Source organism: Diplotaxodon limnothrissa, linkage group LG17 (assembly GCF_057381915.1).
Source record: "Diplotaxodon limnothrissa isolate DT_005_m linkage group LG17, D_limnothrissa_male_GT1.1, whole genome shotgun sequence".
Classification (NCBI taxonomy): domain Eukaryota; kingdom Metazoa; phylum Chordata; class Actinopteri; order Cichliformes; family Cichlidae; genus Diplotaxodon; species Diplotaxodon limnothrissa.
The window spans coordinates 18,270,549-18,342,637 of record NC_140612.1 but is presented as its reverse complement, the minus strand read 5'-3'; the positions used below and the strand labels follow the sequence as shown (position 1 = coordinate 18,342,637).

Here is a 72,089-nt window from a genome sequence, read left to right as displayed (position 1 = left end):
TTATGGGTGCCAGGTCCGAGCATTCCTAGATGAACAGTTTCCTGGAAAGTGGATTGGTCGTCGTGGGCCAGTTGAATGGCCCCCAAAGTCTCCCGATCTGACCCACTTAGACTTTTATCTTTGGGGTCATCTGAAGGCAATTGTCTATGGTGTGAAGATACGAGATGTGCAGCACCTGAAACTACGGATACTGGATGCCTGTGCTGGCATTTCTCCTGCGGTGTTGCTATCAGTGTGTGAAGAGTGGGAGAAGAGGGTTGCATTGACAATCCAACACAATGGGCAGCACATTGAACACATTTTGTAAGTGGTCAGAAACTTGTAAATAACTCATGAAAGAATAAAGTTACGTTGAAACCAAGCACACCATTGTTTTTCTTGTGACATTACCAATAAGTTTGATGTGTCACTGTGACAGGTTGAAGGACTACTGCATATAAAACTGTTCAGTTAATACTAATTCATATCAGTTGATATAAGGACGAAAATAATGTAAATATGGTAAGAAAATGGTTAAGAGTTTATTATTTTTCATGTTATATTAATGGCTTTCATGTTACTTAAGAGAACTACAATCTATACATCAGTAATCGGCCTGTAAGCCTTTTCTGGGATCGATTAGTAGTGTCTCTATTCTCCACTAGGGGGCTTTCGCGCGTTCTCCTCACTGCAATAAACGACTGCATGAGAGATGCAAGTCATAATCACTCTCGTGATTCTTTTCCCCCTGTTTTCAGGTAAAAGTGTTTAAAAGTTGATATATTTCCAATGTGTACACTGTTAAGATATTTAAGAGGTAATCCTTCATTGTGTTGTAAGCTTTAGAAGCATTATATTACAGTTTTGTGCACATGTATGTGGCGGTTTTGAGCCTCAGTTTTGTACTGTGTAATGGCCATTAAGATAACGGCAGGAGCTAAAAACGCCGCGATTGTCAGCCATTTTGTCAGGAAACCTGCTCAAGTATATGTATAGTAAGCACTTTAGTATTTCGGTTTATTATTTAGTGTTTTTCTTCCACCATGTGACATTTAGCAGTACAGAATGTGAAACGTTTCTGCTCATTTTTACTGCAATAAACTACTGCATGAGACAGGCAAGTCATAATCACTCTTGTGATTCTTTCCCCCCTGTTTTCAGGGGTGTAACATCACATGGCCCTCACATGGCGTGACGTCAACTCCAAAGCCCTATCGAAAAAAACAAAAGTTGTATCCAAGATGGCCAACTTCTAAATGGCCACCATGGTCACCACCCATCTTGAGGAGTTTGCCCCCTCACATATACTAATGTGCCACAGACAGGACTTTAATATCACCAACCATTCCCATGTTATTACAGTGTATCCATATAAATGGCCCACCCTGTACACAAAACAAGTGTATTAACATGTGCTCCTGCTGTAAGCAGTGTGAAGCGTTTTCCTCACTTTACTGTTTGAATGAAGTGAAAGGAGCTCCTCTGTGAATTCTGCTAATCTGACTTTTCTAAGCGCTTCATTTCACCCATCATTATCCTCCTCTCCGGACTCAGATTGCCTCTGAGCAGCAGATCCTGCAGCCTGCGATGCAGCTCAACAGCCAGCAGATGTCAGTGTTGCAGCAGAGCGTCCTCATGGTGTCCTGAGAGCTGCAGACAGCAGCTCGCACTGAGACTCATAAATCCACCCCGAGCGGTGTGATAATCAGCGTGCACTGATGTATGGGCACAGCGTTATCTGTTTCCATGCACAGTAGCTCCACAGTTTAATGCAGCACACGGCGGCCGAGCTGCAGGCAACCCCCAAAGACACCCCGGGGCATCCAAATGTTGACAATATTAAATCTTTCAAAGGAGCATCCAGAGTCTGCATGTCAGGAGGTGTGATTCATGTGATGCCATGAAGAAAAGCTTAACCATCCACACTCTGTCATGATGCTTCAGTCCTGAAGCTTCATCAAAAATGTGAAACAGACTCCACACACACGTGAGCTAATTATGCTGGCAGCACCCTTTAGAACAGATGAAAGGTCCATCATCACTGACCTTTTATCTGTGGGGGCATCTAACAACTCTAAGAACTGCAGCTTTAGTTCTTCATGCTGGCTTTAGATTTCAGCCCTGGAGTTCATCAGCTGATCGCCTTCAACAACAGCCAGAAGCTGTTTCCAGAGAAGAAGCTTCTAAAAGTCAACAGCAAACAGAAGACACATGCAGTCAGTCCAAAATGTCTACCACAGCTAGCAGAGCTCCACACTGTTGTCCTCATATACAACAAAGCATCATCCATCCACCCATCCATCCTAGTGGCTGCAGGCTAAGCAGTTAATTATTTTCCCCAGCAAAGTTCTTCCAGTTCCTCCTGATGGACCGTGAGGTGTTTTTAGACCTCTCCATCCTGAAGATGCTTCTACTACGAGCTCCACCAGGATGTCCCAGTTCATCCTCCCTGAGACTGCAGACCGCTGCAGGCACCATGAGTGATCGCCATCTCTGTCATATGTCTGATGTTTCCAAGGACGAGTCTCCTCAGTCACACACATTCATTCGAGTGGACTGTCCTGGGCAGACAGGGGCATTCCTCTTAGTGCTGCTTTCATTATTTATAAGTTATTGATAACTTTTTTTCATAATTTCTGCACATATTTTATGTACCTGGTAGTTTGTGAGCAATAATGTTGGTGTGATCTCGTCCTGCAGATGATGTCCAGCTCCTCCAGCAGTGATTGCAGCTGTGAGTCCTGGTTTTGAGTCTGAGTGATCGTTTTTGGAGAAGCAGCTGAAGGAGAGTCTAAATAATGGCGGAAACAGCTTAAGGCAGAAAAACAGAAGCCTGGACTGGAGGGGTTGGTGCATGAATGAAGTGATGAGTAGTTGTCTCTGTGATGTATGCACTACATCCAGGAGGAAATGTGGAATTATTGATTACAGTGCATTAATAAACATGTTAACAGGTAATCAGCTGTCCTATTTGGTGTTAAATGTTCTCTGACATCAAAGAAGACGATCAGCTGAATAGTCAAACACTCGGCCCCTGGGCCTGTGGGCTCCAGCAGCTAATGTAAAGCAGTGAGCGGCGACGGCGGCGGCTCCTCATCCTGCCGCGCTGCATCACAGGCTCTAATTGATTTTCCGTTGCTACGATCTCAAGGTGACATTCTGGGCAGCAAGGATATCCTCACACTCCCAGCGCCAATTAATACCAGTTTCTCTGCGGCGCTTCTATCTGCACCAACACACCCGGGTGGCGGTTTACAGTCACGCTCCCTCCCCAACGCCATTTCCACTTGCACCAGAAAAATGTTCAGCACATGAACTTCATGGGGATAACAGGAGGCCAATAGTGATTCAAATAGAACAGAAGGATTAAATCCGGCCCCCTTTGACCCTCACTACTCTGAGCTAGATAACCTTTAAAGAGGGCCTATTATTTTGTTCCTTATTTTCTGTCATGTGTACAGTTTAACTTTAATGCACATATCAAACATGCATAAAACATCAAACCAAACGTCTGTGGAACAAAATACAAATATTCACTTAAATAAAAATAAAAACAAGACTTTACTCATTGAATTCTGATAAAATAAAGTTTTAGTTTTTGGTCAAAGGTGTAAGCACACACAGGCTGAGGAGGATCTGAGTCAGTGCTGCTGTCTCTGAACAAAAAATAAAAGAAAGAAATAATAATAATAATAAAATAAAGAAAAATCTGGTGTCTAATTTTCATTTCTCGTTACTTATCTCCAAGATGTTATTCTTTTTAAACTCATTAGTTTCATCTCTGACACACAGAATCATCTCAGGACTTAAAGCGATGGTTTGTTCTGCACAGAGCAAATCTGGCTTCCATGTGTGTGTCATTTCTAATCTACAGCCAGTTAACTGACATTACTCTTCATCTTACACATTCAATTACAGGCCTGCCTCTGCAGAATTAATAGTGTCAACTATTAATTCTCCAGAGAGAGGTAATGAAATCATTATCACAGATGATTTCAGTGATGGGCTAGATGGTTCCTCTTCTACTGATAGAAATGTAGTTAGTGGCGTAGCTCTTGAATTAATGATGTGATTGGACTGGATTACAGGACTGATTAGATAAGGAGAATTAAATCAGGTGCTTAACTGTTCTAATTTAGACAAAAGTAATAACGAGCTAGATTGGTTTCATTTTTATTAATGTGCTAGATGATTGGAGTCAATTCCTTTAGTTAATTTTAATGGAGTAAAAAAAATGAAGATTTCCACTTCTAGACAAAAACATTTGATTTTAGTTTTCATAAATCATAACATGCACAAACTGGAAGAAAAACACTTTTATCTTTCAGGTTTTCTCACAGTGAAGCCGATTTTGTCCAAAAAACACCCTCATTCTCCTATTGTGTGCTGATTGGTTGGTTGAGGATTGAGGACAGGGCATCCTCCGCTGATGGCTGGAGATTATGTTGTGCAGATGTTAGCAGTGTAGTTAAAGTCCAGCAGAAGCTTCATGTGTGTGGAAGAAGCAGTTGGCAATTGTTGGCGAAGGCGATGCCATCAGGAGGCTGCTATTCTCACCTCTCAAAGTTCCCTGCAGCTCCACAGAGCCCCATTCACTCTGAATGAATCCAAGTGCGTCCCATATGAAACAGGAAGCATAGATGTGGCTGTTCATGTAGATTTATCCAGGTTTGGACATTTTTAGACAGGTCATTATTTAATGTTCAGTAAATGTGTTCTCATATTTATGAAGCCTTCGCTGCTATATATTTTTATACAGACAGCACCTTGTGGAGGCAGCTAACTATTTTATTTCATTTTGTAGGCACACGATATTGTTTGGGTAATGCTTATCTTTTCTAAGGGCCAGTTTTTTTTAAATAATTTTTTTGTGACACCTTTTGTTGGTTTGTAGTGTAGTGTTATTTAATACCTTTGACAGTAGCATGGATGGTGTTTGGTATGCCACACTCACACTCTCGCCTCTTTCATTAGTATATCACTTTTGATGATGGGTATCCCTTTGTGAAAGCTGACTTGATCAAATATCATGACACGAGTCTCACTTGTGAGCCGTCTGTGTGCTTACGTCTGTACAAATGACAGAGGAGCTGCCAGAGTTCAAAAGTGATTCATCACTTTCTGATTTGCATTTATTTTCAGCAGCTGTGACCTGCACATCTGGTCTGACTCACACATTCAGACATCGTGAGCAGATCTGGCGCGATCCGCCACCTCATTAGCATTCAGACAGTCACGCCTAGAGAGAAACCCTCACCTGTGAGCAGAGCGACACAGCCACACAGCTTCTAACTAATATCAGCACAACACTGCAGCTCATAGGCTGGATAATCCTCAGGGGGAGGTGAGACACCGTGGCGGTGGGATTCCTCTTTGGTCAGATGTCACCTTTTAAAAAAATGGTGAACTGTCAACGAGGAGGCTGCACAGGAAAGATAAGCAGTGATGGACTGGCAGCTTCCTTTCACTGAAGATGGTCAAAGCAAGCTAACAAACATGCACACACCGGACGCAGAAAGCTGCATGTAAGCCTCATTCAGACGGGATTAACACCACTGGATCTGGACTGTAATGGACTTACACATCAGCAAGACAAACCGAGCAGAAAGAAAAGAAACGTCCAATAAATTCTTCTAAAATCAGAAGATTCAGTCAGAATATCTAGCAGAATCATCCCGTTAACAGATATTGCTTTGGTATCAAACGTTGTTCAAATGTTTATGGTGCGTCCCCAGACCAGACTTAAACAGATGCTGACGCTGATCTATTAAGATGTTTGTCCAGTCAAATTTTTTAAAGCAATATTTTATTTGGTTTTAAACTCAGACAGTCTTGTGGTGCAGGGTCCATGGAGTAGTGTCATTAGAGACTGTTTTCAAAAATATAAGCCCTCCAGTGTTATGAACCTGTGGGCAAGTTAGCATGGTGTGCTGGGCGGTTAGCTAGGATAGGTGTGGTCTTAGCCAAGATGGGATAAAAGATGGACGCAGACACCGTGACATCACATGTTCACTGCATTTTGAAGCATTAGCTGTTGCCACATTGCTTAATTGGAGCCAGAAGCTCTCTTATATGGATGAGAAGGTAAAGTGATCATTCATCAGTAAACACTATCAAGCTAGGTTTTCAAGCTACAGACACGGGTACCTGCTAATTACTGTTAAACAACCGGCAATAAAATAGTAGAATTTTACAGAGTCCAAGCATGAGCTCCAGTTTGGAGTTCAGACTGCTTGGACAGTCTGTTAGCATAACAACCTCACAGCAGCTATAATATTGGTCAGATATTTCATTAAAAACAGCAGGAAAACTAATCCTTTCTGTAGAGTTTCTCCAGATCTCCCCAGATGCACTCTAACCCAGTGGTTCCCAAACTTTTTTTGCTGGGCCCCCCTTTGGTTGACAAGAAAAATATTCGCCCCCCCCCCCACAAACACATCCTCCAACCACACACACCCATATTTTGCTCCATTGCAGTTTATTTCACACCTCAAACATTTAGTAAACAATTAAGCAAATACAAGTAATCTGCAGGTAGTAAGAAAATACACTACCTCTTTTACGCTGCGTCCGCACGTACACGGGTGATTTTGAAAACGCAGCCGTTTCGTCCACACGTAAACGGCGTTTGGAATCACCGAAAACGGTGATTTTTTAAAACTCCTTTTTTGGGTTTATGCACGGACGAGGAACACAGAGTTCGTCACGCAACGTTAAAGGTATGTGCCTTTTTCCACATCACGCTGTGCGCCACGTTATTGTTTACATGAGATGAATTGCAGAATGGCAGATAGTCAGATTAATAGTATTTTGTCTCTATCTTCAGGTTTTACAGGCTTACATATATGCACGCAGTTTCTGTCCCTCCATTTAGAAAGGCAGAGGCATCACAGTGTGATTATTTTACATGTAGTTGTTGTTTTTCCTGTGTAATAATATTCAACATTGCAATCAATCAATTTTTCAAAAAATGCCTCTCTGTGCAAAATGGGTTTAAAAACATAAACAACTGTGGGATACTGTTTGTCTGTGATTTAGACAGGGGGAACAAATCGTGGCAGGATCAGCCTGATATTATTTGTATCCCACTGTAACTTTACTGTATAACGAGCTAACATCACCAAAATGTCAGGAGTAGTTAGTCATTAAAACAAGTGTTTGTGAACTAAAAATCAAGAATGTGGGATACTGTTTGTCTGTGATTTAAACAGCCCAGCGCTGCTCCCGACGAAGGAAAGACCAATTCTGCAGGGGAGACCTACCTCGGCACTTGTGCAGGTGAAGCCAAAGGGCAGACATGCTTCACCATATTTTCTAGTCTTTGGCTTAGAATGAAGTTGGTTTGGAAACATATTCAGCGATGCTTCATCTCCTGCTTTGCGTTTGTGTGGGCGCCCGGTGCTAGCAGTGTCCAAGCATTGTTTTTTTTCCCCTTTTCATGCCGCGCCCCCCCTGCAATGGCTCTGCGCCCCCCCCCCCTAGGGGGCGGGACCCACACTTTGGGAAGGTCTGGTTTAATGGAACAGAAACAGGGCCAATACCAGCTGAGCTCCAATGTCACATGGTTCAAATCACAGGCAGAAGGCAGATTTGGTTGAACAATGACATGCTGCTGAACCTAACATGGCCAGCCTTATTGACCTCAACAGATCCAGAAATAACTGTCCTGCTGTTTCTTTAATAGAAAACGTGATGCGCTGCTGGTTTGTTTTCAGACTATTCGTAATGACAAAATCAATTTCAGCTGTGATGAGAAGAACGGAGGGGATTCCTGTAGAAAACGAGGAAAATAAAACATGACAAGAGAGGCAAAGTCAATCAGGCCGAGTAGCCAGCTAATTCAGCCATACCTCCGTCTGCATCCAGAGGGGAATGGCTGGAAATGAAACGGCCCGTCAGGTCTCAGAGATTCATCACACCCGTCACCTCAGGACTTAAACCAGGCACTACAGTTGTTTTTATCTTGATAACAGCTCTTGCACATTTAAAGGTGTCGCTGTGATTTATTCTTCCTGCAGGCCCCTGGATTACCATCTGCCTCTCTCTCAGATGTGAACGTATGCAGGCGACAGGTACATAATATTCAGACCCACACTGTCCAAACATTCACACAGACGGACTCGTTTTACATCAAGATAACCTCTGAGATTTATTACAGGCGGTTGTGCGTTGGTCTGTTTATTATTTTGCATAAGTCATGTTGAAGACACGTCACCACCTGCGTTTTGGACTACAGTTTTAAAGCAGGGTTTCAGGAGGTCACCCTGGATGGTCGTCATCAACAGCGACTATGTTTGGAGGAGAGGGCAGAGCTAGTACAAAATCAACAACCAAGAAACAAAACTTTCCTCTTATATTATCCATGTTCTTCTAACAGAGGTCTTCAGTCTGAAGTACTCAGAGTTCTAAAAGCTGAACTAGAGGCCGAACCTGTAGACTGGATCAGGCGACTCTAAACCCTCCCTTAGTTCTGCTGCATAATGAAACTCTTGGTTCATTAAAAAAGGTACAGAATTGTAATTATGTGACCAATGCCACGGCGTCTCCAGACTGCTTTGCATCTGGGCTGTGAGTATAGGTTGTGTTAAAGGACATAGGTGGAACCTCATGTGGTTATTTGTGGTCAGAAACATGAGTAAGTCCTTGTCTGGAGGTGATTCTCTATGGCTTTAATGGAGGTGCTTAAAGCGGTGGGTGAGGTCACTGTGGATATAAAAGATGGTCACATCACATCTGTAAACATGTGTAAGCAGTCAGAAGAACACGAACACACAGCGAGCCCCCAGCCTCAGGGTGCGTAACGTTCCTGATGGTTATGCAGGTTCAGTTCAGCCTCCTCCCTGCTCCAAGTCAAAAACACCCATTCAGGATGTAAACAGGCTCTTTAGCTCTTATCTAAACTGAAACTAATTTTCAGGTATTTTAGGGAAATAACGACTCATTTTTCAAAGGTGTGGCAAGTTAATTTCATTTCAGAGTAAATATATTTACCAGCTGACTGTAACACTGTTCAGGCTGACGTCCAACCGTCACAGCTGAAGTTCTTTCAGGTGTTCCTTCTAATTATTAAAGCCTAAAGCGAGCAGGTCTGTGCGTGCTGCTGAGAACTCGCTCCATCGCATTTTAATGTAAATGTTTCTGGCTTTTGTGAACGCGCAGATAACAAGCTCTGAACAGCATTCAGACCCAGGCTGCTTTATGAATCAGTATGTAGGCCACCTCGTATACGCAAAGTGTCCTGGTTATTGTGTTTGAACGTCACGCTGGGAGAAAAAAGATGAAAGAACAAAGCCTGGGAGGATTTCAGCTGCTGGGTTTCTCCCAGACCGAGCAGTCTCACCCAAAGAGAAAATTCATGTGTCACTTCTCCCACCACCGCTGCTCCATTTTCCCCGCCACGCTGGCGGACGCGGCTCTCAGCTCGCTGTCGTGCTTTGTTTAGGGAACGTCAGTCAGGTTTAACTGTCGAGCTCAGACCTGCAGACTCCACAAGCTGCTAGATCATCAAGTAAAATATGTAGTTAAGCTGCCAGAAATGCCTGCTGATTTATTTAACGCTGGCAGTCACAGAAGGACAAATATGAAGCAATATGAGCCAATATGAGGTAATGTGCTCCAAAGTAATGCACTACTGTAATCCAATTACATTTGTCTGTACTGCAGTACAGCAGTCCAAGCACAGACACAGACAGGATCTCCAGCTCTCCTCCAAGTAAGACATGACCCAACACCTGTGTAACAGATCACTGTACTAAATTCAGTAAACAGATTACAGCCAGAGTGAGTCTTTTAGCTGGAAACAGAAACATTATGTCCAGACTCACCGGACTGTACACATCTACCTGTTTGTTTCACACAGACAAAAACATCTGCAGCATGTGCTCCAACCAGGACCTGGCTGACTTTATGCAGATTTGTCAAAGTAAAGGAATAAATACAGGTGATTCACAGAAAAACTGATGCCTAATGCATTATTTCTTTTACACAACGAGCCCAGAGCTGTTGGAAAGAAGCAAATCTAGAAAGGTGTATATTTATATGTGTGTTTGTCATTTGAATTTAAAGATTGGAGATTAGCATTAGCATGAGCCTCACAGAGCTTCCTTTGTTCTACAACTGGGCTAATGAAGAAGCGCTGTTACATTGCTTCTGCAGTTAATGGTCTTGATGATATCAGCTCATTAAGTGGACCTAAATAAGAACCTCAGGAAATGGAAACCTGGCTTGTAACCATGGAGGGACCAGGTGTGGCAGGAGAAAAATATTTACTAGAAAACTGAGCAGAAAGTGTCTGAGCTGTGATTCAGTGCAACCCAATGTATACGACATTTTTAAGTAAAACTCGTTGTGTTTGAAGGCTAGCTTTTCTGTTTGGTTCCACAGAGTCTGTGTGTAGGTTGAAGAACGATTCAGGCAAATGGCGGCTAAATCAGGAAACTCAGACTGCGTCACGCTGAGGTGTCTGATTGGGACACAAAACTTTTATTCTTGTATTTTTAGACTGTTTTCCCTCTGAGTGGAGTCAGATGGTTTCTCTCCTCATCAGCATTGACTTGTCTGAAGGTCACTCAGTGAGGTGAGTGAAGTATCCAAACCCAGACAGACGCATTCCTGCCAAACCTCCTCTGGTTTCGCTTGCATCCTCGCCGAGTGGAAAGTTTTGTAGAGAAACTCTTGATGAAAGGTGGAGGGGACAGATTGGCCCTCGGGGATCAGATCTGTTTCTCTGACCTCCTTCATCCTAAACCTGCAACAAACAGTGACAGAGAGCTGACACTGCAGCCTCCCGCCTCTCGTGTCACACCCAGTTGTTCTTTTCCTAACAGCCGTCACTTAAAAATGCTTTCAGGGCCTGCTGGCGACCAAAGAGATCAGAGCTGAAATGAGATTTTTCAGGGTGAACGCAGGGCTGGGAATCTTTAGACTTTCACATTTCAGCTGAAGCTGCTACACTTTTCCTTTTTTTAAAGCTCTGTTACTTTTAGATTTAAATCACTTCGCGTCCTCGCAGATTTCTCTGGCTCGCTCAAAGTGACCTTGGTCAGCATCCACTTAACACATCTGCAGACTCTCAGTCTTGTTTACAGCCAGAGAGGTGGACTTCTTCAGGTCAGACATTCTAGTTCTGAATGCTCTTGAATGCTGGCAAGTTGATAAATGCCACAGAGGTATGAATTTTAATGGAAAGCACTGACACACTTTATCTATGATGTGGATAGAAAAGGCCTCAGAAACACCTTAAAGCTAAAGTTTAAAATAAAGAGCAGTCCCAGGAGACGTTGTAGCCGCTGTTTTGTAAAGAAGAAAAATCAGTTGTACTTAAACTATAAAGTGGCTCCTTTTGCAGTGGTTGTGTCTCAGCTTCACTTTCAAACACGTGAAAAATGTTTTTATGGAGATGATGTCTCAGAATCTCTGTAACTTGCATAAAGTGGCAGAATCGGAGGTTCTGTGCAGACACTAAATATAATCCTGTATGTGGGCTGCACGGCTCGTGGAACCGGCTTTTCTTCTGGGTTTCATGTTTGGGCAGCTGCCCAGGTCAGTAAAACACGTCCAACTGTTCCTCATCCAAACACAGGCAGACGTGCCAAAGACAGGGCTCTGCAGGACGGGAAAAACAAACTGAGTGCTCAGTTAGCCGAGTATCCAGAGAACTTCTCCCTGCCAGAGTGAAAGCGATTTTTCCAGCTCTCTTTTTCTTTTCTGGCACTTTTATTTACTGCAAAGCCGTTTTAGTGAGAGAATACATCAAAGCTGCGCTGCAGCCAGCGTCCTTCAGAGCCACACTGACTCTAATCTGCCTCTTTACACTTCTAACACAAGACTGCCGGGAAAACCTCCAGCTGTCAGAGACACTTCTGCAGGACTCCCTCTCTCTGCCCTCCTCGTACACTCACTCATTTGTGCAGGAGGCATGGACTCAGAAGGACAAGCGTGTGGGAATTTAGAAGGGGAGGAAACAAAGTGGAGCATCTGAAGCAATGCTTACAACAAACATTAGAGCAGGTTGAAAGTTTGAGGTGGAGCCTTTCTTAACCTCTGCAGCTGTTCAGCCTGTTAGGATGAGGTGGTGGAGAAGCCTGGGAAGATGTATGTGTGGTGGAGGAGACTCGGAGGCGCACGGGTAGGTGACCTGTTCACCTGGTGTGGGTGATGCATCAGTCTGCCCACAGCAGGGAGCCACGTGTTAGGTAATAAAGAAGAGGAAAAGCAGCGATACACGCAAGGAACTCACTAACTGGCCACAGCCAATCAGATTACAGATATATTTGATTGTGTAAATAGATATACTTGATTTATTGATGCAATCCACAGAGCATTAAAATGATGACATTTTGTTTGTTCCTCCATCAGAGTGGCACAGCTACAGACTTTTAAAGCAGCAGTCGCCAACCTTTTTTGCACCACGGACTGGTTTATGTCCAACAATATTTTCATAGACCGGCCTTTAAGGTGTTGCGGATAACTACAACAAAATAAAACCAGTACTGGTACAAAAAAAATAAATAAGAAAATGTATTCATAACACACGGGGAAAGAGCCAGGGAAACCAAGTTAACTATAAAAACGATAAAAAATACCGATAAAAACAATAAAAACCCTGAAAACCATCAATTTCACACCCAAGCCTCAACTCTCGCGGCCCGGTACCAAATGACCCACGGACTGGTACCGGTCTGTGGCCCGGGGGTTGGGGACCGCTGCTTGAAAGTACAGGGCTGTAATTACCAGTACGGCCACAGAGGTCGCTGTTTCCCAACTCGATAATGGACTAAACAAACACGTACAGAACATGGCTCTGCATTATTCCAGGATAATATTTACCATACAAATTAAAAATGTAGTTTTTATATTTTTTGTTTTTCCTGCCCTTATTAAATCACGTTAAAATATTTTCATACATTACACAGATTGTTTTTAAGAGTTTAGTTTGTATAATAAATGTCTCCACAGATAAAAGCATCAGATGCTAAATCAGTATATTTTAAGCCTTTCACTGTAAATTTTACATGTTCCCATCCAGAGTTTTTTAGTCAGAAGCGTTTCCTCCAGTTTAACTGTAACAGACAGCTGTATGGAATAAAATCATTTGCATGAAATTAAAATGTTAAAGACATTTGAAGAGATTTAAAAACGTTCTTCTCTGGCACCATCTGACAAAGTGTCACATTTCACTGATCCATCAGTCGATGGAGGGAAATAAATCATGTGTAGGTCGACTGTTGTTCAGAGAAATGCTGCTGCGTTTCCATGTCCGGACTCAGACATACAATCCGTCAAAGTCGCCAGTCATTCAGTGTCATCATGTGTTGTCACAGCTTTATTGAGTATGTGCAGGACCGAGGGCGCAGCAGGCATGACGAAAGTGTACTGATCAATAAGGTGAAACCATGGACTGCACATCCAATTCTCCGGAGGTGCATTAACCTGCTCTGGGTGGAGTAATGCATCTTTAAATCAGGTGGGCCATTAACTCCCTCGACTCCCTCTTTTTTCAACCTGCAACGTTAAATGGCCAAATTCAAATGACAGCTGGTCCTGCATGGAAACTTCTTCTGGATCCCAAAATGTTGAAGACATCTCTGTCATGCTTTAGGATGGCTTCCAACGGCCTTCTCATAAAAATCCATCCATTCATTCAGGAAACTATTCAAATGTCAAACTACCCATACATCATCCAGTCATCATCCACCCATCAAGAAACTGACACTTTAAATAGCCATCCATCCATCTAAATACCGCCTACTCATACATCACCCAATCAAACAACCATCCAAATGTAAATGCGTCCAATATTCAAATATCCCCTATGCAGCCAGGAGCCATAAAATCATTCATATAATCCACCATTAAAAAATTCATTCATGCATTCATTTGTTCATCCAGCCACACAAACACTAGCAGTGAATTGTACACTGCACACGATGTCAATCAGGAGAACATGATGAACCACGATGACCTGTTCTGCACAGGTCACCGTATCTGTGGATGTTCTTGGTTTTTATGGACCTTCACAGACCTGCAATAACATTAAATGTTGTAGGTCTACCTGGTGAATGTGTTCAGAAAATTATGTTTGGCAGTAAAATTTAAAAAATGAAACTCTTGAATTGGTATTTGGTAAATTTGAGTTATTTTGGCCTGTAAATAATATTTATGGTGTTCAGTTGGTTTAAACCGATTAATCAGTTCAGATGTGTTTCATCTGCTGTTTGTTGTATTTTTTAAATGCAGAATCATATTTATCCTCAACAGTCACTTTAGAAATAATACATGAAGCTTTGTTTCCCATGCCATCACACAGCAAACAAGGTTCCTGACATCACAGTGAACCCTTACCTGTCTGTTGCTCCGCCCTACCTGGTTTGTTGAAACAGGAAGATGAGGATGGAGCTGATGTTGAGGCCAAGAAAGTGGACTGAACCATACTGTGACTGCAGTAGTGGGTATTTCTTTTCTCTGGAGTTTAGATGCCGTGTCTGAGGTTTGTGTTTATAATGCTTTGTTGCCTGCTGACTGCGTTTTTGCTCTCAGTGACCAACTCTTGACAAACCACAACCTCTGGTTGGACACTTTCGATTGCAAGATAATTGCACAGGTTGCTCAGTGGGAGGCAACCAGTCTCCAAACAACTGTGGTCCGACTCGGCAAGACTGGAATCGGCATCAGATGGGCTGGAGCAGGTCTGCAAGTAACTACTGTGTAATTAATAGATGAGAACAGATTCTCATCATCATATGAGTCGGTCTGATCAGCTCAGCTCGACTGCAGTGTGACTCTTTGCAACACAGGACTTAAGTCAGCTGCTAGTCTTCTGGTTATACTCTTAAATAAAAACAAGGTTGTTCTGTTTCAAATCTCTGACGTTTGAAACCAGCAACATATTTCTGACTTTTATTGATTTATCCCAGATAATTGCTGTGTTATCACAGACAGATTGCAGATTACTTGACCACATTCCAGCATAAACTGTGTTATTTCTGTTTCATTGCTATCCTAGGTCATAGTGAGACAACAGCTCACTGCTGACCAGGTCACATTAACATTTTGCCTTACTTTAGTCTGCAGTCAGTTTTCTTTAGTGTGACTGTAACAGTAGTTACACTTTTAAGCAGGAATTTTCATTGTTCTGCACTCCTTGAGGAGTTCACCTGTACCTGTGTGTCCTTTGGCTGCTTGGGCCTGGACAGAGTTATGTTTCTAATGTCTGCTGAGGGTTTTATTTATTATAAATGTTTTATATATCCTTACATGGCATAAATAAAACATTGCTAAAATGCCAACCCAAGTTAACATAGTGACACAGTGCTAAACACAGAATGTAAAATGCCAAACAGCTGTACAGTATCTTCTTTTATTCCTTAGGAATTTGTATGCTGGATTATGTTAAATGCCTGTTATGCTGCTACCTTCTGTGGAGACTGCAGAGCCACTTTGTGCGTGTGCGTTATCTGGAATCTGGATGTGCTGTTAAGAAATCTGTAACAAACATCCGATGCTGTGACAGACAGTGAGGGAAAGCCGGTCCCGTTAACACTGCGTTCACAGATCCCTCAGTGAGTGTGACAAAGGAGAAGCTGTGCTGGGGTTACTCTGCTGCTCAGTGTGAGTTGGGTTAAAAATATCCCCACGGCTCTGCCGTCAGAGCTCTGAAAACAATAAGAAGCCCTTTAAGAAAAAACAGGCATGAATGGAACCGATGGATTGTTAATGAAATCATTCTGTTTGACATGGTGTTCAAGGCACCAAAACGTGAGTAATCACCATGATTAGGAAAGAAAGGGGGACTGACGGAGGCCTGATCCCAGCTTCATCCACCGGTTACTCCATCAATCTGCTGCTCGGCTCCGACCTGCTCTGGCTGCAGCCAGTCACAGCGCGGTGCTCAGGTGGTCACGGCCGGATGGAAATGCCACGCAGGGATCAGAGAGACCAGGCCAGGCCTTAAGGCCCCCAGGCCCCCCAGGCTATCCTCAACCCCTGCCATGCAGGATGACAGATGGCTTCCACAACAACATGCAAGGCTGCAGCAAAATGCCAAACCTCCTTCACAGCCTTTATCAGAGCCGTGTAGGCGATCAGCCAGAGCCCCGAGGTGCTCCGCTTTTTAGGTTAACGCTCAGTGAGGACAGAAGAGTTCAGACAGTAGAAAGCATGTAAACTTACACTCAGCTGCCACTTCATTAGGTCCAGAGAGCTAAAGCCAGAGCAGCCTAAAACAAGAGTCCTGCAGCACTTTGAATTAGGTGGTAATTGTAGAGTTTGTAGGACATTATACTCTCATTTCATTTCCAACAAATTTACTCTGTATCTTTGTGTTTGGAATCAAAGAGGAAGTTTAAACTTTCCCAAATTGCTTTCAGGGCTGAATATGCAATAAAATGAATCAAAACTTTCTGAAGGAAGACTTACTGCAGGATTCTCAAACAGACAGAATTAGTTTTGTGGGTCTCTGCAGCGGATCATCTGCCTATCCCAACATATCCTCCTTTTCTCACACTGTTTTAAAAGATTTTCAAGATGTCAGTGTGAAACTGAAAAATGATCTCTTTGATTTTGAGCGAATGCTAAAGTTCCAAAACCTGCAGTTCCTCTGAGTCCAGTAGAGGCAACAGTGAGTGAGTGTCCACAGACTCCCATGTTAAAACTTTACAACACAAATAAACATGTTTACAGCCTGATACAAAAACTGTTTGGTCTCTATAGATAATTTCTTTCTTCATAACAACTGTTTAAATTGTATTTAGGCTTAAGCTTTGCATCATTAGGGGCGTGGCCTCTTTGGCTGACAGGTGGATGGTGACACAGGTGGCTGCAGCTGTCTGCTAGGCTTCACCTCAGCCTGAAAGGACCTCTGGACCGTGTTTGAGCATAGAGCCCAGGAACCAGTGGGTATCATGGCTACACGCTTTTTCATATGAAACAGCAGTAAAGAAGCTCAGCGCCTATGCATGTGGGCCCCACTGGTGGTCTAGGCCTCAGGTTAGGAGGTAGCATTATAGTCAACCAGGTTCTTAGACAGAGAGAATTTAACCAGAGACAAAAGACTTAAAGAGCTAACCACTTATTGATATCTAAAGAAGTCCAGTCATTAAATCATGCACGCCCGAAAGATTTGCTAGAAATGTTGTTTTGCAAAAGTCTAGAGCTCTGAAACCCAAACCGCTCGTCACACAAACAGCACAGTGCAGGATTATGCACACGGAGCAGACTGTTGCTGAGCAGAAAGGCTTATTTCTGAGAATGAAACAGAAAACAGAGACTAAAGACCACTTTACTGCTCTCTCACGCACACACACACACACACACACACTGTAACTAACAGGCTGGTGACATGTGTCACCAATTGGAATTCATTTTTCATGAAATCAGACCCAGTTTTGATGAAATATGTTTTCTGATAAAGATGAGGTGGTTATGAAAAAAGCTTCATTGATCACCGTCATACATGATAATGTATTGGATATGACCTTAAATAATAACTGACATGAGTGCCGTCAGCTGCACTGTGAGCTGCTGTATTTATTGACATATTTAAAATTGTAAAAGCCATTAAGATTCAGAGACAAACATCAGCTATAATCAACACTAATAAACTGTAAAATCTTGAAGCTCTGCAGCTGTTCCTGACCTCTTATGGTAACTGTGAAACTGTCATAGTCAATCACAGGACATCTCGTTATCACTCACATACAGTCAGTGATTCTTTTGTTGTTTCCTCTTTAGAGCATCTCTGTAAACGTAACTTTAACTAACAGACTTGTTCTTGGTGGAGCCTGCCCACTACCGTTTCTGTTTCTACCATTTCTAGGTTCAGTGATGGGGTAGAGGGTGGAGGGTTTGTTGGTCTCAGGATCTCGTGCCTGCCTTTTGTAGATGTGGTGCTTTTGGCTTTGTTGGCTGTTGGATTGTGAAGCGGCTGTAACGAGAAATAACACCTCCATGTCCGAGATCAGTTCTCCAGGTTGGGAATGAGCTTCTGCCCTCTGGGTGAGCAGCACAGAAAAGGGATGGATAATTTGTTTCAGCAGCATTTGCAGTGATGTGTACACTGTACCGATATGAGCTGAGTGTGAAAGCAAAGCAGTTGACTTACTGGTTGAGCTACGACTCTATCTGTGGTCACGAGCTCTGGGTAGTGACCAAAAGAATGAGACTGTTAATACAAACAATGAAGATAAACCTCCTTTAATAGGTGCTCAGAATAGAGCTGGTAGTTCACATTGAACGGAGCAAGCTGACCGGGATGCCTCTTTGGTGAGAAGTTCCAAATAATACCTGGAAGAGGTCCTTTGGCAGACCCAGGACAGTAAGAGACCAGGAGAGTCCATCTTAAAGCTGGATTGGGGATGACTGTGTGTCCTTGAGAAGCCAGAGGAGGTGGTCTTGGAGGAAGTCTCAGCTTTGACTGGATGGTCGTCATTTTTTTGTATTGTCCACATTAATTCATGTGATTTAAGTACAATTAAAGCAGAGAAAGGGATGGTCTTCTTTAATTACCCTGAAAGTTCCCAGATTTTAGATTCTGGAGCCAAAAGTTCCAGAACATATAATCACAAGAAAAACAGATTATTATTTTTGTTCCCAACACAAGAAAATCTTTGCTCTCCCATGTGACCCTGCCCACTGTCCCAAAATAAAATCAAGCTCATTCATCACTGTTTTGACTCTTTGAAAGAGAACTAGTGGAGAGGCTCGAACACAAAGGAGATAATTTTCATTGACGAAACAATGGACAGGCACACGAGAAGATGAGCTTCAGTAACGTAAGGATTTCCTCCGGTTTTCACTCATGCCCAGAATTCCCCAAAATCCCAATGCACTACAATTGCTCAGTCCAGAAATGTATAAAAGATTTAACATTAATGTTTCAGACGATAAAACTAACAAAAAGAAAAAGAAACAGTGTCAGATATGTGTAGGAAAACATCAAAGAAGTGCATCTGGTTCTTCAAAGACATGTCATATTTACATACGTGCTCACAGGAGTCCCTGATTAACAGCTGCAAGCTGACTGTGTGCCATCTGATACGCTGATGAGGAGGATGTCAGTGTGTCAGAGGAACTTATTGATTTGAAGCTTCTGTTGATGAAACAGCTCAGCGGGTTCACAGAGGACCATCGGGGAGAAAGAGGCGTCTGCACGTCTGACCTGCCAGAAACTGCCAGCTGGCCCGATGTGTTGAGTTAATGAGTACCACATGTACCGAGTTTGATTTTTTCCACATTTGAATTGTTTCAAGAAACAGCACTGCAGCCAAACAAGCTTTACTCCGTGTGGAGAACATGCAGCTGATTCGATCACCAGTTTGCACTTTGGAGGTTCAGGTCCATCCAAAAAAGTCACTGAGCTCCATGAGCTGCAGTCTACTGACATCATTTTACATAAAATTGTAAAAATAAGTCACACAGTTTGATAATGAAAGAGTAACAATAAGAGTCACCATCAGTAGCTTAGTGTATCTGCAATAATAAAGCGAACTAACACGACTGGAGACAATGACCTCACTCGGTGGTCCTGTGACACCACTGTGCTTTATGGGCAAACGTCTCCACTTTGGTCTCGTCTGTCCAGAGGGTGTTGCTCAGGAAAGGCTTTGTTCAGGTGCAGCTTTGCAAACCTGGGCTGTGCTGATGTGTTCTCTTTACAGTTTTTTCTGATTGCTTAAGCACATGTTATGTAACTATTGGCTAATTTAGCAAAACTCTACACACAAATAAAACAACCTGTCACCCAATTATCCAAACATTTTAGTTCTCTTGCAAAAGCAAACACAGCTAGATTAACTCTTCACACCTTCGTAAAAATGGTGTTTCCGTATCAAACAGTACACACAAGCCGTCATCTACTAAGCACACAATGCGCCAACTGCACACTGATGGTATGAATACAAAACACATCTGGCGTTTGCCTTCCCTGTGCACAAGGTAGGCTATGTCAGTTTGAGCTCATACTTCTGTCATAGATCCATAAGCATAGAGGGATCCAAACTTCAAGTACTGGTGTTTAGTCAAACACATCAAAACAAACACAAGTGTTTATTTCCAAGTATAGGATTATTTGCAATCGCCATAATGACTATATGGGTTACGTGGTCTGCAGTGAACATGCTTCCTCTGCCCCCTCCTCGTCTTCCTCTTGCTCCTCCTTGTCCTTGTCGTCCTCTTCATCCTACTTCTTCACCTCCACGTCCTCTTCCTCGGCCTCCTCTACTTCTCACTCTTTCTGCTCCCACCATTGTACTCCGCACACACAGCTTACCTGTATTATAGTGCTTAGGCTGATTGCAAAGTGAACGAATTATCTAAGAAAGTTTTCACATGTGAAAGTGTGCCAGACAGTTGGCAAATTAGTGTTAATGATAGCCATACATGTGTATACTTTTGCTAGGAGTGTGTTGGAAATTTGGAAATTGAGTGTTGTGCAGTGAATTGTGCCTACAGTCTTGCAAAGTGTGTGTTACAAAATTGCAAACTGAGTGCAAAGCAGTTTTTGTGCTTTTAGTTTTGCACACTCAGTGAGTGGTTTTGCTATACGTCTGACTAGTTTTAGAAATTGTGCTACAGGAATCACAGTTAGTGTTTAGGCATTCGGTAAAAACTGTAAGAGAAGCCATACTCATGCTGCCTTTAACCTGCTAGCTGAAGCCTGTAGAGGCTTAGGTTTTTTTGCAGTGAGCATTGCACCGTTTGACTTTGGGGGGAATTTGCTGGGACGTTTGATCTGAGCACTCCAGACCAGCTTACAGAAACTTCTGCTTTTAAACAGGTGATCACACTTGCTGATGATCAGTTAATCACTCCATCTGATTATCAGTAAACCTGCCATGGGCCCACTGACCTATTTAGAGACTATACACTGAGTTTGGTTGCACAATAAAAGGAGAAAGTTCACAACTGGAGCACATATCACTAATAATAAAGAAATCTGAGACCAGCTGTTTTTGTAACTCAGCTGTTTCAAAGCAGAGAGCCTGTGTTTGGCTCTCAGAGCTCGTTTTAAAGACTTTTAAAATTCAATCTTTGGGCATATCCGTCATTGATATTTCACACATGACATGATCAATGAAAAGCAGCCAACTCATTTTTCCTGTTCAGAAACAGGAAAAACAGCAACGTTTAAAAACTCCATATCCATTACAGATCCTGACTGTTCGCTTGCCCACCTGCCTCCATTCAAAATCAATCCAAGACGTGAAACTTTAGACAAACTATAACCACTAAACCCAGAGAGGAGAAGAGTGACTCGAGCTTTCAGGGCTCAGATGAACTTTTCCTACCTCGTAGAAATAAGCTGAGCGGGCTGCTGAAAAGTTTCTGATCCACAGTTTTAGTCAGAGAGGTTGATCGTGGTCTAAAGGCTTTGACAGACAGCTGTTTGTTGGAGGATTATGCTTCACTGCAAGTGAGGATGAGCACTCTTTGAAGTGGCAGCTGGAGTAAAATTAAAGAAAACTCAAGGCTTAGGCACGACAGTCCTAACACTAATACTCAAGAGAGGCTGGAAAAGCTTTTAACATGCAAAACACCTGGTGCACGTTTCAGAGAAAGGTCTCCCGAGTTCAACTCTATAAACCAGGAGGAAATAATGGACTGGAGACTGTGCCCTCGCTCTTGGAATCAGTTCTTTATTAGTTTTTTTCTAATTGGGCACCAACATCTACACATCTGAATGTATATCTGGTGGTGGTTTTATTAGTCCGCTGCAGTAGGGCCATTTAAAGATGCTGATGACGAATCACAAAGATCTCACAGCAGGTTGTGAAGTTGTCCTGAACGCTTTTTGTCACATGAACTTCACGTTTTTTTCTTCACAGTTGTTTATTGTTTCTGAACATGATTTTTTTGAGTCATTCAACCTCATGTCATACACTCTTTTTACACACCATTTACTTCCATCCATCCTCTTCTGCTTAAGTAACTTTAAAAGCGCTCCTGCAGCCGCTGCTCAACTGGCAGAAACATGACTGTGCTCAAGGGATAGTGATAGTGGGGACATTTTCTCCATGGCAGAGGGGCTTTCTCATAGTCTCATCATCAGTGGAAAGTTCTCCAAGCATCTTGAATCCAAAGGTGTTTCATTTCAGGTGAAAACTGAGAACCTGACTGTGGTGTCCTCAGTGCTCTCTACAAATCTGGAAATAAAGCTGCTATTGAAAAGTTCATATTTTGGTAGGGATGACTTCTAACAGGAAGCAAAGTCCGGGTGTGTCAGAGGACGTGAAGAAACCACCGTCTGCTTTTACAGGGAAAGAACAGCAGAGCAGTGTTTGCACAGCGAGCGCTCTCCTGCTTATTTATGCTCATTATGTTTTTTCCATCTGAGCGTGACCGCAGCTCTGCTCTCTTCCTGCCAAATCAGCGTCCCGGTCGCAGTTGGCAGCGCGCCTCAGGCTGCGGCCCAACATACACAGAGCACCTGTCAGCTGTGGCAGGACAGCATGGGCCTGTTTTTACCTGCAAGAGACACGTGGAGGCTTCAGAGGGGCCTGCACTGATCTACAACAAGACTCAGACCTGTACCTGCACCTCGGTCAGCTGTGACTCATAAAACAAACAACGCACAGCAAATGAAACGTTTTGATGTTTGCAGGAAAGAGTGCTGAAAGTCTGAGTAAAATGAGCTGGCTAGAGCTGTTTTTATGCCTTACATCATCGGCCTTATAACGACAGGTCACTGCTGCACAACACAATTAAGAAAATGGAAGGATGACAATTTTAAGCTACAGCAGAGACAGAAGTAAGCCCTGTTTTTCTAACTGCAATTTACAGAAGTCCTCTGAACAGGCCACGTTCAGGCAGCGATAAAGTCAGGTACAAGGACATGCTCACTAAATGAGAGTGTTTATTTAAACATGGCTTTGCGCAACATGCAGAGCATGGGTTCCAGTTTTTCTCAAGAACCATAGAAACAGCACGCCTGAGAGACTGAAGACAGAAACAAGGAAACCTGTATAACAACACAGTCTGTGCACTCACCCTATTGGTTCCCTTTTGGCAAGTATCTGTCTGCCTATGGATTCACCTCTGATTTCCTTCCAAATGAGTGAATGAATTATCCAAACAGCCGTGTTTCCCGGAAGAGCCGAGCCTGAAGAACCACAAGGATGCTTGCATACTGCGACCTCCTTCGGGAGTGTTAACGGGTTGTGCTACACCAAACATCGTCTCTTGTCAGCACCTGTGCTTCTTTTTAGGTTTTTCTTCCCTAGAATTGAAGTTGCAGAATTGTAGTTTTGACACTTTGCAACAGAAATGAAGCACACAGCACTGGTGTTGTTTCCATCGACTATCACATAGCTTTAAGGGGCTGTGGGAACCCAGGCACTCCTCCCTGTCTCCCTCTCCTCCCAACAGGGGCTCAGACTGATGTTTTCAATTCTTAGACTGGAGTAGATTGACTTTAGAGCCCCAGGAAGATAAAAACTGCACATTTCCAATTGCCAATAAAATTAAGCTTCAGGGTTTGGTGACTTTTCCCCCAAATATATTCGCTGTAAGTTATATTTCTGCTACACGTTTCACAGTGTTTGAGCTTCAGTAACGGCTCAGCACAGTGGGTGTCTCTGACTCCACCCAGCAGAGCCCTAAACTGAAAAAATACACAGAGGGGGGTGTCCAAATTCATGGGCTGCATCCTCCTGAGGACGCATTTGTAGGCCAATTACGTCACAGTAACGCGACAAAGGCTGTCCAAATTCAGCTCCTCTGAATGCAGCCAACAAATGCGTCCTCCTTTTCCCCGAATTTGAAGGATGGGTCGGGTGTATCTGTTATGTGACGGCTGTGTGCAGGCAGGAGAAGGACCCAAAGTGCAGACTCCAGAGACAGAAAGTAACTCAAAAGGGTAACAAAACTACAAATACAAAATACACCTACGCAGACAAACCACACAGCAAGATAACAGTAGATCACAACAATGACAAACTGAAACACAGGGCTTAAATACATAGAGGGAGCAATCAGGGAATGGACAACAGGAGGGAAACCCAGCTGGGGCAAATCAGAACTGACGAGACAAGGAAGCGGCATTACAACAGAGGGAACAGAGACGTGGGACCAGGGCAGACACAGACACTGACTGGACACGGGGATATAGCGGACAGGGGAGACAGTAACTAAGGATTACACAGAGACAAACCATAAGACATGACTCTAACAAAAACCCAAAGACTAGAAATTATAAATAATATAATAAACTCAAAAACCCTGGGTCAACGACCCAGGCATCCTAACAGTATCCTTCGTGGCCTACCATATCCCAGAATTCATAGCACGGCCCAGCCAATTCCAGTTTTCAACAATAGCGGCCGCTACTAAGTTGTTAATATTACTCTTATTACTCTTTCTGGGTCACAAAATAAACTTTTGACATATTTTCAGGCTGTGTAAACTTCAAATATCTGCTCAGTTTATCAAGATATCACATATTTTCAAAAGTGCTTCGACGTTTTCGGAGACGCCTGTTACCCACCAGCTTGATAGCTAGCCGGGAGCTCGAGGGTCACTGGAGCCGCAGAGAACGGCTAACTATAATATATAAGTCACTTAGATAATGTAAAAATGTTATTGTTTGGCTGTTTCAGTGTTTTATTTGTTCATGATTAAATCGGTTTGGCTGAGATTAAAGTTATTAGATTAGATTAGATAAAATAAAACTTTATTAATCCCCTGGGTGGGTTCCTCCTTGGTTTTCACACGGCAAACATCAAACAGAAGTGTGAGATGGTCGAGAATTTACTTGTTATATTTTAGATAGCAAAGAGCAGACGGCTGAGTTTATTAAACTCCACAGAGACAGCGGTGAAGCAAATCTGAAGGCTAGACCGTCCAATTCCACAGCCGTTTACTTCCGACCTACCCGACCTTCTGAGGACCCGGCCCACATAGGCCGCGAAGGCCGGGTCCTCAGGAGGATGCAGCCCATGAATTTGGACACGACCTTACCTCTGCCTCCACACAGCTTAAACAGGAAGCTTGCCATGATTGGCTCATTGTTTTCCTTGTTTCAGATGCTGATTGGCTGTTTGGTGTGGAGGTGGGACAGCTGGCATCATCTCAGGTTTTCTTTCAGGATTCCTCACAGCTCCTCTCTCTTTTACCTTTATTTCTTCAGATTTTCTGTCCTTCACAAACAGAAGGTTTGAATAGAAGGATGTGACTCTTTATGACATCACACACATTATTAGAAACTTTGGTTGTGTTTAATATGAATGTTAGCACTGAACATGAAAAACATGACAAGAAACGGCAGAATAAGCCCATTTCAAGTTTCTGGCCCTGAGTCAGGTGATGAGAAATCTTAAAAGCTGTGAAAACCAAACAATGCAGGTGTAAGAAACTCCAGCACGTGCTCAGGTTTGCACAAATGAACACCTTCCCCTGGAAACACAGTAAAACTAAAAATAGCCTCGGCATTTTCCCATCAGGAGCCAAAGCAGAATCTGAGCTCTGAGAACACAAACATAGCCCCTGATCAAAGATGACCATCTCCATTGATTTCCAGCATCTTTTATTAAATTAGTGCCCTGAGATAAGAATGTGCCTGGCTGTAGCTCAGGAGGTAGCGCAGGTCACGTACTGATTGGAAGGTTGGTGGTTCGATCCCTGCCTCCTCCAGTCTGCATGTCAAGTATCCTTGGGCAAGATACTGACCGCAAGTCTCCAATGCATGCATCGGATTGTGAATGTGTGTGAATGTCGTTAGAAAAACACTCAGTTTAGAGTCAGTGCTTGTGAGATTGGGTGAATGTGGCATGTTGTATACAGCGCTTTGAGTACTTCTATATGAGAATCAGTCCATTTACCATTACCGGCAGAGTGTGGTCATAGCCTCAGCCTCTACATGGTTATTTACCGTGAAAAGGCTTTTCCACTAACATGGTGCCAAACAGAGAATGACTGATTCCCTCAGAGTTCAGGAGCAGCTGCCTGGTGTAGTCAGACTCACACACTGGGCATCTGCAGGTAGGAAGTGTAACTTCTGCAGTTGTTTTGTTCTTCATTTTGTGATGCAGTTTTAGAACTTGTTGGTTCCACTTTTGTTTTTGTTTTTGCTGAATAGACCGGTCTCTGAGACTTGGGCCCTATTTCAGGAAGCCTGTTTAGAAAACTCAGAGTGAAAAACGATACTCAGGGTTGAGTAACCCCGAACTGTCCAACTCGGAATATTCGGTTTCAGAAAGGCTGATAACAATTAGTTCAGTCGACGCGGAGTTGCTTTAACCCCAAGTTAAGCACGCGCACGAGGATACATAAAGCCCTGATTAGTGGAGCACAGATTAAGCGAGTCACCATGGAGACGGAGGGAAAGAAGGCGCGGTCAATGTATCTTACAGCGCTTGAGGCCGAAATTCTGATGGCAGTATATGCAGATAACATGCAAATTTTGCGGAAAAAAAGTAACACAGCCTCAGCTGCAAAAGAAAGGGGGCATGCATGGCAAAACATAGAGTCAATGCGTGAGTGTTAATTTAAACATTGATCTAGGGATTTCCACCCATTTAACACGTTATTTTATTATATTTTATTTTATTTTTTATTTTATACATTTGATTTTGTGATGGAACACACACTCCTCAGCCTCCCTGGGAAAGTCTATGCCAGGGTGCTGGAAAGGAGAGTTCGTCCGTTAGTCGAACCTCGGATACAGGAGGAACAATGCGGTTTTCGTCCTGGTCGCGGAACACTGGACCAGCTCTTTATCCTCTCCAGGATACTTGAGGGTGCATGGGAGTTTGCCCAACCAGTCTACATGTGTTTTGTGGACTTGGAGAAGGCATTCGACCGTGTCCCTCGGGGTGTCCTGTGGGAGGTGTTGCGGGAATATGGGGTGTCTGGCCCATTGCTACGGGCCATTCGATCCCTATACAACCGTTGCAAGAGCTTGGTTCGCATTGCCGGCAATAAGTCGGACTCATTCCCGGTGGGTGATGGGCTCCGCCAGGGCTGCCCTTTGTCTCCGGTTCTGTTCATAATTTTTATGGACAGGATTTCTAGGCGCAGCCAAGTGGCGGAGGGCTTTCGCTTTGGTGGCCTCAGAATCTCATCTCTGATTTTTGCAGATGATGTGGTTCTGTTGGCTTCATCGGGTGAGGGCCTCCAGCTCGCACTGGAACGGTTCGCAGCCGAGTGTGAAGCAGCGGGAATGAGGATCAGCACCTCCAAATCTGAGGCCATGGTTCTCAGCCGGAAAAGGGTGGAGTGCCCACTCCGGGTCGGGGATGAGTTCCTGCCCCAAGTGGAGGAGTTCAAGTATCTCGGGGTCTTGTTCGCGAGTGATGGGAGAAGGGAGCCGGAGATCGACAGACGGATTGGGGCTGCAGCTGCAGTAATGCAGACGCTGCACCGGTCCGTCGTGGTGAAGAGGGAGCTGAGTGTAAAAGCGAAGCTCTCAATTTACCGGTCGATCTACGTCCCTACCCTCACCTATGGCCACGAGCTGTGGGTAGTGACCGAAAGAACGAGATCGCGGATACAAGCGGCAGAAATGAGCTTCCTCCGAAGGGTGGCTGGCCTCTCCCTTAGAGATAGGGTGAGAAGTTCGGCCATCCGGGAGGGGCTCAGAGTAGAGCAGCTGCTGCTCCACATCGAAAGGAGCCAGCTGAGGTGGTTCGGGCATCTGACAAGGATGCCCCCTGGGCGCCTCCTGGGTGAGGTGTTCCAGGCATGTCCCACCGGGAGGAGGCCCCGGGGCAGACCCAGGACACGCTGGAGAGATTATATCTCTCGGCTGGCCTGGGAACGCCTTGGTATTCCCCCGGATAAGCTGGAGGAGGTGGCTGGGGAGAGGGAGGTCTGGGCCTCTTTGCTTAGGCTGCTGCCCCCGCGACCCGGCCCCGGACAAAGCGGATGAAGATGGATGGATGGATGGATTTTGTGATGGTATTTGAGCGCAGGTGCAACCCAACAGGCCCCAAACGTTCCTGGCAGCAAGTAAAAATGAAATATAAAAATATAGTCCAAACAGGTAAGGTGTAATTGTATTATGAGCCATAGTGCTTGGTCTGTTTGTCCGATGTAAATCAATTGCAGTTAGAGGCTACATTAATTTTCTTTCTGTAAGCACTTATTGAAATTATCTGAGCACATTACAAGTACATATTTGCTTACTCTGTATGCTCATATGCGACCCGTTATAGCCAACAGAAAAAAAGCGGAGGCCCGAAAAACAGGTGGGGGTCCTCCACCACCACCACTCACAGAGGCTGAGCAGTTGGCTTCCACATTTGTGATAATGTTGGCAGCATCACATATGATCTTCACAGTGCAGAGAACACAAATTAGCATCCATTACTATAATGAAATAATTTGTTAGTTTGAAATGCTACAGGGAACTATGTACCTGTACATTAATGCTGTGGAAAGACTTCCTGTTCACATAGTCTCCTTCATTTACTGAAGGAGCAATGATTGGAATGTGAGTGCCATCTCTACAGCCAATCACGCCTGGGAACCGTGAAAATAAATGTAACATTTAAGTAGCAGTTCAAGTATCACCACATCATGAATTAAGTTTTGTTCATCCTGCTACCTGCAATTTTGTGGAATCCCTCTTTGATAAATCTTGTGGGTCTATGACCGGGGAACACCACAAACGAGTACAGGAGACGTTTCAGTGCAACTGTAACATTCCTGACTGCCCGACAGACGGTAGCCTTGGAAACGTGCTCAGCGTCACCAATATTATACAGAAAGCTCCCGTTTGCAAAAAACCGAAGTGCAATACAAATAATATGTAGAGAACTGGGACAATGTCCGCGATGTGTCACATGAGCAATATTAGGCCTGAGGATGTTATTCAAATAAATTATAGATTGTGCTGAAAAACGGTAACGTTCACACAGGAAATCATCAGGAAATGATAAAATGTCCAAACGCGCTCTAATCACTCTCTCCCGGCGGAGAGCTCTGCGGAGAATTTGGGCTTCAACATCTACTGGCTCTTCAAGGAAGGGGCACGCCATGTCTGACACTTCCTACTGTCAGGTTTCTGACAAAGAGGCGGAGAACGTCAGGGTTAGTTGAAGTAAACCTGCTAGGGGGCAGGTTAGCTTCACGGAGTGTGTCGTCATAGTAACTCACTCAGAATTAATCTAAACTCGCTTTGTGAAACCGAAAACCCAGAGTTTTCGTTAACTCAGGGTATACTTACTCAGAGTTTGCACTAAACCGGCTTTCTGAAACAGGGCCCTGGCTTGATCCCTCTAGCTTCATACCACATCCGGAACAGTGTCTAGTCTGATTGAGGGCTTTTATTTTGAAAATCTTCAGGGTTCTCTCTCCCATTGCTGTTTCTGACTTCCTGTCCTCACCATCTGCAGCTTGATGTGGTGTTGTTCAGCAGTAGAGATCGGTGGCTTTAACAGCTTTGTTTCTTCTCACCATAAAAACACAGCTGTAACTCTGCTGATTACTATGTTTCAGCTGTGATGACAGAAACATATGAAAGATATGAAGATTTTTCTCTTTCTCTTAGTCATTAGCAAATTCAAGCAGTTCTGTAAAATCAGCTTTTTGATGCAGCAAACAAGCTGAAAATAGTTTGTTCCTCACTGCTTCTTCACCTTTGAAGAATTAATTACACTGTGACTAATTACTCAGTGTCGTCTGCTCCTGAGGGGATCCTCCAGAGGCCTGAGGAGTCTGCACAAACCGAATCCACATGCAAGTTTCAACATGGAGAGTTTCAAAGAGCTTTGAGAGCATGAAGAGAAAGTGAAGGCTAAGCCAGTGAGAGTTCGTATTTAACCTGATTTACTCACTGCCATGAATAATTTAATCTTGACTAGTGAACGTATCAACTCACCTGGCATCAATCTGGTTCTTGAACATCTTTAATTTTTTGTTGTGCTGTTTGATTATGTGTAAAAACAGCTGACAAGAGCCACAGACTTAAATATTTCCTTATTGTAGGCTCTGCAGGGAGCAGGTCGATCATGCTGATACAAACTCTGTTTTATAACATTTAAAATAAAGTTTCCTCAGAAACGTGGCGTCCACACCGCTCTGGATCTGTGCTTTAAAATCAGATCATTAATAAATCAAGCATGTTTGCAAAAGCTGAGCAGGTTTCATGTTCAAAGCTTTTTATCTGCAGCACAGAGCAGCTGATGATTGCAGTGATTAGCATCACTTCCTTCATGTTCATCCAGATTTCCAGCAGCAGTTTACAGTGAAACGTGGAAATGGAGCCGCTGACGTTGGTTTTCCTGGAAACCCATCTGAACGTGTTTGAGTTTGGATGAGCAAAGCAGCTGTTTGCCATCATTTGAACTTCTTTATTAATTAATACCATCAGTGCAGTGCTAATCCCATGCATCATCACGTCTGCGTGAAATCACCCCCCCCCCCAAAACCTCTCAGGAAAGCTGTGTGAAAATGACTTTCTGTGTTCAGTCTGCACTTTGGCTAAACTCGACCCCCCCAAACCTCCACCTGGTAATATAAAGGGCACAACCTCAGCGAGCGCCCATTTTCCTGTTACATAACATCCTGCAGCTGCGCCGAGCTCACAGAGTTTTATAGAGAAAACATCTGTGTGGAAGAACTGGCACAGACATCGCTGACTTTTTACCTGTTTTAGCTCCTAGTTTGGGTCAGATGGTAAATATTTTCTGTTGAGGTCACGTCATCGTTTCCTGCAGCAGCTTCCATCTAATCGGCGCTTCTGTTTTTATACTCAACATTATTTAATATGCAGCTCAGAAATGAACCAAAACTAATACATAAGTACATAAATATGATTCTGTATTTTCTATACATTTTGTTTCTACAGTTATATATTCAGTTTATCTTTTTTCACTTTGCATTTACTTGTTTTTCTAGATTTTTATTTGTGTTTATTACACGTTATTTATTTCTGTAATTCTACACGGATTTATTGAATGATTCTATTTTCATTAATTTATTTATTTCTATAAACCAAAGTCTAAATTTAGTTGACATTATTTCTATTTTTATTTATTATTTAGTTAATTTCTACATCTATTTTTGGCTGTTTGGCAGTGGTTGTTACTAAAGTGAAAAAACCGCTTGTTGATCAGGATGATGGACTCCTGTAAATGAAGCTGTGAAAACAATATATATCCAATAATAGTTTAATTCTTAGGAACAAAGTGATTTCATTTTCAGTGCCTGTCTTAGAAATGTGGAAAACTTTGTTTTGTCATTTTGACGTTTATTTTGTTCATCACTGGAAACTTCTTAGAAGGAGAGCAGGAGGAATGTTCAGATGTTCACAATGAAATGTGATGTGTGGAGCAACAAACCAGTGAAATGATTGGCAGACTGATTTGACTTGTGTGATGTATAATGTATAAAGCATTAATATAAACCATGCAGTTACTGACCCACACATACTGAGGCAGAGATAACTACGTGATATACTGGAGCTCACTGTTGGCACTTCACTTGTTGGCCAGGTGTAATCAGGTTTGTGTCTGTGACTATTAACTGCTGATGGACCTGGTATAAATGCTGTATTTTGTAGTTGAGGTGATTTGAATTCATTGTGCTCACACAAGATGAACCTGGAGGATTTTTTCCCATTACAGCAGGCAGTGGAAAAGATCAGTTCATTGTCAACGTGGAACTTTTTTCAGGCCATGTTTCCTTCACGGGTCCAGCTCAAGGATAAAAATAGACACTCTCGCCAATAAAAATGACGCTGCTGCCAAGCATCGCCGCCTCCCACCAGCAGAAGTCCTCGGCACCTGCTCGACCCAACAGTTTGTGAGAGTTCAGAGATCTGCTCCCCCCAGTCGGTGCTTGAACACGAAGGAGGGGCAGATTGCAATGTGTTGTTTATGTTCCTTCAACGAGGCCAACGAGACGTCTGACTCTCTGCATCAGCAAGTTTTCTCCCAGCATTATGGTCCTCAATTAGACAAACCAGGATGTTGGGAGTTTGTGCTGGTCCCAGCGAGAGTCAAGAGATTTTGGTTTTTAATCCAGCAACCTGTGCTCTTAATCACCTCTGCACCATTCTCACTGCTTATTTAATATGAAGCGTGTTTAGGGACAAACACGTAAAAATAGGATGTAAACGTGCTGGACTTTAGAATAAGTGTCATGTTTTTTCATTATGCATTTCATAGATTTCTCACTCATCTTCATTTTACTGTAAAAACAGACACGTTGACAGTACTGTGGAAAACTTTGAGCCACCCTTCATTGCTTATGAATTATATTTTGCTTCCAAGGAGCCGGGCTGTCTTTAAAACTGTTTACAGTGCTGTAGAACAACAGTTCTCCAGATCTGTGAAGCTCTTTCAAAGTTCTTCTTTGGACATTGGCTGCTTTTCCACTCATGTTCAGTCCAGTCCTCGTGCCGGACCATTTTCACTCACTCAGCTCACGAATGAACCGGTGCTGTGTCTGCACGCAACAGACAACCGAGCAAAGACTTCAAAGGACATCTTCTCTAAGTTGTCCTGAGCAGACGCCTGTCCCACATGCTGTTAAGAGCCTGAAAGTTTACCCAGCATGCACTTAGATTTTCTCCAGTGAATTATCAATAATCTGCTGCAGTTTATTCAAAATACAATAGATCCATCAAACTGATGATCAGAGACCATGAAGAACAACAGATTCAGTTTTCAGGTAAAAAGTGGGTAAAAAACTGATCTTATTGCAGTTTTTTAGCAAAGCTTAAAATATGTTTTTCAGCCCTGAAAATGTCATGGGGATCTCTGCTGGACCGATGAAGTTGTGAGGCTCCAACATGCTGGAAAAATAATTAAAATGTGCCAAATTTGGACTAAATGAGCCAAACCTTCATCTTCCTGAGAGAAGGGCGAGCTGAGATGAGCATACCTGTGACGGGGGAGGTGGAGAGGGTAATCTGTGACATTTTGAGCTGAAGGCAGTACGCTGACCCAGAAACACCAAACGAGCCTCATCAGCCCAAACGAGGAGAGTGAGGAGATGAAGACGGACAAGCAGAAACACGAGTGAACTTCTGACCTGCAGAGAAAACACGGCGCCGACTCATGACTCAGCAGACCCGAGCTTGGCTGCACTTCTGCCTGCCTAAAAATGACAGAAAGATTTTTACTGTTTTTGTAGATATGATCCACTGGAGTTACTGAGTGGACGTGGTCTAACAGCAGGCACTTGTTTAGTGGTGCAGAGATAAAACGAACAAACAGCTTTCGGTGAGGACGGTAAACGTCTGTTGTCTGATTTCGAGGGCCTGAATCAGCAAACGGGGGCGTGGCAGTGTGTAATTTTTAGGCTGCGCAGGAGTGAATAAATGTGTATTTAATTGATGTAAACTTGTTAATGAACATTTATACTATTTTAAAAAAGTAATTTTTTAAAAATTAGATGTATTTTTAATGTTCTTCCTACCTTTAAAGACTTTTAGAGTATTTGGGGTAAATGATCGTAATGTGCTGAGGTTTAATAAGTAATCGAGGGCACAGAACTGATGAAGAATCAACATTAGAGTTTAATATGAGGCTTTAATGGCTGCTGTGGTTTTACTGGATGAAAATATGGCCCAAGTGGGAGAACCTCATCTCGGTTCCATTCTGCAGGTCATGTGTTGGTGGGAGCTGTGAGGCTGTTTGGGTGAAATAGCTTCACTGAGATTTACAAAGCAATTATAAGGTCGGTGCTTTTTTTAGATGCACTAGCGCTGGGGCTGGAGGCTGCAAATGTCAGCTCCAAGCTTTGATCAGCACTCAAATACCTTGTTAACTAGTGGATGGAGACTCGATACATTCATTCATTTGACCCCTAAGGATGAATTTGTGGATGTGGGATTGATGATGGGCGTATATTTCCAGGGCTGATGACCACTTAAATCTGCATCTAACATATTTGGTTTTCAGTCACTTCTCTTTTAGTGAGTGCCAGTCTGAGCTTTTAGAAAAACTCTTTCACATAAATAAAAATTTGGTTTTTATACAAGAGAAAAGTTGTGTTTTCTGTAGCTCAAATAACAGTTTTCACATGCCAAACTGGAAAAATGTTTTTACCATGAACACAGTTCCTAAAGCTTCACATGGTGGTGTAATGTTATAAAGTGCGAGGAGCTGATTGTTGTGGAGCAGCAGTCAGCTGAGGTCGGCTGCTCTCTCTGCTTGACACTTCCTGACAAAGAGAACGGTCCTTTTGTGAAAAATTCAGGATGATAGAAATGAACTGAAGTTAGCACAAAGACACCTAAACACTGGCCACAAAATCTGAATTATCTTAGATGAACTTTGACTGAGCAATGTCATCTTTAAGAGAGATACCACCAGAGTTCCAGGATGGCGAAAACTTAGCTTCAGGACCTCCTCTCATCCTTTCCTGTGAGTCCACATTGATACACTGCAAATTCAGGCGCGGCGAATTGTTGCAGTGCACGAGTGTTTGCCACAGGCAGCATGGTGGAACAGTGGTTAGCACTGTTGCCTCACAAAGAGAAGGTCCAGGTTTTGAATCCAGCAATTGGGCGGGGCCTATGTGTATGGGTATTCTGGCTCCTCCCACAGTACAAAGACATGCAATTAGTGGGGTCAGGTCCACAGGTGTGGGTGTGAATATGCTGATCACAGAAGTGTTAACACTGAAACTCATCCACACCAGGAGGACTTTTATATCAGAGCATTATCATTCTCGACGCGTAACATACCGACCATTTGTCACACCCCAACACGTCTCATAGTGAAGCAAAAGGTACCCTTCCACGTTCTTATTAAACGCTCTGGGTTCTCAATTGACTTCAATGTAAACCCGCTTGCGGCGGTAAGAGACCTTAGAGATGAGGCTTTAGCCGTTCAGACCAACACAAACACATGAAAGTATCACTGATAATTCAACAATAAAATAGCTTTTGTTGTGGGCATCAAATAGTGTTTTCCAAAGTGATTCAGGATCTGAACAGAACGGATTTAACAAACATAATGCGTTGTTAGGTTTATTTTCATTTCACATGTAAAACATTTATGGATTCGTTCCAACTCATTCCCAACGTGTAAAATACCGACGATTTGCCACAATCATTAATATTGTGACAAATCGATGCTGGGATGAGAACGTGTTGATAATTTAATGCCCATTCAGATACCACCTTAAGACTCTGCACTCTGAGCTCAGGGGGATCTTCTATGAATGGTGACATCATTTTTCAGAGCACTGACTGGTCGTAAGTGTTGTTCTTGTGCACCTCGATCCTTCCTCCTGAATATGACTTGCTCTGCAGCGTGTTTTTGAGGCCTCAGTAAGCTTTCAAATGCTGAGATTTAGCTGCTCCGTGATTCAGGAAAGTTTGAGCTTGTTTGTACTGGAGCTGGATAATCAGATATTTTCCACCTGTTTTAATGTTTAAGACTTTAATGCTGATGTTTCAGTTTGGTGTATTTCTGCCTGCTGGTCAGAGTTCAGTGGACCATCAGATGCTAATCAACGTTGTGTAAGCATAAATACTTAAAGAATCCTGATATTAGAGGCACTTATTACTCATCTTAGGGGGATTTGAGTTTGGTGCTAATTACTTCCAGCTGTACTGTATAAGTGGGCCTCTAGAATTACCTCGAGAGCTTCTTCCCTCCTCCAGTATTTATTCCTGAAACCTCAAAGAAAGCAGTAAAGGCAGAGAGGGAGTGCTTCCCCGTGCAGAGCAGCTTTGCTCTCTCTGCTTTGAAGAGGATTCAGAAATCTGTGAGGATTTCTCAACCAGAATGTGTTGGAGTAAGACTCACCTTCTCCAAAACACGATCACAAAGACACTGTGCAGAGAGCAGGAAAGGATCAGTGTGTGCATGCATGCTGTGGAAACCTTTATTTAACCACACTGTGTCTAATGGGACATTTTCATGCTTCAGTTTTGCTGCAGTAAGCGGACATTTGTCACAATGGGGCTCATGTTAAGGACAAAGAGGGCAAACCACAGATTATGTCTGCACTGCAGTCCAAATCAAGACAGAAGAAAATAAGAATTAATCAGTGCGCGTGTTTGACAGGAAGATGGTGGGAAGCCGAGCAGACACCTACAAACAGAAGCTGCCAGGGGAGAGAGTCTCTTGACAGATGCTTTTATTATTTAGCTGCCATTTAGAGCAGGTGAGCTGGATTTTGCCAACATACATGGTGTTGTGAGGTTTCTGAGGGGGAACATTCAGTGAAAACACACTTCTGTTTTTTTAGAGGTCACATCATTTTTTTTTTTACCACATCTGTGAAGGATCCATTATGACACACAGGAACAGATCCAACAAGCCTCACAATGGGAAGTATCCAGAATGGGGCATCCAGAGAGCAATCGAAATGAAGGAGGAGCACTGAAATATGTCCAGATGTTTAGAAGAAGCTGACCTTCAAGAAATCAGAGTTTAATCAGCTTTCTGTGGTTGAAGTCACAGAAAGCGAGTGCAGCTCATAAGCAATGGACTACAGACAAGAGTGAAAATACAAGGAATTAATTTTTATCCATCCGTCAGTTTTTCTAAAGATCCCCTCTCCTCTCCCTCACCACCTCCTTCAGCTCTTTGGGGTACTGAGGTGTTCCCAATCCAACTTAAAGACATAATCTCTTCATCGTGTCCTGGTTCTGCCTCCTAGGGAGTCCCCTATCACCAAAACACCTCCCTGACGGGGGCATCCCAGTCAGAAATGATCATGTGTCCTCATCCAGCACATTCATGTCCTGCATGGATATTTCAGTGTAGTTGCTTTAGGACATGAACAAACAAGGTCAAAACAAAAGTTCCTCTAACACTTTTCATACTGTAAGCAACCCCAAAAATCAGCAGAATTTGGTGATGGTGGAGAGGAAGAACTCTCTCTTAACAGGAAAGGACCTCCAAAGGAACCAAGATGGAAGAAGCACAGACTGTGGAAAATTAAAGATGTGTGAACAAGAATAGCAGACAATTTCACCTGGATTTTACAGGTGTTCAAATGGAAACTTTAATAAATAAACTGGTATTGGTCAAAAAGTAGAAGCTGGGCGTCCCTGATGTGCAGAGACAAATGGCATCACGTGGCAAGAAGATGACACTGAAGCCACGAGAACATGTGAGATGATCCACAGCAGGAGGTCAGTTTTAATCTGCCTCTGAAAAGTTTGGATTCCTCGGTGTGAAAAAATCCTGATCCTTGGCTTCACATCCACTCGGACATCTGAGTTGGCCACTCTTTTAAATATTTAGTGTCTGGGACAGTGTGAGCACACTCAATGAGTTTTTAATTCAACATGAATTGTGCTAATAAAAAGCCAGAGTAGAATTTCAAGTGAATACTTTTCAGGACATGAGTGACAAAATAATGGACAAAGATCAGCAGGATGTCACAGACGGAGCTTTAACCAGGAAACTGCTATCAGTCAACAAGCAAATGACCATCAAGTCATTTTATGATTCTGCAGTACAAAGACGTACCAGTCTGTACCTCGGTGATCAGCAGAGGAGTTAATCATAAACTAAATAATCTGATTATTTTTGCATGCAAAGGTTAGCAAATATTCCCCTGAACACTAAAATGACTAACAGCCTTCTGTTAGGTGCATTTTTATGTCCAGTTCCGTGTTTGTCTGAGCAAATTCCTTTACAATCTTCCATAAAATGTGAACATTACTCATCACTCCTCTGCTCGGAGAAAAGACGAGCTCTTCATTGGCAGCCGTAAAGCTTCTTGTGTATGTAAAACCAAACAGATAGTGCTCTTAAAAAAGATAAGCACGCCCGGCTAGCTTTTACCTAAAAAAGTGTGTGTGGGTGTGTGTGTGAGTGAGTGTGCCTCAGTAGTGTCTTAGGGAGGTGGACTGTCAGTAAGAGAGAGATAACTCTGTATGCATCCTGTAGAAACTACTAACAGATTACTGTAACAATAAGCAAACATAGAACAGGTGGCTGCCTTGGTTTATAACTCCATTAAAGAGTGTGACCTGTGGCAGACTCACGCTACACATGACAGGAATAACATCACAACCATTTCAATTACTGCAGCAGAAACAGAAAAATGCTTGAACCGGGGAAAATACAAACATCTGAGGAAGTCCTCTCCAACAATGAATAAGCAGCCTGGGATCCTAAAACATTACAGCATCCTCCGTTCTGTTCCTGCCCGCTGCATTCGCATTACTGTGGGTAAATTTCCACAGTTGACCTCTGGCACAGACTCAGGGAAAGAAAGAGCTCAAGAATAATCAGGAAAAAAGAAGGAATTCCCTTTAATTCCTCAATAGAATCTGATTTTCACACAAGTCATTTTAAACATTTGTGATCAGTCTGAAATCAGCCACGTTAACCCCTATGATGGAGCTCCATCCACCTATCAGCTGATCTAATTGTTTTATAACCAGTTTCATGTGAAACCGAGGGGATCATGTCTGTGGTTAGCCCAGAGACCCCACAGCCAATCAGAGAAAAGTTGGCTTTGAGAAAGAGGCCATGATAGTGCATGCAAAGATGCATTATTCTACATCCTGGATCAGAGAGAGACAGGATGATAATGTTTTTTGAAGAAACAGTAAGACATAATATTTTACTCCAACATCTTCCATTAAGCATGAAAACAGAAAACACAAATTTCAAACAAATTCAGAATACATTAAGTTAAAATATTGTAGATATGATGGGGCTATTACACTGATTTTAATTATTTTTTGAAAAAATTACCGTGATGTTTCTGGGGACACAAAGAGCACAGAACACCTTGACGAGTGTAAAACAAACACGTCTACTTTTACACTGAATCCAGGAATCCTGTCGAGCTCATCAGCATTCAGGAAGCAGCAACGTTTGCAGGCTGTGCTTCACCCGAATGTCATCTAGAATCAGGTCATTTATTCACATTTGCACCATTTTGTGCATGATCTTGTGCCTAATTGACTGCAGAGGAGCCTTTGTGTGCCGTCTCTCTCACCCTCACTGAGATCATGAAGTCAGAGGCTGGACGTCAGAAAATAAACCGGCTGCAGAGAGACAAGGACGACCCCTCCTCAACGCTCCACTGCGTTACCGCAATCACGCTCATGCTCGGTGTGAGCATGTTCATGAACATGCTCGGTGTGAGCGTATTCATGCACATGTATGTGCTGTGTGCAGGCAGGCGGGGGGATTGGCTCAGGGTCTCATTCTCAGTCTAAACCACCTTAAATCACGTCACGAGCTGCCTTTTCTTAACAGATACTGCAGCCTGGATCAATAACACCAAACGCTGGCATATTAAAGGCAAACAGAGGGCTGTTATTTGGTAGCTTTCAGAGGCTTTTGGTTTTCATCACTGATGTTTTTGTCCTTGACATTTTCTGTTAGGAATGTGCTTTGCTCTCTCAGCCATATCTTTCTTATTTTAAATAAAATTAGGGGAAATTTTGATCATACTTTCAGTCAATGCCTAAATTAAACAAGAGGGGAAATACAGACACCAGCACTTTCCCTTTAGGGATTATATAGTCTTCATAATCACCCCAAAATCAATAATATTACAATCTGTAAAAATTATGGCCCTTACCTTGTTCCCACTTCATTTATACATGAAGGAGCTAGAGCCTAAAATTAAATGAACAGTTGTTGGATAATAATATGAACTGTCAATAAGCAAATTTATGTGACAGTTATGTGACATTAGTGACGTTTGTTTTTTTTTTGTTTTTTTTGTTTTGTTTTTGCCTGTCCCGTTTGGTTCTTCTGCCATCAGAATTATTGTCTAAAGGTGAAGAAAGATGCCCAACGGATTTACTTTACCAAATTGACCATCCCAGCCTTCCCTTAATGGTCTATTTGATTCACCTTTTATTGTTTATTTTATTTATTTTTTATTTTCACTTGCTAGATACGGGACAGACTTGAATGAGGAAAAGAAAAGGGAGAAAAGAAGAGGGGGAAAAACAGCGGAGAAGAGGGACAGGGATAAAGGGCAAAAAAACAAAAACCAACTACCGGTAAATAAGCAGACAAAAAAATACATATATCAATCACCTGGATCACCTGTTGAGAAAGAAAAAAGAAAACAAGCAGAAGAAAACGAGAGAAATACAATAAACAACATCACGATGATATATGGGAATATAACAGTAGATACTCAATATTAAACATTATTTTGCAGCATGTAATATCGTTAGTGATGTTTGTACTAACTTGGTTTTAAAGCCTTTACTTTAAAATTAGGGCTGTCAAATGATTAAAATTTTTAATCAGATTAATCACAGCCTAAAAATTAATTAATCATGATTAATCGCAACTCGAAATATGACCAAAATGTGTGCAAACATACGGACAGATAGCGGATTTTTACACACTTGTTAGTGTTATTTAATGCTAAGACCACGCTGAGTGGCCTGCGTTCACTCAGCGTGGTCTGACGTAGGCTGGGTGTTGTGCTGGAAGCGAATTAATCACAGCCTAAAAATTGATTAATCGCAACTCGAAATATATGTGTATATATGTGTAAAAATCGGGACAGATAGTGGTTTTTAACACACTTGTTTGTTTTATTTATTATTAATTGTGAGTACAAGCAGTACAAGCAGAACAGAGCTTCAAATAATTGTGAGGGATTTTTACTGAATGTTTTCCACCCGTTTAAATCTAGCACATTGTTTTATCCATATACATCTTCAAGTTCACAGAACATAGGCCTAATTCAACAGGCAAAATAGAAAAAATCTCCAATCATCCTTTTGGGTAAGGTAGATTAGTGCAAAAAAAAATATGAACAACAGTGAAAAGTATTGTTTAAATCACATTCAACCATAGAACAAGCTCTAAACACACGGTCCTCTGGTCTACTCATCCTTCAGCCAGTTGCTGAGACAAACCAACTTGTCCACGTTCTCTGAGTGCAGAGCAGACCTCTTCTTGTTCACAATGTGCCCTGCTACAGAGAACAGCCTCTCACAGGGCACTGTGGAGGCAGGAGTGGCCAGGTATCTGCGAGCTCTGTAGCGCTGTATGGCTCTGTCCTGCTGTACCTCCTCCTCTGACTCAGAGTCAGAGTCCATCTGCAGCAGGCTCAGCCTCTTCTTGGCTGGACCTTCTTCTGCAGTGTGTGATCTTCTAGGAGAGTCTTCATGCAGCATGCCTGCCAGTGTGGTCCACACTGCTTCTCTGTCAGTCTTGGGCACACTGCGTAGGTCTTTAAAACGTGGGTCCAGTGCAGTTGCGATCTGGAGCCATGCATAGTTGGTATGTTCCTGGCGGGAAGCAAGGTCTTCCTTAAACTTCTCTTTAAACCACACCACATATGCAGGGTCCTCATCAGTTACTTCCATGACACGGCGCAGGTGGCAGAAGGCTGGTAGAACTACAGAGCAGGAGACGTAGGCCTCTCCTCCCAGCAGTTCAGTCACATATCTGCAGTGGAATACACACACACACACACACACACACACACACACACACACACACACACACACACACACACACACACACACACACACAGATAAGACAGCAAGTTTAAAAAAGGTTTTTAATACTAGGTAATATTAATAAAATATTTGATTTCATTTATTTTTTAAATAAGACATTTTCATAATAACAAAACTGATTTAAGATGTATGTTTGATACATTTAATCTAAACCTACAATTATGGTCACAATGACAGGCTCACCTGCAGGGCTCTAGAAGTGTCTCCAGTCTCTGGAGTTTGTCCCACTCTGGAGGCATCAGGAGGACAAGTTTATGCTTTTGTTTATCCAGAGTTGCGGTTACTGCAGTTTGGTTGCGGATCAAGCGCTTCACCATCTCCAGCGTGGAGTTCCAGCGCGTAGGCACGTCCTGGGCCAACGGCTCCTGCTTGCGCCCCAGTGACACCTGCTCTGCGTTCAGCTCTGCTGTGTTTGCTGGGCTGTGCTTAAAATGGCCAACAATTTTGCGGCATTTGGCCAGCGCAGTGACAAAGCCACTGTCTGCGAGACTCACTGTGATGCATCTCTGTAGAATGTGCGCGGTACACGGCATGTGATTGAATGGCATGATGCGAGCCGCGGCGATCATATTGCGGGCACTGTCCGTGCCTACTGTTGTCACCTTCTCCTCAATTCTCCACCTGCGAGCAACAGTCTGGAACTGCTCTGCACAAGCCTCCGCAAAGTGCCGCTCTTCCGTTTTCATTATAGTCAGCGCAAAGGATGTCAGACCCCAGGCTTCAGTGATTAAATGCGCAGTAACTCCCAGGTAATTGTCATTACTCAATGATGTCCAGTGGTCTCCTGTCAGAGCCACGCATTCTGTGTGAACTAAAGCCTCTTCTTTTTTCCTTTTCTCCGTTTCATACAGTTCGTGGATTCGAATTGTTATTGTGCTTCTCGCTGGGGGCTTGTAGGACGCGTCCTGAGATGCAACCTTTAAAACATCCGCAAAGCCCTTGTCCTCCACAATGCTTAGTGGTCTACAGTCCTTTGCTATCCATTTGGCTATATTGTCGGTCAGTTTGTCCAAAGAAGACTTACCGAGTGGCCTGCGTTCACTAAGAGTGGTCTGACGCAGGCCGGGTGAAGCTGCTGCCCCGACAAACGCGTGTTTGGCATTAAGGTGGTATTTTAAGGTCGAATTTGAACGGTGAAATTGAAACTCTTTACTACAGTGAGTGCAAATTACAACGCGTTTGTTTATTGTCCCATCTATGTTCTTCTTGTATTTAAATTCCCCATCCAGAAGGCCATCCTGTTCCTGCTTCTCCATTTTCAGTGGCGCGGTAAACAAATCAAGTGGAATTATGGGAGCGACTTATCTGCGTGTTGCGCTAAATAGTTAAATATTCTAACGTAATTAATTCCAAAATTTAATTATCGCAATTAACGCGTTAATTTCGACAGCTATATTTAAAATATACACCGTTCATTAGCTGACCTTAATCTTACAGAGAATGATCAAAGCTCACGTAGAAACAAACAAACAAATGAACAAAATATGTTCTCCTTCATTTCTGTCAAACAATGCTGTATGAAACGTTTCCAGCTGTTAGTATCATGGTTGCTAGGCAACCTGGGCAGCGCGACGGAGGCTAGACCGTCCCATTTCAGAAACCTCGCACTTCCGGCCTTAGCGGTCTTTGAGTACGCGGCCCTTGTGGACCGTTAAGGCTGCGTACTTTAAGGCTGCAGACCCTGAAGTGGGATACAGCCTGTGTGTATTTAAGTCACATCTGTTACGGCCGAGAGGGCCAGGCAGTGGTTGTGGACTCAAATGCAGACACAGAGGGAGGCAAAACGGGCGTGAGCACAAAGTTTATTTACAGAGCTGAGCGAAGTTACAAAACAGAAAACTAAGAATGCTATAACCTATGCATGCTATGAACTGTGAAAGCTATGAGCGGAAAACTGTGAGGCAAAACTGTGAACGAGAAACTCTGAGGGCTGGATTCCACAGAGGGATCCGGGGAATGGAGAAAGGGGGCAGCGGCTTGGAGGGAGGTGTGAAGTCACTATGATGAGAGGAGGAAAGTAGTCAGTGGTAGTCTCAATGAATCACAGCTGGAGGATTAGGCTATGGTGGTTTGGGCTTACGCGTTGCAGATTTGAAGTGTCAATCGAGGAGGGAGTGTCCAGGGGGTTCCGGGTGAGGAGTGTCCAAAGCAGATCCAGAATAGGCTTGGAGTGGGGAGCTGAGCAGGGAGGCAGGCAGATGGGTCCTATGGCGAAAAAGGAAAGAAAACGTAGGAGGAGAAAAAACAGTACTCCAGAGTTCTCGCAAGGGCTTGGCGGCCTAGCACTAACATGTGTTAGCAGAAGATCTGGCAGGGGTCTGTCGTGAACGCTGGTCTTATATGCAGGTGACTTGATTGGAAACAGGTGTGGAAGCTGATTGGAGTCTCCGTCTGAAGGTGGAGCCCAGCAGAGTGGAAACACCCCGTATTCACCCGGACCATGACAACATCTACTCGTTTGCTAGTTGCTGGTTGGTCTGTAAATCTCCTGTTTCATCCTTGTGTTCTCCCTGCGATTTACCTCCATGTGCCTCTGCTCACCCACCTTCATGTTTAGTAGTTTTGTTGTTCCCAGTTCAGATTATCTTTAGTTCTGTTTGCCATTTCCACCTTGTGTTTTATTTTTACAATAAATCTCCTTCGTACCTCCACGAGTGCCTGCGCTTGGATCCTCCTTTATTTTCTCCACACAACTCATCCCATTCTCTGTAACAATCACAAAGTTTAACCAGGTGTTTATCTTAGCAGATCTGAGAGCTGTGAAGAAACCACAGCAGCCAATTAGACTGAGTAATTGTCTGAGAGCTGGATCACATTAAAAGTCACCAGCTGTGATACAAGAGGCCGACCTCGACCTGCAGCTGCCACTTAGTGCCACTGAGATCTGGTGTTGGCCAGAGGGGCCGATGGCGCGATATGGCAGCCTCGCTTCTGTCAGTCTGCCCCAGGGCAGCTGTGGCTACAACTGTAGTTTGCCTCCACCAGTGTGTGAATGTGAGAGTGAATGAATAGTGGCATTGTAAAGCGCTTTGGGTGCCTTGAAAAGCGCTATATAAATCCAATCCATTATTATTATTATTAGTGTAAATTGATGTCTGTACCGTCTTTCACTCAGTAACGATCTCTGTGATGAGGTGACTCGCACCTTCATCGGTTCCATTAGGCTTGATTTAAAGTGTAAGTTCATTGTGGATTCAAATCTGAGTTCTCATGCCTTAAAAGCGCTTTTAGTAACTTCAGAAAAGTGTGTGAGCTAACATCGTCTGAAAACATGAGGCACAAAAACTGTCCTGCTCTGCTCTGCATGTTCTGTATGTACCAGAGCATCAGTGGATGTGTTGAAACTCCAAATGTCAGATACATGCTGTGCAGTTCAGCACTGAAGCACATGGGGCATAAACAACTCATCCTTTGGATTTTAGTGTAAGATTCACATAGGAAACAGTACACAGGCTGTTACATCAGAATCTGTTCACACATTGGAGAAGAAAAAAGTACCTAATACACATTTAGACTTCCTGTCACACAAAGCTGAAAAAGCCTAAAAAATACAATTTTTATCATATTTTGTTGTATTTCTATGACCGAGTTTGTACTAAGTACCATAACAAATAAAGAATCTAATAACTGCCAGCTCCTTAAATAAGGAGAGGTCATTTGATTGATGGAGGAACAAAAACAAACACAACAAAGAATCATTTCCGCAAGGAAGTCGGTTTGTTGAGGTTTTAGGCTTAAAGGGGTGAATATTTTACCTCACTCAGGTTTCCTGTCGCTGGCGTTTTGTTAGAAGCCGGTGATGCGAGATAAATCCAGACCACTGTTTTATATGCAGTAGAGTTTCTGGTCTGTCTGTTTAAGTCAGCAGGCCTCCTAAAGAGATGTGACAAGCCTCTCAGATAAAAAGAAGACGATGTGACACACAGAGCTCTTTAGATAAAATCATGTCTGAGAGCAGCAGAAGACGGTCAGGTCTGTCCCACAAATACACTGCAGGAGCAACATGTCTGCTCACGCTGAGCGCCTCCATCACTCAACACATCTGACCGCTTTAATGTCACTCCAACGTTTAGCAGTGTTCCTACAACAACACTTTCATGAGGTTTTTTTTTTCAAATCTGATAAATTTGTAGGTGTACATATTCATTATTAATACTTACACATGGAGTTCGTCTTGTTCATAGACCAAGTACAGGAAACTGGACAAGTGAAGAAGAACAGTGTGATGCCTAAAAAAACAGGTATGGCAGATGAATAGTATTTCAGAGCCATGTTCTTAAGAAACAGGAATAAATCCAGCAAAGACCTGACAGATGTATGAAAATGACACGAGAACTGAACTGACGATCAGAGGCGCATCTCTGATGGAAAGATGGATTTACACTGTGGATGTCAGGAGGAGGTCCAACAGCTGCATTTCAGGCAGTCGTGTATGAGATCTGAGATAAAACTGGTGAATTATGAGACCAGAAAAGTACCATCAGAGTTTGATCCACCATGCAGTAACATCTCGAAACATCTGATTGGCAGCAGCTCCCTTTTTCAGCATGACAATGATCCCAAACAGACTGCCAATGGAGTAAAAACATACCTAGATAGAAACACATAGAAGGACACTATCAGTTATGGATCGGCCGCCCCAGAAACCTGACCTCAGCATTAATGAAGCAGTGTGGGATCATCCTGACGGAGACCACAAAAAAAGGCAGAAACATCCACAGAAGAGCTTTGAATGTCCTTCAAGAAGCCTGGAGAACTATTCCTGAAGATCCTTACAGAGATGACAGAGAGCCGTCATCTCTGCGTGTCATCTCTTCAACCTTTAGCTCAGAGAGGTCAGACTGAGCTAAAGAATGAAGGTGTTTGCGCCAAATGTTCATTTTCAAGCTTGTTGGAATAGTAAAATGTTTTGCCTTATATGCTGTATTTAAATACATGTTTGCACATGTTTCTAATTTTCCTCTAAAATTTAAAGAAGAGAGGAATGGCTCAAGACATTTGCACAGTACTGCATGTTTTATATGTCCTATCAGGAAATACTTTTTGTTTGTCCCTCTGGTCTTTAGGGATATCAGCAAAGCTAATGGAAATGTTAGCCACATTAGCTGGACAACATGCTAATGCCAAAGATTCTCTAGTTGAGAGGACCAAAAATAAATGTAATCCACGATGTCTTCAGATCCTGAGAGTGCACGTGTTTCCTCTGCAGCCATCAGTGCTTCATTTGGTGCACTTTGCTGGCAGCTGAGATATTTTTGTGTTTGAGTTTCAGCAAAAGTGGCTGTTTGTTCCATGTTTGAGAGTGTGCCAAATGAGCTGCCAGGCAGGCATTATGTAAGCCATGTAACATGGTGACATAGATAAGTAACAGAAAACTCTGCATGCCAACAAGGCGTTTCAGGGATTTCAAACACAGACAGAATATGTAGAACAGCAAATGAGAAGAAAAACCTCAAAAACCTAACTTTAAACTCTCCAAAGCTCATATTTAACAAGCCGTTCATGACTTTTACTTTATTATAATGTTAGCTGCACAGATAAATTAAAATATAAAAGTACAAATAAACCTTGCACAGTTTAGAGTACTCATCTGTGTTTCCATTGTGTCACATTATTCTAATCTTGGACTGTTGGGTCCACATGTGGCCATGTCTGCAGTTTTCTTTGGACAACTCAGCTGCAGGCCCACCTGATATGGGCCAGATATCAGGTGTGCAGGACCATGAAAACCAGAGCCTGAACTGAGCCAAGCGCAGGCCCAATTGGGCCCAAATGTGTCTGCTATGTGTGAGTCATACTAATGAAATCAAACTGCAAATGACAATTTTAGAAATCTTTCTCTAAATTTGATAAGAGCCGTCATTCCACTTCAGACTCTCAGGACCGAGACACCAAATACTGAACATTAACCATAACATCTGATAAGACGTTGAAGTGCAGAGAGTCACCGCTCTGCTGAGGAGCAGCTGCTCTGCCGAGGAGCAGCTGCTCTGCCTCCATCGCTGGCAATATTCGGTGATCAGTGTTTGGTGGCGTGACAGCGGGAGGCTTTTCAGCATCCGTCATCTGAGCTGCTGCATTGTTGTCCCCGCGGAGAGGAGCGGGAGGAATGCTCAGTTGGTGGTGTGGAGGAGGGAGGGTCAGAGAGAAGGGGGGTCTATACTTAGAGGACTGACTGCATGTTGCACCTGTCCTCCACTCATCATCATGCAGCTCACGCTTCGAAGGACGACGCTACACCCGCGAGCTGGTTTTGTCCACAAATTCTGAAATGAAGCAGAAACGATGCAAAGACACAACCCCAGCCCCTACACGCCAAAGAACTGTGATTTATGCCGCCACATGTTCTGCTGAGAGGAAACAGATTCAAGTTCGCATCAGTCAATAAAACCAAAACAGAAACACAGGCCAGGCGTGACACCACGGTAGCCCTTCATCTACTTCCAGAGCTTATTAGAAACAAAAAGAATAAATGATTAGACAGTTTGTATTTAACTCATGAGCTCTATATAAAAGTGAAGTTAGAACAGACGGGTCTTAAAAAGACTCTTCTTGTTCCTCAGTTTGTGTGGGGCTCTCTCAAATAATGTCAACCACCAGTTACTATGGAAAAATATGGATTCTTCGACCCGCTGATCAATGTTGCTGGGTGTCTGTCAGGGTTCCTGGGTCGTTGACCCAGTGATTTCAGTTTGTTCATGTTCAGTTTAGTTCGCCACATTAATGTCCTCACTTCCTGTTTTTTCCCCGTGTCAGCTTGTCTCCCGCGTCATTAGTCAGATTATGTTCAGCCCTGTACTCACCTGTTTCCAATCATTGTCATCATTCAACCTGTGTATTTAAGTTCCTCGGTTTCACCAGTTCTCTGTCGTGTCATTGATGATGTTGATGTTCATGTGATGTCCTTCCCGTGCGTTTCCTCAGTTCAGTCAGCCATTCAGTTGTCCAGCCAGTCAGTGTCCGTTTACCTTCTGTTCATCCACTCCTTATAATAAATCCTCACCAGTCTTCACCCACCTGCGAGTCCTGCGTTTGGGTTCCTTCTTCCTCTCGTCCACGACACAACTCCTGACAGTGTCACTTTGTGAAAATCAATCACAAAGAGACTGCTGCACCAAAAACCTCCAACTGGTCACAAGCTGATTGCTGCAGAAGATGCCAACTTGTCTGCAAACATTCGCTAACTACTGTGTGACTTTGGCCTTTTTTACTTGACCCTCTTTAGTTTCACATCACTTTGAGACCTGAAGCTGAAATAACTCTTGGATACTAACTGAACTCTGAACTTCAGCACCAACACCGACAGCCTCTGCTCCAAAGTCACGTAGCGTTCACTGAACAGGAAGTTCAGTTGTCTTCAACTCTCAGTAGAGTCAAAATGAACTGCAGCCCTTGTTCATATGCTGAAGCAGAGGACAGTCAGGAGAAGCTTTGATGCAGACAGATGCTGGTTTGGTCCAAACATGGGATGTTTGCAGATAAATGCAGTCGTGCTTTCTACTCAGTGCACTGGTGCGATGAATGAATCATGCATATCTCTGGAATAATAACTGGCAAGCAGAGGCCCAGTGTGAAATCAAAATTAGAGGGTAATTGTGGTGCTAAAAGCTTCCCATTAGTGGCGTCATACATCTCCTGTTAGTTAACCCCCCGTCTGCCTGACAGCATGCCACTGTGAATTACTGCAGCACCCCTGGGTCAGTAAACGCCTGAAGGCTGCAGGTACTCATGTCTTTGCTTTGCCTCCCCACCTGCCTGACCACACACCTGCGCAGCTGCCTCTACGGGAGATGAATCCAAATGATTTGGCTTCATTCTTCAGTCCTGGAGGTGCATGCTGGATCCTTACCCTCAGCCCACACCAGGTATTTGTCCAGTCGGTTAGAGGCAACAAAACAAACCCCCAAACTGCTCAATTAGCTGCTTCAGACACAGCATATTCACAGAGTACCTCTGAATAAGCAAAGATATTTTTTTTATTTTCAGGAAACTTTCATCATGTTTTTGGTGAAAATGGCCGGGACAGCTTAATTTGTGGAGGCTTTGCTGGTTTCTGTTGCAGTAAAACAACTTTCTGTGAAACATGAGCATCTTGAGCCGCTGTACTGTGTCCTCGATTTTGATGTGAGGTGTGAAGATGCGAACAGCTGCTGTCGAGCTGAAAATAATTACTGACTCTTACCACTGATTACTTTTTCAGAGCGCCCCCTGCTGACCTCTTTCTGTACACTGAGATTAACAGGAAGTGGGATGACTATGGGACTAGCTCTGGTACAGCTCACATGATCCGGCCCCTTGACTGACTTCCAAAAGCTGGCCAATCAGAAGGAAGGGGGACCTTAAAGAGACAACAGCTTGTTTCAGATAGGTGATAAAACAAGTGAGTAGCATTTGTGATTTTAAAAGTGTGTATCATGCAAAGCTGCAACAGTGGAGTAGGTGTTTTTACTTATAATTCGAAGTATAATTGAACGGGGCGGACTGAAGCACACCTGCTGTGAGCAGACTGCTAATATTTGAGTCTAAATCAGGGTTTACACTGCAGGCCTCAGGCTGCACACAACTGGTTTCATTAAATCACCAGAACAGGGAACAGTTACTCACAGTGCATTCAGGAAACAAAAATAAGAGGCCTCTGTTGTATTCCTCCCCTCCACTCTCACTGCAGGTAATTAGGTCCTTGACAAGGAGACAGAGCCCCCCCCCCCCTCTGTATGACACCGGTTAGTGACTACGTGACAGAAAAGCCTGCACACATCATCAGCTCCTCCTCCTCCGTCTCTGCAATACAAACCTTCAGTTTTTGTTAATCAACAAGCTCGATTGTGACGCTTCATTACAAACCATTTATCACATCTGTCACATCTGTCAGCCCCCCCATCTCCCCCGAGCTGCAGAAGGGCATGGTCATGTGGCACAGTTACTCACCATCTCACTCTAGTGATCATCAGACTTCTTTCTTTGTCCTACCTTCTGTCTTATTTCCAGACAAGGTGTTGCTCACAGGCGAATATTTATGAGCAAACAGGTGCTTTGTTTCTGGTTTTGGGGGACGTCCATGCAAACATTTCACCTTTATGTAAGTTTTTTATTACTGAACTGTAAAACTTACCTGAGGTGACGTCTGCGTGGTGCTATGAAAACAATGATCTTGCTTTCAGAGTGAGACTGAGTGAGACAGGACAACAAACAGAACAACGAACCAAAGCAAGGACAATGTTTACACAACAGGGCTGATGGGATTGGAAACAGGTGAGGCTGCTGTGGCAGGGGTGTGTTTATCGCCAGCAGAATTAGGGGCAATGGTCTCCCTGATGATCAGGAAGTGTACTCTCCATAAAGTGTATCTGCCTGGACAGAAAAAGGAAAGATCTCTGGTACCAGAAGCTTTTTGATTGCATTCAGCCCGGTCTCATGGCAAAACAGATATTAAGACCTGAGCTTTGAAAAAGTGGGAACTCTTGCATTTTAACCCAATCGTGTTTAGGAAATAAGTTAATCAAGTAATTTCACTGCTAACCGTAGCCTTTCTAAGGCTTTAACTGTACGACTTCAAGAAAAATAACCCCAAAAAATTAAGTAATGCAGGGGTGGGCAACTCCAGGTCTCGAGGGCCGGTTTCCTGCAGGTTTTAGATGTGTCCTTGATCCAACACAGCTGATTTAAATGCTAAATTACCTCCTCAATATGTCTTGAAATTTTCCAGAGGCAAATGAACTCATTATTTGATTCAGGTATGTTGACCCAGGGTGAGATCTAAAACCTGAGGGACACCAGCGCTTGAGGCCTGGAGTTGCCCACTCCTGAAGTAATGAGAGCAAATGCAACTTGAGTTTACAAGTAATACAGAAAATGCTTAAAATGAACAGTGCAGAAAAGAGGTGCATGCAGAGTGGAGTGGGTGGAGACGAGTGTCAGGGGAGATCTGCAAGTGAAGGAGAGCATCAAGAGTAAAAGTGAAGGTTTAAAGATGGAGATGAGACCAGCTGTGATGGTTTGGAGACGATAGAGGCCAAGCTGAAGATGCTCAGATATTCACTGGGAGTGAGCTGGATGGACAAGACTTATATGTGACTTAGCACAGACACATATAATGTGACCATCTATTTACAGATGAGGGAAACCCAAACCTTGCTGTCATCCTTGCTGGAAAGCGGATTGTCTCTGGGTCGAGGGTCAGCAGACGGGGCCTTTCCTCCAGCTGACAGCATCTAGATTTCAATAACTCTGCAGTGTGACAGCTGACCCGCCCTCCTCTGACACATACCAAGGTTTATTTCCCCCTTCAGCCTCGGATTTTCTCACTTTCCCTGTTTTCATGGCTCTGTTCCCACTCTGTAATGTCACAGGGCAGCTGCAAAGAGCATCTGTGCCTCCGTTAATTATCATCCTCTGGGCTGAATGATCCTGCACGGGCTGTTTAATTGTTGCTTTCAGCTTGCCGTTTGTGTCCCCCTCATCACCGCTGCTAGATAGGAACCCAGCTTTAAGGATAGCTTGAAGGTAAAGAAGAAGAATTAAAAGCTGGAATATTTGCTACAATCTCTAATTTTCTTCAGGAATCAAACATAAGAATGTTGTGTTCTTTTTAATGACAGATTAACTAATCGGAATTTAGCATGAAGCGCTAAACAGATTCACCTAATAAAACAAGTGAAAGCACTGCCAAAAGACAAGAAACAAAGAGTAAAAGATGCATTCAAATATGCATTAGATGTGCACACATTAAAATGAGCTTTTAATGAAAGGCCACAGGATCTAGCAATGTTTAAAATATTATACATTAGCAAAGATGCTGTGAAGGAAGATGAAGTTCATTTATCATTAGAATTAATATTAATAACATATCAGTGTGTATGCAACATTTTAATGTTGCAGATGAATATTTGGAGCTCATGAATACTCTGCCTAACTAAATTATTCCAAATTAACACCATTACTAATACTTTTTTATTTTATTCAAACACCAAACCTCATCACAGCAGTAAATTCTCACATCTGGGAAACAGGAGCAAAAACATGGTTGGAATTTTTTTTTGTATGATTATACTTTAATTCATAAGAGTGCTTTATCAGCATATTACAAAACTCTATTTAAACTACTTCCGTAAAACCTCTTTTCCACTAGTGCCTACTCTACTCTGCTGGACTCCACTCTACTGGTCATTTTCCATTGCTCTGTGAGAATAGACAACTTATTGGTGCTACAATTTTAATATATTTCATGAAACCATCCACTATTACAGATGTGCAAGTACACAGGGATGAGTTGAAATTTGAAGAAAACAGGCGCAGGAAACTTTCAAGACTGAAAAAAAAAAATCATTGACACTTTGCTTAAATCAGCTGTAAGTATTATTATGATCGAGCTACCATCATTTAAATAAACTGGAGTATTTTAACATCTGTGATGCAGAGGAGTAGAAACCAGCATTGGTACGCTGGATGGTTCATCTATTTTCTTCAAAAACTATATTTCGGGTCATGGAGCTAGAATGCTGCTCAAGACAAGAAAATAATTTTGCATGCCTTTGTCATATGAACTAAAGTAACATCATAAAAAAGTGTGAGACGCTGGTCATAATAGTGACCTCAAAAACTTTGCATGCAGCAAAGTGTATTCTACACTTTGCTAGCAGACATGAACAAACTGCATGGGGGATTGTTAGTGCACTGGCCGCCAATTTGGCTAAACAAATCCGATGAAAATAACAAAGCAACAATTATCTGCCATCATGTGAGAACTGTGAATTGTAGTTCACTGGAAACATCAGCCTAAGAGCTAATGGGTGGGTGGTTGCTGAGTTGATTGACACAAAACTTTCCAAACTCAGGAGATCACAGGAGAGCAGGAATGTTCCCAGCAAGCTGTGGTAATCATCATTAGCAGTTTAAAGCTCGTATATGTTTTCCCTGCAGCTCAGAATTCCTGGTTCAAAGACTGCAGAAGTCCAGGGGCTATTACAGAAACTTTAATGGGAAAGTTTTTCATAGCTCAGTGGGAGGTCAGAGCAGGAAGGCAAGAGAGAAGGTGAAAAATCTTCAATATTTCATCCAGCGAGAAGCCATGGTTTGATATGGTGAGTCCCAGGCTGTCAGAGACAGAGAGCTTGAGTTTCAGCTCCAAGATGGAGAAGAAACCTGAGGCTGAGGACGTCTGTGAGCCTCAGCAAAGGACAGGAAAGATGTGTTTTTCTCCGCTCGGTGACCTGATGCAAAGTGAGTCACTCAATACGTTATCTCTTATCCGCTCGATAAACTGTAATCAGGATACAGAGGATATTTCTGGAGCAGTCAGCAGTCATTCTGCTTCCACTGTTTCCTCCATCAAAGTCCTTGCAGTTAATGTTTAATGCGCACAACCTTCACGTAAGCTGTAACTTGCTTTAGTTCCTAGTTTGGATTATGTACAGACTGTTATAATTACATTTCTTCTCAGTGTTTCCAGCATTTATCACACCTGCTCTGGTGAAATCTCTGTATATTTTCCTCAACATCAAACTCAGGCAGCGGCAGGCAAGCTGGTGAACTTACTGCAGCATTCAGCATCCAGACGTCTGATGGTTCCCTTCAGCAGCTGATGGAGGCCAAAAACTGAACTAAAAGAAAATACTGGACTCCGTTTTATGACTCCAGTGCTACTATGTCTGATGGATATAAGCAGTGATTGGTGAAAATTACAGTATTACCTTGGTTTACGAGTATGATTCTTTCCTGAATGCTGCTTGCAAACAAAAAAACTGATATATCAAAGCAAATTCCCCCATATGAACTAATGGAAACTCAGATGGACATTTATGAGCTCCCAAAATATTGATTTAAAAATCACTTTTAAAGTTATTTTCTATATAAACCATTGGCCCTCATACTAGACCCTCATCCTAAATGCAAGTAGAAATAAAAAAATAAATCTGCATTTTACCTTTGAGTAAAAGTCGCTGCTGAGGTGAGGGGAATGAAAGGGGGAGGAAGATTATTGCTTGGAAGGAGAATCTCCTTCCTGTGGTGTAAACGATATGCTTGACAAATGCTAACTCTACGAATGATGAACGCTTACTGAGACGCATGTAGAGAATGCGTACCGAACCATTACCATGTGATATTTGATATTTCAAATATGTTCAAATGTAGTATGTACAAAAAATGTTTTCATGATTACCCACTGCATTATTTTAGTTCCTTACCTTTACCAAAGAGGCAAAATTAAAACATTCCTTCCAGTATATCAAACAACTTAAGTCACTGAATGATGTATTAGGCTATTCATAATGTTGCCTGTTATAAAATGGATGTTACACCAAGATCACATGTAAAGCAATGCAGCTTTTCTATTTGCTAAGACTTTTCACCTGGTCGAACTCCAAATATCCCAAACGTTCCAAAATTCACTAATAGAATGAGACATCTTAAAAAGTCCCAACTAAGAATCAGTCCTTTAGTGACAGATAAATTTGACCTTCTCTGAGATTTTGTGTGAAAATGACATCAGTGAAACTGTTTGCAGAAGCAAACTGAGCAGCTGAGCTCAGAATGAACCAATACAAAGATCCTGAATCCTGGATCTTTATGAAGGATCCATCACAGCTGCTGTTATAAATCAGTGCTCCAAAGTTTTTGATAAATTTGGACCCATTTAGATTGAACCAGTATTGAATTAACTGCCTTTGGCCTTCACAAGTGTTGGGTAGTGACCATCCAGCCCCTCGGCAGCCCCGGTTTATATTACACATTGATTCAACTTTGGAAGTGAGTCAGTTCCAGCTTTTGTTTGAAGTGAGGGGCGAGTACTCAGGGTTGTATTGATTTAGATTTGAGGCTTCACAGAAAACAGTAGTCTTATCTCAACATGCAGCTGCTTCTTAAACAACACAACAGCTGCTTTTGCATGTAGCTGCCAGGCATATGAAGTCAATTGCAGCGTCTCCCACTCTTTCATACTTTGCTTTTCTCCTATCAAACACAAACACAGCAGTTAAGCCTACAGACTCAATGTACCTTCAAAACAACAGGCTTCAGGTTCTTGTTTTACATGTTAATCACTTTATTTGAACTGTAACTGATTATAGTTTTACTGCACTGAATTTTTTAAGACTTCAGCTTGGTGCTACCACAGCACAAGTTCAGTCAAACCAAATGTTGAGGAAATCTGAAAATGTAAAAAAGACTTTGAATAAAATAAGAGCCTCAGACACCTCAGCCCGATACATTTTCAACAGGGCTAAAGTCCATGATGGTCAGTCATCTTTGGTTGTCTTTGGTCATCCGATGGTTCTTGAAAGCTTTAATGTGTGTTTGGTCTCATTGTCCTGCTATAGTGTGACTCCTCCACCATAAAGTTTCAAACAGAAGGTGGAGCACGTCTCTGAATGCATACAACACCTGTATACAGAGTCCAAAACAGTTTGTGTATCAGGCTATAAACACATTTATTTCTGCTGTAACATGGGAGTCTATGAGGACTGACTCACTGCCTCTGCTGGACTGTGAAGGAACTGCAGGTTTTGGTGTTTCAGTGTTGGCTCTACTTTTCAGCCCTCACTTGACTGGAATGGAATAAGATGACTGTTTTTGGCTTGTTTCCTCATCTCATTTTAACAGGACATTAAATTGTGGACAGAAAGGAAAAGACTAAAGAAAATGTATTATTTCTGAACGGCTTCCTTCAGTTCATATCAGCTGTTGCCGTATCAATGAAAAATACTCCTAGATATTAATTCTAGCTTATCTTTACTGTCTGTTCTCTCCTAATGAGGACTGACTGCTGTCACCTATAGATTTGGGATGTATTACTTCAGTCTTTGCAACCTTGTGGCTGATAGAGCAGTAAATCAAGTCAGCAGCCTTCACAAAGTGGCACACCAGTGTCTGGGTGGACTGATATAAATGATAGATATGTATGTGTGGGTGCAGGAGGAGGAGGGAGAGGAGAAGACAAATTATAAAAACTTCCAGAAGATAGTTCTCCAGCCACCATCGATCAAAGAGCCTCGGTGCTGTCACAGCGGTCAGAAAGAAACAGAGATGGAGCTGCTGTTGTTGTTCTGCAGGAGAAAACTCCATCACACTCTGTGGGTCTGTGTCACTGCAGGTTCACACTGTACTGACTGCATGTACTGCACCAGGAGAAGTAAAGATCTGAGGAACCAGAATGATCTGATATATACCGTAGTGTATTTTCAATTAAATCAATATGTATGATACCCTCAGTCTTATGTTTGGGTTTTCAGGCACTTGTGAGCCAATCAAACGTAAAACTAACACAACAACAACAAAATAACACACATGCTGTGCTATGACATCAATATCTAATGTGACATAAAGTCAACTTTATACAGCACAAAATGTTGTTGTCTGAAGGCCAAAAAATGCCCCCAAAATGATCTTCTTACACTTGTGTCGACACACTCTTGTCCTTTAGCCCATCATGCAAAGCCAAAAAAACATGTGTGTAATTTCTGCAGGACGGCAGCTCGGTGCAAAGCGGCAGTTCATCAAGAGGAAAAAAGCAGCTGCACATCTCAACCTTTGCATGGACTTCAACACGACTTTTCTCCCAACGCTCTGAATCTGCTTCATTTCTCTTTCGTTAACATGCTTTTCACTCCAGCAGCACTGAAACAGAAAGGAGTCACCATAGCAGATCACCTGCCTCCATCTCCTCCTATCCCAACAATCCTCTGTCACACCAACCCTCTGCATGTCCTCCTTCACTACATCCATGAAAATCCTCTGAGGTCTTCCTCTTCTGCTCCTGCCCAGCATCTTCATCATCCTTTGTCGCATACATCCAATCTCCCCTCCTTCATGTGTGCGAACCATCTCAGCCTCTCTGATTTTCTCTCCAAGTTTATGAAGTTAATAATGATTAATTTAAAACAGTTTGAATTTGATATTGAACTTGAACCACAGTTATTACTATCACTAATCTTTTCCCAGCTGAACAGTGACCGCTGCTACTCATCTTTCATTAGCACATATCCAGAGTCTCTTCTGTGGTGTGTTTTCACATCTCCATCAGCGCACTGGAGAGCTTTTACTTTTCAGAAGAGGAGCCATTATCAACTCCCAGCATTCCCGGCTCTCTGTAACCTCAACGTGAATGCCAGAGTGTGCATTTGTTTGCCCACATGAGGATGAGGTTACTTGTTTCAGGCAGATGATAGGAGGCGCTCATGAACCCAGAGTGTGATGGGTGATAGAAGCTGTAAAAGTCTCAGAGACGTCCTAAAACGGTGACATGAGTGCCAGAAAATTGAAGTCAGGGGTTGATGTTTCATCAGTGGAGGGAAGAGAAGAGGCTGTAATACAATGTACGAATTCAAATGCAGCAGCAAAAAGAGCGCAACAGGTGCTTTTATCCTCTCTGTGAGAGCCAGGTGTACTTCAGTAAAACATTTTTAATGAGCTGTTTGCAGCCCAGGACATGACGTGTTAGCTTCAATATTTCAGCACTGTCCGCACTATCCGTCCCCTCTGTAAAAACAAAGCTGTCAACCCATAACTGCTGTGTCACCTCCTCTCACTGTTTATTTCATTTGTGGCTGCTACAAGCTCAGGGGAAGCCTGACCTTTGACCGTTGACCTCAGAGCTGTTAACAAGGCCAGGGAATGCTTCATCAGTGTAAGACATCTGGGTCACCAAGGGAAGCATATGGAGAATTGGCTGCTGCTAACAGACAATCATCTGTCACAGCAAAGCAAACTCTGGATGCTAAATTAAGATAATTTTATCCTAAATCATCCAGTCAAAACAGTCTGGCCTGTGATTCAGGCCTGAGAGCACGTGGAGTTTGTGCACAATTATTCACAAACTGGCTTTGAACCTCATACACAAGTCCTCCGGGAACTTTAAGTACACTACTGGACAGATTCCAGTGAAACTGCAGTCATACATTCATGTTCCCAGAGGATTCATCCCCCTCTAATGATTCTGTCTGTTACATAATTCAGATGGATCGTGATTAAATTTAGTACAAATGTTCATGTTCTCTCAAAGAAAATTGTTTAAGCAGTCCTAGGAGTCACATTCAGCTCAGTCTAAAAGCTAACAGTTGCACGTTGTCCTCACACAGGACATTCGAGCTGTTTTAGCCTGCCTCAGTCCACACCTGCAAGCCACTTTGCAACTCTGCTTTTTTCATGCTGATTCATATCTCTCATCACTGAGGCCTCTCTTCTGTAATGGGGTCTTATGGCTGCTACAGAGCCACCAAATATAAAAGGCTGCAGATGGAAGTCATTACCTCCTCTTGACAGCAGAGCTGTTTATTGAGTGTATTTTTGGAATATTTGGAGTTCCCTTCATAGAGTGACTTTATTTGCTGTTCACTTCTGCTTGAGTAAATGCAAAGATGTTTTTCACTGCAGCTATTGGCATGGCAGCCATTCAGAAGTGTTCTTAAATATGCAAGCGGGGAAGATTGCAGTTTGTAGACTGTAGAGTGACAACTTCTCCTACACGCTCAGGTCTCTCGTTACCACAGCAGATATTGCCACAGTCCATCTGTCAGTCCTCATCCTTCCTTCGCCTCTCATTCTTGAAGAAGACCTCAAAGTACTTGTACTCCTCCACTTAAGGCAGGAACTCCTCCTCGACCCGGAGTTAACGTTCCAGCTTTTTCTAGTGGATCACCACAGCTTCAGACTCAGAGGGCCAATCCTTATCTCAGCCTCTTCAACATTTAAAAAAAAACACCGAGTTCTTCCTGACAGAAGGAACCTGAGAACTGGTTAACATGTGAGACTTGAATAAGAGACCTTTGACCCAGAAACACATTTAATGGAGAACCAAGAGAAGAGAGATCCGTCCTTTGTGATGTTCCTGCAGCACTGAACTAATTTCTCTTTCTTAACAATAAAAACTAGAATCTACGTCCTGAACGTCATGTGTACCCGAATCCTTTCTGTCCGGTACAAACTGGTGAAATCTCTGAGCTGTAAATGCTGATAGTAAAGTGGTAATCACTCCTCTCTCCTCTTCAGCATCAGCGGTCACACAGAAAACTGTTCGCTGCTATTGAAATGAGAGTTTTATGTGACTGCCACCTCATTATAACCGCCTCTCCTGAATGGCCTGATTGGGGTCATCTCACTGTGGGAAATTGCAGTTATTGTACTTTTCTCTATTCATTATGTGAAGCGGAGAGGCTGCACGATCATGGTGAGGTGTGGGACTGGATTTCTGCACAGAGGGAGAAGAAAGAAAAATGATTTAATGTGTTTTCATTGGTCAGATTTCAGTTTCATTTATTCGGCTCATCTCGGTGCTCGTTTTGGGATTTTGCTGCTGTAGGTGTCACACAGTGGAAATTTGTATTTATCTTGTATATTGTTTTTATTCTGATTTTTAGTGTTTATTTATGAGTGTTTTATTTGCATGGTTTTATTCTGTTTCTATTGCATGGTTTTTAGTGTTTTATGTGACATGGTTTTTATCCACTGTGGACTGGCTGCACATGGGACAAATTAGCTGATAGGGACCACCTGCTGAGGCAGGGGTGTGTCCAGAGGTGGCCTATCAGCTGTGTAAAGACCTTTTAAAAACAGGCTAGCCGGGCACTGAAAGAGAGAGGCCCCAGACTGGAAGGTTAATGCGAGATGGCCAGTGTGATGCGGTGACCAAGTCCTGATCTCATGGAACGGCAACAGTAAGAGACAACGCGTGTGATTGGCAGCAGGGCAGAGGTTTACCTCTGCCTGCATTTGACACCGACGCAAGGGGAGCTGTGGCGGTGGTCGCATCATGGATTCGGGTGCAGAATGCAAGCCGGGCTGGGAAGTGATGGGCCAGCGGAAGGACAAGAAGATGGGTGGCTCTTTCTTGTCTGCTGAAGACGGGGCTGGCGTGGACTCTGCTCTAAAGGAGGAATTCCTGGCCTGCTGATGGACCCATAATGAACATGTGGCCTAATTATAGCAAGGGGGGGGTTTAGTGAATGTAGAAAATGGTAGTTTTACGGGTTTTAGAATTGTTTTTAGTAGAGAGCAAACATTTTATTACGTACATTTTAAGGGTGTTTTATTTATGCTCCCTGGCCTAGTAATAAACTGTTTCTGATCAGACCTGCTTCCCCTCTGTGCCCGTGGTATCTGACTCGCTTGCACCCCCTTGTATTTTAAAGAATCTTTCTTTTTAGCGTGACATAGGCGAACAGAGACAAATGTGCAGGAAATCAGCATTTATCAAACTGACATTTATTGAAAACTCTTCATACTGGATGTGTTTCTGCATATAAATTGTTACCACCTGTCTTAGTTTTCTTCCTGTTTAACCTTTGTGTTAATGATGACAGTTTCCAGGAGGAGGATGGACTCAGTGTGTCGATGGGCTGTTGAACCGCTAAAGCTCGAGTTCTCACGGGACGACTTACTGTAGAATTAATTAATGAGCAGATAATGAAATTAGCTGATATGTGTGGCTGGTCCATCGCAGAATGAAGTTGGACAAGGTCAAAAGATTTTATAGTTTCTGGTTGAGAACACTGAACGACACGTGACTACTGCTACAGCTCACTGCAACATGTTCCTCTTATTTAGATTTTTTTACTGCAGAATAAAGAGACCAGAGAACTGAAATACATTCTCTGTATTTAAAGCTTTACTTATTGAGATGATTAAGATTATCAATAGAAATCAAACATTCAAGAATCTTTACCACTGCAGTGTTAAATTCCACAGACAGTTCAGTAAGAATGCTGGTTGTTGATCAGTAAAACTGCGGTAATTTCCGCAGAAGCTCAATGTTTGCATGGAAGACACTGTGTGATGCTAAAATCACATGTTAAAATGAAATGTTAACAAGAAAAATGGTTTTTTAATCTACCAGAAGAACTTTGACCTGTCAATGATTTGACTGAAAAATTATCAATCGGAGAGCAGCTCTGCGTGATCCTTCTCTCCGACAGTTCAGAATGACCAAAGTGTACAAAATGGACTTTTTACTTATCCATCATTTTGGCCCTTTTCTCACAGACTTCTATAAGACTGCAAGTCGTTTTGTTTTGACACCTCAGTCTGTAAATGAAGCAGATTTAAATGTGCAGTAGCGTCTGATTGGCCAGCCGTACCATGTCTCTCGTCCAATGATAGCTGGTATAGGCTCCAGACCGGGACCCTGATAGGGATAAGCAATAGAGATGGATGCATAGATGGAGATTTAAATGCAATGCATCAGTTATTTTATTTAAATATTCCATATTTTATTATTTATAAAGTGTATTTTGATTCTCAGACTTTTCTTCTGTGTTACTTTTCTTGTAATGAGGAATGACTGCATCAGCAGGGATTCTGCAATCATTTGTATCCCAAGGTCATATATCATCTTTGAAAGGATATTATGGGATGATTACCTTTGCTCATGCGTCTGCCTCTTCCATGCTGTGAGCTCATGTTTGACCACAGCTCATCAGACCTGAGAGCAGAACTGTCCTGAAGGCCACATAATTCGCCGTGTGACGGGACGTGACAGGTTGATCTCTGCAGCTTTGCCTCCCACTGCAGCTGCTGCTGGAGGCAGAGAGGACTTCCCAGGTTTCCAAGGGCAGCCTGGTGTGGCAGGTAACCCCTTCCTCCTCTGCAGCCCCTGGGCAAAGAAGGTGGGAATGAATCCAGCTTTAGGCCTTGTTTCTTCTTGCTGCTCACCAGCTGTAGTTGAGGCGATGAGGCGGCTAGGGTTATCTGCTGTGATGATGCCTGCAGCCATAAGGCAGCACTGGAATTACATTGAGGCACAGCGGGACTCTGCGGGGTGCCGTTAACAGCCCCACTAATGTTACAGTGACATGATGGATGTGCATGTGATTATTGTGGGGTATATGGAGTGCACATCAGCAGCAGCAGCAGCCCTGACTGGCAGCGTCACCTCCATGTTTGACCGCTGCGATGAGTAATGGTGGATCAGGACGTCACCTTGCAGTGTCCTGAAGCACACAGATAAAAACGGCTCCACACTGACAACCAAAACTCCTTCTACAGTTTACAGATATTTCATTGGTCCATTCATCCCACTCTTCTCAAAATGTCTCCTCTCCAGAGCTGCTTTTGAGCTACTAAGCAGGTTTTCAAAAACACAAACAGACTGATGCATTTGGAGCTGACAAACATTTGCTAATGAACACTTTCACAATGACACATTGCCCCATGTCATAATACTGCAGTCATTTTGTGGTGCTCAGAGGTTTTTCTCAATGTTCAGCTGATGATTTTTTTGTCCACATTAATGGTTTTATAGCCAGGTTAGGTACAGGTAGACAGAATTTCTGCTCTAATTGTGAGCTATTCTGATGTCAAGTAACCATTTCAATCATTTAATGGCTGATTTCTATCATTGAAAGATTGCACTGAGTGCAGGACAGAGTCTAATGAAAATGAGAGTCTAAAGGCCAAAAATCAAAACCAAGAAATACAAAAGCCAAAAGAATAAAAATAAACTAAGAATGAGAAAAAATACAGAACTAAACAGTGCAATTACTATCCACTGGGAGGGAAGGGCTATAAATACACCGAGGTCTGGTGAATGACAGACAGGTCAGGAATGAAACAGGTGAAAACAGTGTGAAGCTCATTCAACAGTCCAAACAGGTGAACCGAAAAGAAGAGAAAAACTAAAGCTCAACTTTACTATATTGATAATGATACCAACGCCCTAAAACAGTGACCATCCATCAGTCTAAAGACACATTCAATAACTTTACTGTATTTAATGAAGGCATATGAAATTTTACCTTCATAGCAGGAATATTTCTAGAGATCATTGATATCCAAATCTGATGGTAATTAGTTTCTCACCATGTCTGAGCCCTCATAACTTTAGACATGCACCAAACCTCCATACGAAGCTTTCAGGGCTGAAAATCACATTTAAGTCTGTTAGAAACTGCATCCAGATCAGCGTTACTCCCACTTCAAGAATCTAAAGATTAAATCTGATTTCTTTATCCAGTTTTAAGGGATCTATCATAGCTTTAATAAACTTCAGGTTGATGTCTGTGATGCAGAGAAGCAGAAAGCAGCATTGGTACTCGGGAGGTTTGATCTGTTTCTGATCATTCACTGGAGGAAACTTCACAAAGTACATTTAGAATATATATTTAAATACTGACATGTCTGGAGAACCCTTCACCCATCACTATATTCAGGTACAGAGGGTCTAAACTGTTTGAATGCTTTTGAGGATGATGAAGAGTCAGTGTGGGCTCACACGTTGTTTATGACGTTCTTTAAAGAAACTTTAGTGTGAAGTAACATTCAGATCTTTATTTGTCTTCACTTTTATGCCTGTATTTTTCCTGTTCGTGTTTAGCTGGCCCTGATGAATAAACCGTTTCATTGGCAGTGAGCTGAGTCAGTCCTGATTCAGCAGTGTCACCATTCTGTCCGCGGTCACTTCCTGTGTGGACCGCCCCGTCCTCGCCACATGGCCCTGAGCTGGCACCGCTCTGCAGGCCGCTGCCGTGCACCGTCTGCTCGTTCAGCCGTTATGTAATCACAATCCATGACAAAGTCCGAGGTTTCACTGCAACAATCTGCTTGCTGTCACCTCTCATAGAGTCACAGCGGACAGCCACGGCCTGCCTGACCTCTGCATACCTATAGTGATGTTTAACATCAACACACTCTGCCAGGATGTCTCAACAACCAGTTAACTTCCAAAGCTCCACTCAGATTGGATTTATGACTGTGGCGGTGGGGCAGTTTTAAAACTGCTTTGCAGCGGACATAAAATTACCTCCTGCTCTTAATAAAGTGTCTGCTCCTCACCTTCTTTTAATCTATGAGACATAGCTGAATCTAATTAACATGGCTGAAGACAATGAGGCTGACTGTCCCAAAGTAAAACTTAAAAAAAGCACAACAGGAAGCTAACCTTCAAAGTAAAACAAGAAGTAACCAAAGTACATGACAGGAGGAAACAGGCGTCTGAAAGAAGAATGAAAATCAATTCACTAGCTGGGCCCACGTCCTCATTTTAGGTTTGACAGTGTTTTAGTGGGTAAAAATGAATGCTTTGACATGAATTGAGCTGCGGTTTGGGGAAGGCCTTGAAGGGGACTGGCGACGGCTCCCAGGCCTGGCAGATCCCCATACACTAAATAGAAATGAAGAAGTTAAAGAACTGAGAACAAGGAGGGAGGGAGAGTGGGGCACGTAAACGAGAATGATCAGATTGCAGAACTGGGGGAACCTATATAGATGACAACCGGAAGGAGCGTGTTTGGAGGCGTGGTCCTGCTCCTGGAATTCCGATACATAATCTCCAAAACACGAACGAAAACACAGGAAACGTCAGAATAATCTTAAAGAAACAACAACAACAACAACAACAACAACAATAATAATAATGATAATAATAATAATGATAATACCACATGACAGACTAAAGAAAACAGAAATACTATAAATACCAGAACAAAAAGAAATGTATAAACAGTGATGTATGGCAGGAAATGCAGAGAGGTGAGGGGTGACGGGAAGCTGGATGGATGCAGCTCTGTGCTGTAAAACATGATTCAGCAGAGAAACGTGAAGCTCCAGCTGCTGGATCAATAAAAGCATGACACGATGTGACTATGGGTGCAGTACATGTACTCGCCTCCTGTGTTTTGGACGCCCGAAGTGGAAATGTGGTTTTGGCTGGTGGGGCCTCCTCTGGCACAGTGAGCTGTTTTCTAATCCCAGCGTTCCCAGAGCGTTTGGGTGACGCTGCCCCAGTGATTGATGGAGCTATTCTTGTTCCTGTGACCCGTTACGTAAAACGCACTCAGACCCTAAAAATATGCGCAGGCTTTTCAGGATAATCATTGTTTGCTTTAGTACAAGAGCAGGAATCCGAATCCATCCGTCACTGACCCCCACGCCGTCCACCACCCTGCCACTCCTCAAATTAGTCACATTAGCGTCGGCTGCGTCCTGCTGTGGACGGAGGTATTGATGTGCAGCTGAAACCAGTCAATGTGACCGGAGGAGGGAGGGAGGGGCATATCATCAGCTCTCCACATATAAAGAGACAACAAGTGTGAGAAGTATGAACATGAACAGAAATAGCAGAGGGTGGAGAGGGTGTGCTCAGCACACACTGGCCTCTGGAAGGTTCCCAAATGTGGGTTCCCCTCACATGTGGACTGGGTCTGATGGTTTGTGGGAGTCCAGGGCTCTGAGTTAGTATCTCAGTATCATCACTTTAAGCTTCACAGTCAGAAACTGGTGGAAAACACTGAAGTTAAAATTGTGTGTTTTATTTTGAGGATGAGGGAGATTTGCTGTTTCCACTTTTATTTCAGTGCTGGATTGTGATGATACTTGTCTGCATGCTTGTATGTGCTGTACTATCACGGCACACTGAGATTAATAACAAATGTAAAATACTCATCACTTCACGCTGAGTGTTTGGCTGGATGGTGTGCTTTATCTCACCCACTGCTATATTCTTCTTAATGAAACCATTCTTGGTCTGCTTCCATCTTACTGCCATGTTTTGAAGCAATGTGGGACGTTACTGTCTTCAACCTGACATGTCTTGCTTCTGCCTGAAGCTCGTACTGAATTTGGAAAAGAGGCGTATGAATTCGCTGCTCCTTCTGACTTTAATCAGCTCCATAATCACCAAAATCTTCAAGAGCTGCTTTCACTTAATGATTTTAAGGACATTTGAAGTGATCTGGAGGCTATTGCGCTGATGATGACCTGATTTAAGGTGCCTGAGCTTTGAAGTTCATAATATCAGTCTTGATCTTCTGCATTGTGCTGTGTGTATTATGGTCCATGTAAGTGATGGCTATATGGGCATTCTTTCAAATGAGATTTATTTTCCTGGCTCAATAAATAACAAGGAATGTTTTTTATTTAGAAGTTGTTTTTTAAAAAAAAAAATAAATTCCTGTGTGTAACAAATTGTTCAAAATCCCCTAAATTCACCCAGCAGATGTGACAGCAGAGTGTTGTGTTGAAGCGACATCAGCTGAACCGGAGCCGTGGCAGGGCTCCACTTTAGTGTCATACCACTTTGTACCACAAGTAGTGAGTCAGTGTAACCCATCACCTGATGGTTTTCAAATCAACCATTTATAAAATTATGCTTTATTCTTTGAGCTGAAAAAACAAACGAAATGTCTTCATTGGTCCACATCAGGGACGTCACAAAACATGGTTTCTAACCTTTTTCAACCTCTTTAGCTGACGTCAAGGATTTCTTCAGATGTTCATGAACTGAAGTGCTGCAGCAAGGCCTGGTATCAGATAAAGAAGCATTATTTTGAACTCTCAATCACGCAAAGCTGCTCGAGCAGCAGAAAAAGTAAAGAAGTAAAGATGTCCACTCCTTTAGCAGACATTTAGGGCTGGACATGCTGACACAGATACTTAATGTAGCTCTAAATGATCCTTGCATCTCTGATCTAAAATGTGAGGAACTATACTTACTCAAAAAGCTCAAAGAATTATTATTTTACTGAGTTCAGGGAAGGGCAGAGAACAAAAATACAGAACCTGAAAAACTGGAAATAATTAATAATGATTACACACTGAATGTGTCTTTATTGAAGCTGTATTTTAGCAGCTGACCTTCTATAAACCTTCAGGTCTTTCAAACTCAATCTCAGCGGCCTTTGTGGCTGCAGAATCCCTGAAGTTATTGTTTGTGTTATCAGTGCAGCTTCCCTTTGAAACCAGCACAGAGTGGCGGCAGTAAATCATCTAAACTGGACGTGATGCGATGGATTCTGCATCGACTGTAATTATGTTCCTCTCCCCACGAGCTCTAACGTGCTTGCCGTTATTCTTCGGCTGTATTTCTGTTGGTGTTGGGGGAGGGGAGGGGATGTTATTCAGAGCTGGGTGATAGTCCGGCAGTTTCATCAAGCATGCTAATAGAGTCTGGAGAGAGGTCATGGCTGCAGACGTCTGACAGGGATGGCAGCCTGAACGGAGGGAAACAACTGTGTGTAAGAAAGCTGTTAGCACAGAAACCACAAACCTGATGAAGACCCCAAGAGACCAGCTGCTAGTTTACAACAAAGCCAAGGACGCTGAGTATATATATATATATATATATATATATATATATATATATATATATATATATATATATATATATATATATATATATATATATATATATATATATATATATATATATATATATATATATCAGCTCTTTTTGTCTCAATAGTCTGAAAGTTGCTCCACAAACCTCTAACGAATGTGTCTCATATATAATTTTATAGTAAGAAAATATACAAAATCCATTTTGCCTTTTAGTAGAAAGTTAAAACAAATGTTCATTTTGAATAACAAGATGCTCTTCTTTGTTGCCTGAAGTTCTTAAAAAATTCTAAAGATTTTTTTAGTCATTTTTAACCAGTAAGACAAAAAGAAAAAGGAAGACACTCACGTTGGTACGTGCTGTCAAACTGTCGTCAGGATCTTGGATTTAATTTGGTAAATCTTGAAGAGACAGTAAAGCTGAGAATCTGATGAATGACCAAATTAATAGTTATAAAAATGTCGTTACTTTTCTAAATTCTTCAGCATCTAAACGTTTAAAAATGCGTTTCCTGTAAAAATCTCACAATTTACTAAAAGTATTATCGTATAGTAGCATAAAGTATTACTTTGCAAGAATATTCACATATAGATTTTTTCATCATAATTCAAATTAATAAATCACAAATCAAGTCTAACGACCTGACAAAGGAGCTGAGAGAAGCATCTGAACCTTCAGCTGATCATCTACTGTTGACTGAAACCTCATCAGAAATGTCAGAACGGTCAAGAAGCCATTCTTAAGGAAAGGAAACAGGAGGAAAGGCCGAGATGTGAAAACTACACAAGAACTGGACTGAAAATCAGAGACAGTAGGTCTGATGGAGAGATGGATTTAAATCACCATCAGTATGTACAGAGGTTATTTGATAGTTATGAACTGAATGGGACTGTGAATGGCTGTTGTGTGTGTCTGTGTGTTGGCCCTGTCACAGACTGGTGACTTGTCCAGGGTGCGCCCAGCCTTTGGAGCCTGTCCCAGCTATCACAGGGAGAGAGGCAGGGGACACCCTGGACTGACTGCAAATCTGCTGCAGACCTAACACATAATTATTCGAGGTGGGAATTTAATGCGTTAATTGTGATTCATTAATTTGAAAAAAATAACACGCTAAAACAAATAATGCATTTAATTGCACTTTGCATTTCAAGCAAAGGGGAACTTTTTTCGGTGCTTGGTTTCCTGGTATACCGATTACACTGATGCAGATCAGTATTACTACTGATGACAGTAGTGTCCATGCTGCCGGACATTACTGTGCCATCCACCTCTGCACGTGTCATTGGTCAAAGTCAAACTGAAAATGTTATCATGAAGAAAAAACACGACTACATTAAATGTCATTGATATTCTGGTCAGCTGTGAGTAGGTCAGTGTGACAGGTGACATTTGATGTCCATCACCATTAGCTGTACTGGCTTGTTTTAAGACACTGAACAGAGCAGGAAATTAATTCATCGGGTTCACTGATAGTGAACAATGTAATCTTCTAATGCACCCCACAGTGGGGAAACCTTCACCTTGACTCAGCTGGCAGCTGAGCAGAGGAACAAACGGCAAATGCAGCTGGATTTATACTGAAGACCTCAGTGGTGAAGGAGCAGCTGCAGGACATACAGGAAGTTATATCAGTTTGATTGCATGTGTTTGGAGTACCCGGAGAGAACCCACACAAACACGGGGAGAACATAAAACAGACAGATTCAAATATAAGTGCAAAATAAGTGTTTCACATATTTTGGTTGAACTCTAAAAATCTGCTCTTCATTTTGAATCTGCTTTAATGACATAAAAAGCAGACATTATGATGTCAGTCCATATATGTCTGAATGCTCACATACATTTACTTAAAAAATCTCAGAATATAACAACACTCAAGTCCATCATTCATGCTAACATAGATGAATTTGTACATTTATGTATTTAGTTACTGTGCAGCAGTCTTAGCTAATTATAGGCCAATCTCTAACCTTCCTTTCATATCAAAAATCCTTGAAAGAGTAGTTGTCAAACAGCTAACAGATCATCTGCAGAGAAATGGCTTATTTGAAGAGTTTCAGTCAGGTTTCAGAGCTCATCACAGCACAGAAACAGCTTTAGTGAAGGTTACAAATGATCTTCTTATGGCCTCTGACAGTGGACTCATCTCTGTGCTTGACCTGCTAGACCTTAGTGCAGCATTCGATACTGTCGACCATAATATCCTATTAGAGCGATTAGAACATGCTGTAGGTATTACAGGTACTGCACTGCAGTGGTTTGTATCATATCTATCTAATAGACTCCAGTTTGTGCATGTAAATGGAGAGTCCTCTTCACACACTGAGGTTAATTATGGAGTTCCACAGGGTTCAGTGCTAGGACCAATTCTGTTTACATTATACATGCTTCCCTTAGGCAGTATCATTAGAAGACATAGCATACATTTTCACTGCTATGCTGATGACACCCAGCTCTATCTATCCATGAAGCCAGATAACACACACCAATTAGTTAAACTGCAGGAATGTCTTAAAGACATAAAGACCTGGATGGCCGCTAACTTTCTGCTTCTTAATTCAGATAAAACTGAGGTTATTGTACTCGGCCCTGAAAAGCCTAGAAATATGGTATCTAACCAGATTCTTACTCTGGATGGCATTACCTTGGCCTCCAGTAACGCTGTGAGGAACCTTGGAGTCATTTTTGACCAGGACATGTCCTTCAATGCACATATTAAACAAATATGTAAGACTGCGTTCTTCCATTTGCGCAACATCTCTAAATTTAGAAATATCCTGTCTCAGAGTGATGCTGAAAAACTAGTTCATGCATTTATTACTTCCAGGCTGGACTACTGTAATTCATTATTATCAGGATGTCCTAAAAACTCGCTGAAAAGCCTTCAGCTAATCCAAAATGCTGCAGCAAGAGTCCTGACAGGGACTAGAAAGAGAGAGCATATTTCTCCTGTTTTGGCTTCCCTTCATTGGCTTCCTGTTAAATCCAGAATTGAATTCAAAATCCTGCTCCTCACATACAAGGTCTTAAATAATCAGGCCCCATCTTATCTTAATGACCTTGTAGTACCATATCACCCTATTAGAGCACTTCACTCTCGCTCTGCAGGCCTACTTGTTGTTCCTAGAGTATTTAAAAGTAGAATGGGAGGGAGAGCCTTCAGTTTTCAGGCCCCTCTTCTGTGGAACCAGCTTCCAGTTTGGATTCAGGAGACAGACACTATCTCTACTTTTAAGATTAAGCTTAAAACTTTCCTTTTTGCTAAAGCATATAGTTAGGGCTGGACCAGGTGACCCTGAATCCTCCCTTAGTTATGCTGCAATAGACATAGGCTGCCGGGGGATTCCCATGATGCATTGAGTTTTTCCTTTCCAGTCACCTTTCTCACTCACTATGTATTAACAGACCTCTCTGCATTGAATCATATCTGTTATTAACCTCTGTCTCTCTTCCACAGCATGTCTTTTATCCTGTCTTCCTTCTCTCACCCCAACCGGTCGCAGCAGATGGCCGCCCATCCCTGAGCCTGGTTCTGCCGGAGGTTTCTTCCTGTTAAAAGGGAGTTTTTCCTTCCCACTGTCACCAAAGTGCTTGCTCATAGGGGGTCATATGATTGTTGGGTTTTTCTCTGTATCTATGAAGCGCCTTGAGGCGACTTTTGTTGTGATTTGGTGCTTTATAAATAAAATTGAATTGAATTGAATTGCATTTTATTTCCTTAGAGTTTTATGTATTTACTACATATTTACTATTATGTATACATATACTTGTATATGTATTTATGTATGTATGTAGTATATACAGATATATACTACATACATAATATTGCATATATTTTATATTTTGAAAAGTAAACATTAATCTCTATATCTTGATTATAAAGTGATACATAGATTGCACATATTTACATGTGTTGACATATAGTTGCTTAAATTATTATAAATGTGACCCAAAAAATTTAATGAACTCAAACATTTGTTGGCAGGAAGGTCATTTAAAGTACATAATATATATATATATATATATATATATATATATATATATATATATATATATATATATATATATATATATATATATATATATATTTTTTTTTATATTATACATAAATTCATATATCCATAGGTCCCTCATCCTATTCATGTAGCCCCTTCCACCGGGGTTACTTGCGTAGTAGCATTCCAACAACGCCCTGTTTTCATCTCTTGCCCACCGATGCCTTCTTGTTCCAGTAGCCCACTTCTCGTCAGGGTGCCCTGGTTCCTCAACACCTGACGGGGACCTTGTTGAACCAGGCAACATCCGAGCCGGCATGCCTTCATATTTATCTGTCTCGCTCATGTCTGCGGTAGGCTCGCTTAGCATAGGGTAGGTCTAGCCTTAGGACCCTTACTGGATACAGATGGGAATCGATCTTGCCAACCTCTGCTCCAAAGGCGTGTACCACTACGCTATCCAGCTGTGGAGGGTGAAAAGCCCAGTCCGATGAACAGCTAAGACACTGCACAGGCATGCAGAGCACAGGACCCTCAAGCTCCCAGGCCTCTGGTAGAGGACCTGAGCTTGAAGGATTGACCGCCCACAGGGGCGAGTGGGGAATTATATATATATATATATATATATATATATATATATATATATATATATATATGAAGAGGCTTACGGTACACACATTTACTTCCTTACATATGAACATGTTAAATA

The 72,089-nt window shown here is 42.6% G+C and overlaps 1 protein-coding gene across 1 annotated transcript; it reads right to left on the bottom strand.

Annotated features, from left to right (window-relative positions):
* Nucleotides 1–40,705: 40,705 nt before the first annotated feature.
* On the bottom strand, nt 40,706–42,603 carry LOC146614864 (E3 SUMO-protein ligase ZBED1-like). Its single transcript, XM_085376533.1, has 2 exons — nt 41,531–42,603; nt 40,706–41,273 (listed from the first exon to the last, which is right to left on the bottom strand). Exons 1-2 carry the CDS (start codon nt 42,601–42,603, stop codon nt 40,706–40,708), a joined length of 1,641 nt encoding a protein of 546 aa, XP_085232659.1.
* Nucleotides 42,604–72,089: the final 29,486 nt, after the last annotated feature.

Coding starts and splice junctions, on each gene's coding strand:
- LOC146614864 (XM_085376533.1), bottom strand. CDS start 42,603: ATGGAGAAGCAGGAACAGGATGGCCTTCTGGATGGGGAATTTAAATAC. Junction 41,274..41,530: donor ACACTTCTAGAGCCCTGCAG/GTGAGCCTGTCA, acceptor ATTCCACTGCAG/ATATGTGACTGAACTGCTGG.